Consider the following 59,917-nt stretch of genomic DNA (forward strand, 5'->3'; position numbering starts at 1 on the left):
TATATTTTTTAAATCTCGTATTAATAAAGTATATATAGAAAATAATTCTATTATGATATAGTATTAAGGATTATTTATTATTATTGTTATTACATTGATATTTTAGGTATTTTAATTTTTTTTCCTAGTGTAACTTTATCTAATTATAACCTCTTAATTAGAATATAATTTGCTTAGTACTAAGTGTATTCTTAAATTTTGAAGAGTCATTTCAATCTTTTGGGGGACTCAAAAATCTGTCAATAAATGACGAACCCCGTGATAGATAGAGGTTCTACTGTAGTTAAATTTAACTTTTTACACTAATTTTCGTAGATATTAAGCTATTAATATTATTTTTTATTGGTATATTTAAATTAATTTTTAAATAAAAAATAAAAATTTAATGACTTCACTAATTAAAGATTGTCACTTGTCAATTTACTTGATACTTACACAGTATCCACAGAATTCAAAATTATAACTTAGCTATTATTACAATGAAAAATTAAATATAAGTATTTATTTTTAAGCGAGAGTTAAACTTAGATATTTATACTGTAAATTACTTTTATTTTTTTTTACATTTTTACCATTTTGGTCTAAATTTAGAGAAAATTACCAAAATATATTTTGTTTTCTGTTTTATTAAAACCTATTTTGTTGTTTAGTGAACATGATTTCTTTGGTCTTATAATTCATGCATGTAAAATTTACTTGCCGGTATGAGGAATGTTTTTATTAGTTTTATCAAGCGGACAATTAATTCGGCGGCTCATGCATTTGTTAGACTATTTTCAATGAGAGATATAAAAGTTGAGTTTGAGTGATTGTTTATGTACTAAAATATGCTCCCTAGACTTTGATATCTACTAAATTATGCTCCTCAAACTTTGATATGTACTAAATCATCCTTTCTAAACTTTCATCCATGTTAGAATTTTTTACTAAAATTAGACAAAAGTCCTTAAATTTAACAATCTTAATAGTTCAGGAAGAATTTTTAACGCCCAAAAAATTCAGTGAGCATGATTTAGTACATGTCAAGGTTTGAGAGAAAAAAATGTTAATTAGCCTTATAAATTTATAGTTGTTAGCACATTTTTTTTCTCGATAACTATAGAAATAAGAGAGGTTGGGAACGGAAAATAAGTGAATAACAATCCATTTTACAATGGTTCAATCATTAATGAGACATACTTCATTTTAATCACCTGACATATTTCTTAATCTTTATTAAAAGTGTATAAGCTAGGAAGTGTATCGTCCTGCATTTTTGTTTAAACACATGAATAATAATAGTTATAGTAAATTTTTTATTAATTTTTATAAAATTTAAAATAATTTGTTGTCCCAATATTAGTATTCAAACAATTTGTTGTAAACACGAATTATAAATTTGTTACAATATTAAATTGTTCAAAATAAAAAACCCCCTTACTATACTATAGATTTTCCCTAAATATAAAGATAATTGGTGAATCTATAATGTCTCTTTAATGTAATTTTCCAAAAAAAAAAACTTTTTCTTTTCTATGGAGAGAAATTGAGAATCATATATTATGTGTTCACTCACAAAATAAGGCTAAATAGAGGGTCATCTCCACAAACAAAGGCTTTGAATAGTTATAAATTTATAATTATATTCTCCATATCCAATTTCAACTTCTATATTTGGTTTAGTTTCTTCAATTGCTTCCAATACATACATCATCATATTATTACTAATATATATTTTTACTTAAAATTCTCCTCATTCAAAATGGCACACACATACTCCTTCCAACTTTTGTGGATGGTGAGTTTGACATCTCTTCAACTCAACTTCGAATATGCTTTGCTTACAAAAACAACAAAAGTACAAAACACAAAGAATAAAGAGAACTATTATGCTATTACTTAAGATCTCAACCACTAACTCCTTTACTTTGTTTGTCTCCTTTTTTTCTTTTTTAATATATAATAAATGTTAGATCTAGTATGAACAATTATATAGACACAAGAAAGTTGAGAGCAAAATTATATTTATATATATTGTGTCATTAATTTCAAACATCTCATAAAGAGAATAAATTTGACAAAAGAACATCATGTGTGGAAGTGTCACAGGGAAAAGACAACATTCCAAGCACTTCCTCTTTGTCAAAAAAAAAAAAAACATAGTAAACAAACCAGAACAAAAATAAATTTGAAAAGAATATTAAAAAAATATAATAATAAGAGCAAATGAACACATTCATTGCTATGATGCAGTACTTATATATAGGAATAAGGATTGATTGGTTCTAGTAGTAGTTTTGAGTTGTTTGTAGTAGTATATAACCACCAAAGGTAAGATAGTGATTTTCTCCTTTCATGGTTTTTTAGTTACAATGAAGTAAAATGTAAAAGGACACCTTTGTTTCTCTCTTTCTGTCCCCCGATTTGTCTTGCTCCGGCTACCGCCTCAGACTCTCAACTATGTAGTCAGCATACAGATCCCTACACAAAATCATCCCACATTATAATCTAAGAAGAACAATATAATCATCATGATTGTTATCGTAATCATAATCATAGGACACTTACATTGAATGTTGGATTGCTTCATAGGCTGCTGAAGCTGGAAGAAAATCATTCACTGCAACTTCCTTGTTCTCATTTTTCTTGTCTGTTTAGTTTTGTCAAAGGTTAATATTTTGATGTCATAAACAAATCCCAAAGGAACAAAATTTTTATCACCCTTTGAACTCTAAAACAAAAATTAGTTAGCTTACAGTCTTCAAAGAATCGGCGGATCTCAGCCAAACGATGTGGGGGTAGCTCCTTGATATCATTGAAGTGTCTGTACTCAGGATCATCAGCACAAACAGCAATGATCTTATCATCTTTCTCACCCTGATTTCATACCATACAACAAAACACAAGATTAATAATTGGTTATAGACAAAAAAGCAACAAGAACAATTGATACATGTCCAAAATTCACCTGATCAATCATAGGCATCAGTCCAATAGCTTTAGCCCGAAGAAAGCATCCCGGAAGTACTGGCTCCTGTGAGTCAAAACACATCAAATTCAAACCCCAATTTCATAAGAACATGAAAATGAGAATGAAAGAGAGGTGGGGTATCTACCTGCATAATGATGAGGACATCAATGGGGTCATTGTCCTCACAAAGAGTACGAGGGATGAAGCCATAGTTATGAGGGTACACAACCGATGAGTAAAGAATCCGATCAACCTACAAACAAACACACAAACCAAAAAATGAATCCATGTTTGACATAAATGATTATCATTCAAAATTTGACTTTGACATAAAAGAAAGAAAGAAATACCTTAATCAAACCAGTCTTTTTGTCAAGTTCATATTTCACCTTACTTCCCTTTCCAATTTCAATAACCTGAAACAAAATTTTGCATTTTTTTCCTTCTTCATAAGAACAATGTTCAAAGTTCAAACAAACAAAACACAAAAACATAACTACGAAAATTGTATGCTTACACAGTTGAAGACAGTTGGAGCACCAGGTCCTGCATTTCATGAAAATAACAAAAAAAGAGGGTTAGATTATAATGAATATGAATATTGATATTGGGTAAAAAATCACAGAAGAACAAAAACCATACCAATCTCAAGATCATGCCATGGATGAGCAGCAATGGACCTCCTACTCATAGATGAAAGAATCCTCTCATTCAAAGGTGGATGTCCATTATGAGATGAAACAGCTGGCTTGTGAGGTGTTTCAATCGGAGGACTCATTCTCTCTTTTCTCTGCTCAAATCCATTCCAAATATCACAAAATCAAAATCATTATACAAATATACAGATCCATATATAACCAGATCCAATTCATTAAAAATGCACCAAAACACAAAATAAGAATCAACAAATGTAAAAAGCTAAGGACATTAGTAATTGTTTTACCTGAAACTAAAACTGAAGAAGAAGAAGAGGAAGAAGAAGAAGTAGATCTGGATTGAATGGAGCTTCAGCTAGCTCAGCCCTATTTTCTGTTGTGTTCTTAGCTCAAAAATCCAAAAGCAATGAATAAATGGCACACATTCCCGCTTTCTTTCTCCTTCGCCATTTAAAGACCTTGAATTTTCCATTTTTCATTTTTATTTATTTATTTATTTGATTTTAATTTAAGATTAATTAGAATTTTTGTTCCGAACTTTGACATGCATGAAATTATGTCTTTAAATTATTAATGTGATTAAAAATTCTCTTAATTATTGAGATTATTAAATTGAAGGATTTTTATTTAATTTTAGTAAAAAAAATCTAACATAGATAAAATTGAGAGAGGTTCATTTGGTATATGTGAAAGTTCGAGCGACATGATTTAGTAGATATCAAATTTAATACATTAGATAAAAAAATTTAAATCCAACAAGTCAATAATTTTTAAAAAAAATTAACTAATAGAAAAATTTAGAAAGTATAAATTACATCATGTCAAAATTTAAAAGAAAAAATTCTTTTGGTTAGATTTAATTGGACTCTTTCATGCGGAATTCAAATTAAAGAGGTTTTGTCTGATTCTTTGTCTCTAGTCACAGCTATAAATAAAGGAAGGGTTTTTTTCAACGAGCTGGGTGTGCTACTTGAGGATGTCATAGTTTTATTGTCTAAACTCGTAGGAGTAGTTTTGTCCCATGTGGCTCGGGATGCGAATTATGCAGCACATGGTTTGGCAAAACATACTCTTCAGTTAGACAATGAGCTATCCTGGTTTGAGGAGGTGCCGCCACCAATTGTGAATTAATGTTTTGTTAATTATGTGTAATTTGGATCACCGCGTAAAAAAAAATTCTTATTTAATAATGCTTCGTACGTTGCATCTAATACAAAAAAAAATAGAAATAAAAAAGGAAAAATAAAAACGTATATTCCGCGAAAAGAGAATTTTGAGAAGGTGATTCCAGCTGTGTAAATAGATACGTACACGTGTCGGTGACTGATTGGTTAAGCCAGAGAGATTAAGAGGCCTAACAGTCAGTCACACCATCTTAGCAGTGAGTCGTGTGGCGCAGTTTCGTTTCGTCGGTGAGTAGTCCATTTTACGTTTCGTGAACGGGTTTGTTTCAGTGCGGTGGAGTGTAGACGTCATTGGGTGAGATCGACACGTGGGCCAATCGTATTGTTGGGTTCAGATTTTGTGTTATTAAAACGTGGAGTAAGAGCGCGTGTATAGAGGAAAGGATAGAATTAGAATAGGTAAGCAAAATCCGAGTAAGTGCTGAGTGGGAAAATGGGATTACCAATAAATAATTTTAGAAAATTCACTTCTATTTATTTCGATATAGGGGAGAATAATTATTTAAAGAATATTATTATTGGACACTTGTATTTAGCATTTTTTTTTTTAATTATATAAAACTTCATACTTAATTTTAATAGTAGTGGTATGATACTGAAAAGGGTGTAAGATGGGTATTAGGCACCAGTGATGTCTTTTAACATTTATATTATTTAAGATATCTTTTAAAATTTTGAGATTATAAGGTTCAAACAGTATGTTGCACATGTAATTCTTTTATTTTATATGCATGTAAAATAAATCGTTTGAACACTATTTTCGATATTGTAAATTATTTTGAATTTTTTAGAGTTTTGCAAGTTATCTTAAATAAATATAACGTACATGATTATAAGAAAAATTAAACTAAAATATTTATGTGATAACGAAATAAATAAGGGGTGCGTCGGTCGGTGCTTACTTTTTAGGAACGTGTATTGTAGAAGCACTCATTTTTATTAATTTTAATAAATTATCTAATTTTTAATTAACTAAATCTACCAGTCTTCTTAAATTTTGGTTTTTTGTTGGATAAAAGTCCCACAAAAGAATTGTCTTCTCATTCTACATGTTTTGATTTGTTTGAGAACGCGTTCTTCATTGATTTTGGTTTGAAATTTGACCATTTAGCTTTATTAATATTATATAATAAATATATAAATATAAAGAACAAGTCACTCAATTTCTAGAAGCTAAAAAACACACAAATAGACTAATTCCTTACTTTTATCTTTAAGAGGTTAGTTAAGTAATTAATAGTAACATTATGTAATTAAAACTTTTCAATTCTTTAATCACATTCACATGTTATGTTAAGTGTACTTCCAAACATGTTAAATAATAATTTAATTTCTATTTACAATCACTAATTTGACATCCAATGCTATAGAACATACAAGTAAATGATTATTGAAAGGAGGAATGTTAAACTTTGTCAAGATTATAAGAGACATAAGCACTACAACCAATTCCAAAAGACTAACAAGATTTATTAGAGTGTTGTCCGAAGAATTTAGACAATATCAAAAATTAAGAATATTCGAATTGAATAAGAATACCCACATGCATAATTATGAGTATTCACTTAAATGGATGAATATTCAAAATAAAACAAAAATTAATATAATATAAACAACAACAAAATAAAAAGACAAAAAAAATTAGTTCAACTAGAGCTCAGTCTGTTTACTCCATTTTAGAAGAAATTGTGATTAGTCTTATTCAGATTCTATCACTCTTTTACATACAAAGTAATTGATTCTTCAATTTACATAATCAGTTAAACGATAGGACCGTTATTAATTACACTTAATTAAAATAGAAAAATGTAAATAATGAAAGAATAATTTCGACTGCTCTTATTTAATATCCGAACAGGTGCGACTATGTAAATCGTACATTGGTCGTTCACATTCTGAGTAACACATGAATTCGCAGGTTTGCTGGTGTTACTCTCATATCAAGTTTGACTCATCCAGGAGAGCATAAACCTAGGGTTTTATAGATGTGCAAAGCTATTGAGGTTTTATAAAATAAAATGCTTGCGACAATACTGATCATGTATTGGACATTCATGTACTATGTACTGACAACATAGAACTCGCGAGTTCAAGACGAGATGTCACACATATTAGTCATTCGGACCAATTATTGTAAAGATACGGTCTTTACTTAGGTTGTAGGAGAGAACTATCACATCATTGCTTATAGTCGATATATGTCGTGACTGTGCTGACTTCTCTCTACGTCCCACTTTTATTCTCTTCATTATGCATCTAGACCCTGTCTCGATCGCACCTTCTCGCATGTTTATATTATGCAAGGATAACCCAATTGGGATTGGTGGTGTAAACAAATCATCCTTTTCCAACTGGGAACTGGATCCACCTATCAATGAAATACAAGGTACTCGTTATTCTAGGTGAAAAATTCATCCTATAACAAATCATTGATATAAAGCATCAATGGTCCCTAGCAATACCTAGAGGTGTTGCCTTGTAATTGGTTAGCAATATTCTATAATAATTATTAAATTAAATTGATCCAAGACAAAAAAGTTTCCCCCCTGAACTTAACCGAAAGCACCTTTTGGAAGAAATTGTGGTCTCTCAAGGTGCCTCCCAAGGCCAAAGATTTGATGTGGAGGGCGGTCTCTAATTGTCTAGCTACAAGGGTCAATCTTTGCATCAAGAAGGTGTTGACAGATAGTGTTTGTCCCTTGTGTGGTATTTATGCTGAAACTGAAATACACCTATTTGTGACATGCCAATTCGCAAGCTCTTGTTGGGAAGAAGGTGCTGTTGCAGATGCCAGCCGAAACAATAGCACCCTTCTGCAATGGATGTCCTTCAATGCTCACAGTAAAGACAATGAAAAGCTCAGCCGAATAGTCATGCTTTGTTGGGCACTATGGTCGGCTAGAAATGATCTAATTTGGAAGGCTCGTGTTCGAAATGTAAGTGATGTAGTTGCTTTTGCTTCCTCAAGTCTTGATCAATATGTTAAAGCTCAAGGTAAAGGAAACATTCCTTCACAGTCACCCCTCAAAGATGGTGATGGTTCGGAGCTTTGGAAAAAACCGTTATCAGGCATCAAGCTTAACGTAGATGCAGCTATATTCGACCGGGATTCAAAACATGGATTTGGTTGTGTGGTGAGGGACTCTAGTGGAGAAATGCTCTCGGTTTTTGCTGGTGTGAAACTCGGCAAAGTCTCCCCGGAGTTAGCTGAAATTATTGGCATAAGAGAGGTCCTCAGCTGGCTCAAGGACCGCGGGTTCACGGACGCTGCAGTAGAGACGGACAGCTTGGTCTGCGTTGAGGCCATTCGTCATACTGCAAGCTTCAATTCTGGTTTCGGTTTGGTTGTGGAGGACTGTAAAATTTTGCTAAAAAATCTGTCACATGTTTCTTTGTTTTTCGTTAAGCGTTCTGCGAACCGTGCCGCGCACTTTGTTGCCCGCCACTCTATTACTCTCGCTGAATGCATGTTCTCAATTAATAGTGTTCCCCTAGAGTTGTTATCCATTCTCATGAGCGATAGCTCCTCTTAATAAAGTACACTTTTATTCAAAAAAAAAAAAAATTATTTGAGATTTAATACTTAATGACACCAATAATGACATGACATTTTTAGGTTGTGCTAACTAGGCACTACTGCCTTTATTATTTTCTCCACTTATTAACTTGTAGGCTATTTTGAATTTTGAATTAGTATAATTATAAAATTGTGATCTTTAAACTTTTTCACTCGTCAAAATTTTTTCTTGAAGTATTCAAAATATGTTGAAATATAGTATTTTCTTAAGCTTTATATCAATATGATAATTTAAAAATTTGAAAATTTTATTTTCTTATAAATAAATAAAAATAAATAATTTTAATTTTCTATTGTTAATTGTTGATTAAAAGATAAATTTCTTAAATTTAAAATTAATTTTTTATTTAAGTAATACATATAGTGCTTATGTGGAAATGACACAATCAACCACATCAACACTTTGTTAGATCGACAAAACTTAACAAAAATTCTACATTTCAACATTGTAAATATTTTCTCTTTCAAAAAAAAAAAAAAAAAAAACATTGTAAATATTTTGAAAGAATTTTTAACAAACAAAAAGTACAATTTGATAACAATAATAGTCCTTTCAAAAAAAAAAAAAAAGATAACAATTATAGTTCAGTAGATAAAATCACCAAATAACTTAATTTATATAATTAGAGCTTTAAATTAGTAAATTTTGTATTCTAAGGGGCTTACTATCTTTATGACGTGACGTTTTATAATTGATTAGTAGTTATTTATAATTTTTATTAAATTAAAATAAGTAAGATTTGATATTAAATTATACTAATAATAATATTACATATCTCATACGATACTAAATTATACTAATAATAATTTTTATTAAATTAAAATAAGTAAGATTTGATATTAAATTATACTAATAATAATAAGCTGTTAATGGAGTGTGTTCGGTCAGCCTCTTATCACATTGTTCATGGTGGTAAAAAGATGGGTCCTATTTTCCCTCAAAGAGGCATTCGACAAGGAGACCCTTTATCGCCATACATCTTCATCTTGTGTGCGGAAGGCTTCTCGGCTTTGATTAGGAAATATGAATTGAGGGGGTGGCTTCATGGATGCAAAGTGGCAAATGGCGCTCCTCGGGTGTCACACATGCTTTTTGCGGATGATAGCTATCTCTATTGTAAAGCCACAATGGAGGAAGCTTCCAAGGTTCGGGAATTGCTTACTATATTTGAACATGCTTCGGGACAACAAGTCAACTTTGGGAAATCCTCAATTTTTTTCAGCAACAACACCAATATGACTACTCAAAATCGAATCTGTGCTTTTCTTCGTATGGTGATGGCGGATGAAAATAGCAAGTATCTTGGGTTGCCAAGCACCATGGGAAGGAACAAAAATGCTGTGTTGGGTTATCTCAAGGAAAGAGTCCGAAAGAGAGTTCAGAACTGGGATTCCAAGTTTTTGTCTAAAGCGGGAAAAGAAGTTTTAATTAAAACGGTGGCTCAAGCTTTGCCAAGCTATGCAATGAGTGTCTTCTTGCTTCCGGTAGATATCAGTCATGATATGGAGCAACATATGGCGAAGTTTTGGTGGAAAACTTCAAATACTAAAGACAAGGGGATCCATTGGATGTCATGGGATAAGCTATGCCAACACAAAAGTGTAGGAGGAATGAGCTTTCGAAATTTAAGAGACCATAACATTGCTTTGTTGGGAAAGCAAGGTTGGAGGTTGCTTTCCAACCCGCACTCTTTGGTTTCAAGAATTTTTAAAGCTCGCTACTACCCGAATGGTAATTTTCTCACGGCAACTATTGGTAATAATCCGAGCTTTATTTGGCGTAGTATCTTTGAAGCTCAGGATGTAATTCGGATGGGGACTCGATGGAAGGTTGCGGTAGGTAGTAATGTACCTGTCAAGGGTGAGCCGTGGTTGATAGGAGAAGAGAATCCGTATGTTACTTCAACGCATCCAGCTTTGGATACAGCAGTAGTGAGTAATTTAATGGAGATTGAGGGAGGAAACTGGGATATGGAACTGCTGCATGATTTGTGTAACAGCAGAGATGTTGCAGCAATCCTTGCTGTACCAATTCTGCAAAATATTGCAGCCGACGCACTGGTGTGGCACCACGAATTGAGTGGTTCTTATTCCGTCAAAAGCGCGTACAACCTGATCCAAAAAACAAAGGGGGCCTGGAATGAAGTCGAAGCTTCAGCCTTTTGGAATGAACTTTGGCGGTTAAAAATACCTCCCAAAGTTAAAAATTTAATTTGGAGAGGGGGTACCAATTGTCTCTCAACAAAAGTCCAATTGATTACTAAAAGAGTTGATATCAATAGCCTTTGTCCAGTGTGTGGTATGCACAATGAAACAATTATGCATGCCCTTGCTTATTGTCCTATTGCGGCACAATGTTGGGAAAAGGCTAATATAGCGACACCAGTTCAGCAGGAAACCAGTTTTAGGGACTGGTGTGTGGCTGTTTTTCGCACAGCAGGGACTGAAAAAAGGCGCCTCTTTTGTGTTTTATGTTGGGCTATATGGGGTGCAAGGAATGGCAAAGTTTGGAAGACTAAAAACTCTAATGCCTCATATATTTTTGCATTCTCCACATGCTATCTTGATCAATGGAATTCGGCTCAAGCTCCTTATTTGGAGACATCACGGACAAGTTTAATGGCCGGGGATGGTTTAGACCGTTGGTGTGCACCTAATGCTAATGAAATCAAGGTTAACGTGGATGCATCGATATTTGAGAGTAATAGTGATTTTGGTTATGGAATGGTGGCTAGAGATGAACATGGTTTTTTGGTAGAAGGTGTCTCAAAGCTTTGTCATGGACATGTACGGCCGGAGTTAGCTGAGGCTATTGGAGTTCGTGAGGCTCTAAGTTGGATCAAAAATAAGCAATGGACTCAGGTGACTCTTGAGACAGACTGTTTGGTGGTGGTACAAGCAATTCGTAATCCAATTCGCATGATCTCTTTATTTGGTGATGTGATTAGAGAGTGTCAAAACTTGCTTGTAGATTTAAGGGGTGTTTCTATTTCTTTTGTGAAACGGTCAGCAAATTTAGTAGCTCATAAGATTGCTAGAGCTGCTATTTATTACCCTGATCGTGTTTTCAGTATGGGGGATGTCCCAACTGATTTGCTACCATGTTTGGTGGCTGAATTTGGAAGTTAATAAAGTTTGATTACTTTCTTCAAAAAAAAAAAAACCATGAGTATCATCCTTTAATTTTTTTTCATATTATTATGGTTGGTATCTAAATCAGATGAGCATGAGCATATTCCAACGTTGCTTCATTTAATGTGCTTTTATATATTTGCTTTGCTTATGAGTAAAGCCTCTTTTTTCTATTGGGACAAAAATCTATATATCTTCATTTATGGTTCTCTTCTTATATACGTATTCCATCCAAATTCCTTCCATATTTTCTGATCACAACAGAAAAGAAAAAAAAAAACGAATAATCCTATAGTAATATATAGATTCTGATTCTGATGCTTAGTTTTTCAAATAAATAATAATAATATAAGCATTGTTATTGAATACTAATAGCGTTTAACACTTTTTATAGGTTACATTCTATAATTAATTACCAGTAATTCTTAAAAGCCACTATAAAAAATTTAATTTTTAGTCACAACAAAACTTGTAACTAAAAGTAAAAAAAGTTGTGACTAATTATAAATTATTATTCATATGTTGTGACTAAAAGGTCTATGACAAAAGGTATTAGTCACAAAATTTACACTTTGATGTGACTAAATGTATTTTTAGTCACAATACTTGTTGTGATTAAAATTAAATTAGTGACAACTTGTATATAAAGACTATGTTTTTGTCACAAGCAGTAGCAGATCTAGGATTCAAAGTGAGGGGGGCCGCCGCGGAGGGGGGACAAAAAAATAAACTTAAAAAGAAAAAAAAATGCATTTAATGGGATTAGAACCTTGCCCTCTAACTTATATGCTAAGTAGTTTAACCATTACACCAAAATTAATATTATACTTATAAATATCATATTTTATTACAAATATATGTTGTAACTAATTAAATTGCATATATATATATTTTTCCCGATTTCTTTTTTTCAGGGGGCGACTACCCCGCCTCGGTTATATGTGGGTCCGCCCCTAGTCACAAGTAACATTTTGTTGTGACTAAAAGTCACATTTAGTCATAAAAAAATTGTATTGTGACTAAAAAGTTATTACTAAAAAGTAATAGTTTTTTGTATTGAGTTATTTTTTAAAGTTATATGAGATTTAATACTTAATTATATCAATAGTGATATGACACCAAAGAAGATTTTAGTGTTTTTTAACATGTCTCTAATAATATTATGAAAATTGCTAAAAAATACTACTAGTATTTAGTACTTTCCTCAGTATCATACTTCTATACTTCTATTAGTGTAATTAAGTATTAAATTTTATATATTATAAAAAAATAATTTTTAAAAAATATCGTAAACACCACCGTAAAAAATAATGGGCATCCAATAACAAAGCTCTTAGCAATTAGCATATATAACCATTACTGCTTCTTCTTTAGTGTTGTCATTTGTGGTGAGGTATAGTAAAAGGAAAAGGTGTTTAATATTCTTACGTACCATAGTAATACTGACATATGTGTCTATTTATGATCTAATATCTAGATCTAGCTTTTGTCACGTATATTCCAAATAAAATATATGCCAATTTAACTTTTGCTTGTAATATAATTATAATATATATACGTGGGAATTGAGATATTTTAACTATTAATTGGTGAGTGAGTGGTGCCATATCAACACCAACCATATATATATATATTTATATGATTAGATATGAATACGTTACTTCATTATATAATACATATAATCTCAAATGTATATATACATTATGTTATAGAATATGAAGCTTCCATATGGACGTTCTCCAACAGCTTTTATATATATATTGTTTTGAAATGAATGTATAGGAAAATTGGTTCACATGTAATCTAATTAATTGCCACCAACAAATATATCATATATATATAACAACATGCGTATATATCTTAATCTTACTACTACCCTACCATGTAAAAACGAATAAGTCTTGTTTATATAAAATATAATAAATTAATTAATAAATATTAATTCTTTTGTTTTTGTATTTGTGTAATTAGTGGTTACAACTCATATATACATGTATATAAAATATATATGTTGCTTCTCAATCTTATTAAAGACGATGTTCATGTAGTACCTTATAATTAGTTATCCATTCCCCATCTCTATCTCTATATAAATATATATTTGATATTTGTATATAGATGAAGAAGATCAGAAGAAGTAGGTGTATTGATCATTGTATTAATAATATTATATTATCAAAATATAAAAAGTGGCTACCACATCACATAACATAGGGATGGGGTGCTCCCTTTATAGATTACTTATATAAATTATATTATTACTTTATCTATAGGACTACACATTGATTTAACTTGTTTTGACCATAATTTTTTTTTTTTTTTTTTTCATTTTGGATGTTTTTTAACTAGTTAGAAAATAAATATATCATATATATAAATAAAATAACATGTTTTCAAAAAAAAAAAATAAAATAAAATAACAAGAATATAATATAAAAACACATAAAACAAACTGTAATTTATGTAAATAAAATTTTAAAAACTGTAAAAATATTTGAAATTCCGTATAATCGTACTTTTGTAAATTTTGTATTGTTTTTGTGTATTTTTGAAATAATCCCAAACAGATATCGTTATGTGAGAAGATTGTTGATAAAAACACGAAAAGAGAGAGGGGAACGGCCCAATGTATGGGCCTTATGAAACTGAAGCTCATTATGGGCCGGCTGGCCTGTAAGAAAATTGTTGATAAAAACACGAACCAAAAGAGAGAGGGGAACTTCCCAATGTATGGGCCTTAAGAAACTGAAGATCATTATGGGCTAAGCGGCCCCAATAGCGAGTAACCAAATACGACGTCGTTCTACAATGAGATTAGAAAAATAAAAAAACGAAAAGAGAGAGAGAGAGAGAGGGGACAGGGGAGTGATCTGCTCCGACGGTGTTGACGAGTTTAAAACGCAGATCTCAATGATCTCAAATCCAACGGTGAGGATTCGTCTTCCGAATCATCAGAGAAAATATCAAAACAAACAAATATACCTTTACTTTCTCTATTCTCTCTCTCTCTCTCTCTCTCTCTCTCTCTCTCTCTTCGTTTCTCTTCCACAGAAAATTTCAACGCCGGCCGGTGCTGGAGGTGGTGGTGGTGGCGTAGCTTGCGTCTCCTCAGATCTGAATCCTCTCTCTCCTGATCTATCTGGTAACGCCTCATACTTCCTTCATCTTCAATTTTTATGTTTTCCATTTCCTTCGAATGAATTAATTAATCAATTTGAGTGTTTTTTATATGTTAGAGCAAGTTATATATATTTGAAATCGCCATGGCTGCTCCGCCTGCAAGAGCTCGAGCTGATTACGATTATCTCATAAAACTTCTCCTGATCGGCGACAGCGGTACCATTTTTATTTTTCTTTTTAATTTCAGTTAAAATCTATTAATTTGGGGCTAAATGTTATTGTATTTATCTGATTTGATGTTGTTTTTTATGGACTGTAATGTAATTGTAAATTAGTTTCGATTGATTATAAAATGTTTCTTTAATTTGTTAAACTTTGAACTATTTATGGAAACTGTATGAATCTAGTCGTCATCATCATGCAACTACCTTAGTGACATTGTTTGTTGAAATGGTATTATTATTGGGATAATGCTGGTTTAGTTTGATTTGATGGGACTTTTTTCAGTTTTTTTATTATTATTGTTGAAATCTATTAATTTGGGGCTAAATGTAATTGTATTAGATTTCATTTGATTTGATGTTGTTTTTTAAGGACTGTAATGTAATGGTATAGTTTATTACTCATTGGATGTTACATTTAACTGTAATTGTAAATTAGTTTCGATTGATCATAAAATGCTCTTCAATTTATGAACCAAGCCTTGCTTTTGTTGAACTTTGAAACTATTTATGGAAACTGTATGTCTCTAGTCATCATCATCATCATGCAACTACCTGAGTCACATTGTTTGTTCAAATGGTATTATTTTTGGGATATGTTGGTTTAGTTTGATTTGATGGGACTTTTTTCTAAACTATTTTGATGAGATGAGACAAGAGTCACTATACATGTTTGTTGTGGGTTCTGAATCAGTTTATTTTGTTGTGTTGTGCTTTACCTGTCTTCGGGATGGGGTGGTAACATTGCAGGTGTGGGTAAGAGTTGCCTTCTTCTGCGTTTCTCTGATGGGTCCTTCACAACCAGCTTTATTACAACCATTGGGTAGGGTGTTTTAATATTTGTAATTTTGTAGTCCTTTTCCTCTCTCCTTTTCCTTATTTTTCTTTAAATTAAATTCAGTTTTCACTAATATGGACTTTATTTTATAACAGCATTGATTTCAAGATAAGGACCATTGAGCTTGATGGAAAACGTATCAAATTGCAAATCTGGGATACTGCTGGTCAGGAACGGTTTCGAACTATTACAACTGGTTAGTATCTAACTCGTTGAATATGTGAGAGCTTCATAGTTTTTCATTAGCTGTATACTCCGGTTGTTAAGTGAAATATGTGACCTACTGGTCTTAGAAATCTAAAGATAAATAGGCTTTCTCATCAATTGAATAAGAAGAACACTAATGTGAATTGGCGTTTTGTTCAAACAATATCAAAGTGAATATTTGATTATAGTGACCTACCGGTCTTAGAACTCTAGAGATTAATAGTCTTTCTCTTCAATTGAAATTGAATAAAAGGAAAACCAATGTGAGTTGATGTTTTGTTCAAACAATATCAAAATTAAGATTTGATTATAGTGTTGTAAGGAAAAGATAATAATTGGGGGATAAATCTTTTTTTATTGATCTATTTATTCATTGTGACGAATTTATCAAAATCTATCCTTCTGTCAATTTATAAGTTGGATGTTTCCTCAAGAATTTCTCGCCCTTTTTTTGCAGCTTATTACCGTGGAGCCATGGGTATTTTGCTCGTGTATGACGTCACTGATGAGTCATCTTTCAACAGTAATATACTATTTCATGCTTTTATCATTTGTCAGATCTGCTGTTTTTTTATAAAAATGTGTGACAACTGGCTATTGTTTCATGGTATTACAACTACTTGCAACAGTAAGCAGTGTGTTTTGCTGTGCCGTTGTATCTAATCCGATTTCTTCCTGTTTTTAGACATCAGGAATTGGATTCGTAATATCGAACAACATGCTTCTGACAATGTTAATAAGATTCTTGTGGGCAACAAAGCTGATATGGATGAAAGCAAAAGGGTTTGCTCTCCTCTCGCATTATCTATACATTATGTTATATGGCGGTGATTGTGAATGTTGTCTTGATTCATACCCTTTTTTCAGGCTGTCCCCACTTCTAAGGGCCAAGCCCTTGCTGATGAATATGGCATTAAATTTTTCGAGACTGTAAGTAGTTACCTTTTTTCTACAGACGGTTCCACCGTCTATCAAATTTTTACACTTCATTACAAATGCTGAAACGTACCCGTTTGTTGCAGAGTGCTAAAACAAATTTAAACGTGGAGGAGGTTTTCTTTTCAATAGCTAGGGATATCAAGCAAAGACTTGCCGATACCGACTCGAGGGCCGAGGTATGTGCAATCGGAATGCTTTTCATTTTTCAAATTAAACCATGTATTAGTTGCTAGACTTAGATACTGTTATTGAATGGTTGCAGCCACAGACAATCAAAATTAACCAACCGGATCAGGCAGGGGGTTCTGCCCAAGCCGCACAAAAATCATCTTGTTGCGGGTCTTAAGAGGCCAAGGAAATCGCGATTCGAAATGGTTAACTTTTCAAAAGCAACCATCTCCATGATCCATCCTTTGGCTGGAAAAAAGGAAAAACCTGATTTTGGTACCAACTATGTCACTGGCGATTGTATTGCTTTTCTCTATGTCATAATTCTAAAGTTAGTTTGGGTGTGAAAGGTAGACCAAGTATTTTCTTACCAAATTAATTACATATTATTAGTTCATTTTCTTTTCAACTTTTTTATTATATTATTATTGTTAATCTTTATTGAGCTTGGAAAAAGAGTATATATAAAAACCATTTCTTTTATGGTATATGATGAGTTGGGTGTGTTTAATGTATCTCAACTCTGATTTCAAAGTCTTTTTTAGTTTTTATATTTTTCTCGATCAAACCTAGAATTATCTTTTTGTTTTATAAATGAGATACTAATGTGGCAAAATTGTTTATTTGTATAAAAGCTTAAGTATAAACAATATGAAAAATAAACACATCTTGTTAAATATACAATGAAAGTTTAATGATAAATTCTGTGAAGACATCAAAGTTCAACTTTGAACTCTGAATAGCAAAAGTATTTCTAAATTATCAAAGGCATTACAAATGTGCCTTTTTTTTTATTGTCGAATTATGTTTATTTTTTGAAGTAATGAGATGTAGTCACATACCAAAATTACCAACAAAACTAACTGAAGCCTTGAGTTGAATATTCTTGTTATTGAAAAGAAAGTGATTCATGATAAGCTTGTTGTTTTGTTGAGTACATTGAAGGGTTTTATAAGGCCAATGGATTGTGTTATAGAGCTACTGATGGCTAGGTCGGTTATCGCTCGTAGGTGGGTGAAGTCTCCAATTGTGATGCTCGTTTCGATATTTCGAATGCTAGAGATGATTTTGGTGTAGTGTTGCGGGATTCTTTTGCTAGTGTTCGTTTTGGCTATGCTTATGGTAGATTCGGATTATCTCAATGTTATCAATGCTCTAAAAACTTATTTGGTTGATTGCTCATATTTAGATTGCATTATTAGAGATATTTTAGCTTATTGTTTATGTTCAAGTGATTTTTGTTTTGCTTATTGTCTTAGAATTACTAATAGTGTTGTTCACTTCTTGGCAAAACTATTTCTTTTTTTGAATGATTATTTTGTTTTGTAGTCGAGCTATGGTTATATTAGCTGTATTAATGCTTTTTTGCAGATCGATTCTTATTAATTAATGATATTGTTTTAACATTATTTTTTCTTTCACTGGGAATACTCACGAGGTTTTAATAAAATTAGTTTTCGTTTTAAAAAAATTAATTTATTAAAGTTAAATATTTAAATATTAATTTTGTGTATATTAATATATATTTTAAAAAATTATCGTTAGACAACTATATATATATATTCAACCTTAAAAAATTCTTGTTATTATTAATTTATAATTTTTTTTTTTTGAGTATTTTAAAATTTAAAGGATTAAACATAGCTCCTTAATCAAGTCCTGTGGGCTGATTGTCTCGCCAAGTTTTGTGGCACTTTAAGGAAAGTGGCTCCCTCTGTGGTTACTAGTTTAGTTTAAGTTCTTAATAAAGTCACTTAATTATCAAAAAAAAAAAAAGCATAACTCCTTAATGAATTTTTAATTATATTATTTGAGAGATTTACCATTATGTATTTTGTTTGATTTGCTTATTAATAGAAATTTTAATTTTTTCTTTTAAAAAAGAAAATCCTTTAAACCTTGTATCACCATATTGCTAAATTATTATTTGTTTATTCATTGTTAAAATTATAGATAAATAATTATTAATAGAAAAATAAGATTAACTAAACTTATGTCTATGTTGATAAGGTTATAAATGGATAACAAAATACATAATAATAATAATAAACAAAATTTGTATGTTCAAACAATAATTAAATAAATAATAATAATAAACAAAATTTGTTGTGAGAATATTGTCTTGCCATCTTATTATCCAAAGTAACCCAACAATGAGTAAGAATGTCAATATTAACAACATAACTAAATAAATAGAGTAATTTAGAGTGTAAATATTTAAATATATAGAATAATTTATATTGTAAATACTTAAATTTAATTTAATAATAATACTTCATTTATATTTTGTAACTTTTTTAGGTAAGTTATTATCCACATATTGATATATTAAAATAATTTTTAAATTAAAATTAAATTTTTTTTTAATAGTGTGAACCAATCAAAAATAATCATCAATTTAAACGACAACAATTAAACATAAATATTTATTTAACAACTACAATAAAATATGATTATTTATATAACAAATTTCTCAAATAAACATATAAGATCCAAATTGTTATTCAAGATTAAAATGAATTATTATTAGATTGCTAAATAAATAAATTAAATAATTCAGTAATGATTATGAATTAATTTATGTAATTATTATTTTCTAATAAACTCAATCATCATATTATTGATAGGGTTCAATTTCAATTCACATGCTTTTTTTTCCTCATTCTATTCCACAAACAATATTTCAACGACCGGCCGGTGGTGGTTGTCGTGGCGGTGACGGTGTCGTCTCCTTAGATCTGAATCCTCTATTTCCTCATCTATCTGGTAACGCCTCAAACTCTTTCCTCTTCAATTTACAATTTTCCATTTTTCTTTGATTTGAACGAATCAATTAATTTTCAGTGTTGTTTATGGTAGGACGACTCACCTATTTCGCATCGCCATGGCTGCTCCTCCCGCTAGAGCTAGAGCCGATTACGATTATCTCATAAAGCTTCTCCTTATCGGCGACAGCGGTACCAATTTTTTTTTTGGTTTCAGTTTATTAAATTTGGGGTTAAAATTTATTGTATTCAATTGAATTAGATTTGATGTATTTTTTTAAGGAATGTAATGTAGTGTTAGAGATTATTACTCATTGGATGATATGCTAATGCTCAATGATATGCTAATACTCATTGGATTATTACTCTTCAATTTATGAACCAATCCTTGCTTTTGTCTTGATAAAACTTTGAACTTTTTCAACTGACTGAGTCACAATGTTTGTTGAAAATGGTATTATTTGGATAATTTTGGTGTTGTTTGATGGTACTTTTCACTTTTCTTATAACCTAATGTGTATACAATCAGCCCCAGAATGAGATGAGATATGAAGTACCATACATGTTTGTTGTGGGTTCTGAATCAGCTCTGTTTTGTTTTGTTGTGTTGTGTTGTTATCTACATTGGGGATTTTGGGGGTGAATGACATTGCAGGTGTGGGTAAGAGTTGCCTTCTTTTGCGTTTCTCTGATGGGTCCTTCACAACCAGCTTTATTACAACCATTGGGTAAGGTGTTTTTAACATTTGTAGTCCCGTTTTTCCGCTCTCCTTTTCATTGTTCTTGTTTAAACTTAAGTCAGTTTTCACCAATATGGACTTTTTCTGTTTTAACAGCATTGATTTCAAGATAAGGACCATTGAGCTTGATGGAAAACGTATTAAATTGCAAATTTGGGATACTGCTGGTCAAGAGCGGTTTCGAACTATTACAACTGGTTAGTAATTTACTCATCATTGAAAATGTTAGAGCTTGATAGATTTCTGTTGGCTTTATACTCAAGAGTATTCTGTATTCTGCCCTCATTTGCAGCTTATTACCGAGGAGCTATGGGTATTTTGCTCGTGTACGACGTCACTGATGAGTCATCTTTTAACAGTAAGATACTATTTCATGCTTTTATTCATTGCAACAGTAAGCTGTGTGTTTTGCTGTGCTTCTATTTGTCGATGAATTGTAACTAATCTTATTTCTTCTTGTTTTTAGATATCAGGAATTGGATTCGTAATATTGAACAACATGCTTCAGACAATGTTAATAAGATTCTTGTGGGCAACAAAGCTGATATGGATGAAAGCAAAAGGGTTTGCTCTCCTCTCTCAATATCTATACGCTATGTGATATGGTGATTGTGAATGTTGTCTTGATTCGTACCCCTTTTTTCAGGCTGTCCCCACCTCGAAGGGTCAAGCTCTTGCTGACGAATATGGCATTAAATTTTTTGAGACAGTGAGTTGTTACTTTTTGCTACTAATGGTGGAACTGGTGATCAGATTTATTTTTTACTTTATTAAATTTGCTGAAACGTACTCATCGGTTGCAGAGTGCAAAAACAAATTTGAACGTGGAGGAGGTTTTCTTTTCAATAGCTAGGGATATCAAGCAAAGACTTGCAGATACCGATTCGAGAGTCGAGGTATGTGCCATTGGAATGCTTTTCAACTTTCAGATGAACATGTATGTATTAGTTGTTAGCATCATAGGGAGGGAGAGCCTTATTTACGTACTGTTATTGAACGGTTGCAGCCACAGACAATCAAAATTAACCAACCGGACCAGGCAGGGGGTTCTGCCCAAGCCGCGCCAAAATCATCTTGTTGTGGGTCTTAAGACCGCCAAGCAAATTGGGATTCAAAACGGGTAACTTTAGAAAGCAATCATTCATCCTTTCGGTTGGAAAAAAAACTGATTTTGGTACCAACTATGTCACTGGCGCTTGTATTGCTTTTCTCTTTGTCATAATTCTAAAGTTAGTTTGGGTGTGAAAGGTAGACCGAGTATTTTCTTATCAAATTAATTACATATTATTAGTTCATTTTCTTTTCAACTTATTATTAATGTTGTTTTTTTTTTTGTTGAGCTTGGGAAAAGAGTATATAAAAGCCTTTCCTTTTGTGGTATATGATGAGTTGGGAGAAGAGGCATTTTTGAGTGTTTCTCAACTCTGATTTCATTCAATGCATTCCTATGAAGTACTCACTTTATTTTCTTACTTTCAAACTTTTGCAATTGAAGATTAAAATTGATTAATCCTTACCCTTTTTAATAAATATATATATATATATATTTATAAATATACATATAAATGTTTAAAATGATCATGTTCAAAGCCTATGCATGTGGCAATATGGGATTGGTTGGGTTCTGCAAAGGCTTCAAATATAAAACATTTTTCTTAATATAACAATAAAAAGGAAATAAAAGTCTTAATTTATAAATTAAGATATTGTTTTGACAAATAATTTAGATAAAAGCTGAAATTGTATGCTAAAGGCAAAAATACACACCATTTTTTAATCACAACACACACCACTCATTCATTCAATGTAAAATCTTTTCAAGTCTTGTACTTTTTCCAAGTTACTTTTTGAGAAAGTTAATGATATTTTAGTATTCATATTTCATACTTGTTTGACCAAAGAGACAAGAAAAAGTTACCATTTTGTTTTTATAGTACCCAATGTGTCTCAATTTAGCATTTTAATTTAATTTAATAAAATAAAGTTAAATACTATTCATTAATTGTAATTTGAATCTTGGAGTTAAACAAGTGAATATGTATGTTAATATAAAAGTGAATTATTACATTGCTAACTAAATAAATGGAATCAGTTTGTAATCATAATTAATTTATGCTATGCTAAGTAGAGTGGATTAGATTAACAAAATAACATTATTAATGAACAAGACTCCCACCACAAATTACTCACAAATGAGCAAATAAAATCATTAATTGTATATATTGCTCGGAGCTCTTGTTCTTTTTCTAATCGTATTATTAGAAGGGATGCTCTCCCTTCTAATCTGATTTTGCTTTTGAACCAAGATTTGTTGAGTTAATAAAATTGGCTCCTTTTATTCAAAATAGAACACCCTTAGTAATATGTAATTATATAGTAATTATAGAGAGATAATCATATATGGGCACAAATTAAATTTTGTGATCAAATAGATTACGTATAGATAAACTACATTACTAGAAGAATAACCAAAATAATGGAAACATGCAAGATAAACTCCTCAACTCATCAAATAAACATGATATCAATTTAGTGGCATTGTGTGATAAATATTTATATTTAGAATAATATTTTATTATATATATTTTAAAATAAAAAAAAAAAAGAAAAGAAAGAAAGGAAGGAGAAAAGTTGTGGAGAATTGAAAAAGCAAAGCTGAAATGAAATGTATGTAATTGGTTAGAAAAAGAGGAATAGCTTTAATAATAGTATGAAAATGTGATCATTTCTTCATGGGATAGAAAGAGGCTTTAGAGATATGTTATGTTTTGTAATTATTGACTAGTAGTATTGTTTCATTCTATCTTATTATGATGTGACGTTGTATAATTGATTATTAGTTTTTATAATCTTTTATAAAGTAAAATAAATGAGATTTGATATTGAATTAGATCAGTAACGATATTATATCTCATAAGGATGCTAAACACTATAGATGCCCTTTAACATTTCTCTTCTATCTATCCAGGGCCAGCTCAAGAGTAGAACAACAAAAGTCTATACTCAGGCCCAAAAAATAATAAACAAAAATGCCCTAAATTCATATTTTTAAAATAACATATTTTGTATTTTTACTATTATTTATTAAAAAATAAAAATATTTTCTAAAAAAATACTTAATTTATCTTTTAAGAAACTAAAACAAAGATCCAATTATATTTTTAAAATACTATATTTTAAATTTTTACCACTATATATACAAAAAAACCATAAATTTTTCATATAAAAAAAGTTCAATTAGATTTTTTTAGCCCAAGATCCCCAATTGTCTTAAGACGGGTCATATCTATCTTTTTTATATATTTTTATGGTCATTACAAAATTTCATAGATTAAATTATATAAGACTCGGTACTTAAGTCTACCAACAACGATATGACATTTAAGAGGGTGCTAGACACTAGTAGTACCTTTTAGTATTGGATTCAATATTAAATTACACTAATAATAATATTACACTTGATAAAAATACTATATACCATAAGTACCCTTTAACATTTCTCTTCTATCTATTTATATATTTTTATGCTCATTTCAATATCTTGTAGAAAGCATTTTGTGCATTTGAATATCTTATATAATAAATAAAAATAAAAAGTATATCAAACAAACAAACATAAAGATCATTTTTTCTTTCTTTTTGAAAAAAAAGTTTGAGTCAAAGCTTAAAAGGTAAAATAATGTCCTTAAAGTGCCTTCTTATATATCCAATCTATGGTATGCCATAACTTAGGTCCCCATGCATAAAACCAAAAGGATATGAATAAAACAAATAAAATAAAATAAAATAAATAATTCAAAAGAGAAAGTAACCAAATAATGAAAAGTATAGTACACTAACAATATGTTATTTATAACCAATCACAAATAATAGAAGTTCATATATATATATATTTTAATATAAATTGAGTCCACAAAAAATCATAATCATAATCATATATATCATTCATACCTAAGTTTCAGAGATTGATCTGCATGAATTTACACATATATTTAAATATATAGTTTGTTGATTAATAATGATAAGGTATTTATGCGCACAAAATCAAATTGTTCATTAAAACATTTCACATGATCACATAACATATAATAATGCATGATTTTGGTCCATAAATAAATGAAGATGACATATAATAGACAAAAATAAAATAAAATACACCTCCTTGTATTTAGTAACATTTTCACTATATTATTATTGTTCACTATAAAAAAACTGTTACTTTAGTGATAACTTTTTAGTCACAACATAATTTTTTTGTGACTAAATGTGACTTTTAGTCACAACAAAATATTACTTGTGACTAAAACATAGTATTTTGGTACAAGTTGTCACTAATTTAGTTTTAGTCACAACAAGTATTATAACTAAAAATACATTTAGTCACAACAAATTGTAATTTTTGTAACTAATACTTTTATTCAAGGACCTCTTAGTCACAACATAGAAATCACAATTTATAATTAGTCACAAATTTTTCACTTTTAGTCACAAGTTTTGTTGTGACTAAAAGTAAGATTTTTTGTAGTGGTTATTACTATTATTATAAAGGACAAATACTTTTATTTTCTCCTAAATTATTGTTTTCATAGAAATAATTTTCCTTTCTCCTGAATTATTGATTTTATAAAATTTTTGCCCCTTTTTTAATTATTTATATTTAGCAAAAATCACAAATAAAAATTATTGAAAATCAAAGAAAATACAAATATACTAAAATTCTAATAAAATAGATAAATAATTAATAATAAATATAGAATGTATCACCTCATCACATCACATTATACTTTTCTTTATATAAATATATAAATCTTACTGAAAAACCTACTTTTGTAATCAAGGATTTACTAATATGGTTATAAAACCACATGCATAAAGGCAATTTGAGAAATAGTTTATTTATTTGTTTATTTTTTTTTAATTTTTGACACTGAGAAATAGTTTATTTAAATAACTAAATCTAACCAAAATTAACTTTATTGTTGCTAAACATACAAATATATATTTTTTGTTTGGAAGTTTTGATGCATTAACATGGCGTTAGTGCTATATCAATATAGTACTTTAAAATGAATAATATATTGCAGAAGGGACTCATTTTTAATAGTTGATATAGTTTGGAGAAATTTTTGTGGCACAATATATTTAAACTCAACAATGACAATACTTTAGGATTTTTTTTTTCTTTTTTATATTAATAATCAATGAACATAACAAAAACTAAAAGAAGAAGAAGAAGAAAGAAAGAGAAGAAGAATGATAACAATGGTTCTTCTTTTTCAATTTAATGCAAACCAATAGATTGATGAGTGAGAAAGATGATTGGTGTGGTTATCAAAATCCAAAAGGCCATTTTCATAACTTTTCAATTCTTTTGCTTTTTCTTTCTATCTTTCTTTCCGAGTTGCGTGTGGTTCGATCGCCACCAGCTCCTAAATAATAGAGAATTGTTAAAAGATATTATTAGTTCTTAATATTATTTTTGGTCTAATATTGCTATTTAGTATAATCAAGTATTATGTCCCATATAACTTAAAAAAATAGTTGTTAGAGAATATTGCTAACCAACCGTAGAACGTCACACCTATAAAAATTATTGGGCACCACTAATGCCTAATAACAATGTTCTAAATAGCTGTTAGAGAATATTGCTAACAAATTCTACAGATATATTATATGGGGTACCAGTGATTTCTAGTAATGATTGATTAGTGATAATCTTTAAAAATTATTATATTAAATTATATAAAATTTAATACTTAATTGTACCAATAATAATATGACACTAAAAAAAGTATTATACACGACTGTCCCTTTTAGCATTTTTCATATTTTATAATGTTAATGTTGCTTCTTTTACTAATTATGTCATTAATGCTATAATTAGTACTCCATCCACACGTATATCTTTCTTTATTTCTTCTTTTTCTTTCTTTATTTATTTTTTTTGTTGAAAATTATAGTTTCCTTTTGGTTTGAAAATAACATTTTAAAGGAAGAGGTCTTTGTTGTTTTTCTCTAACTAGAAAATATCACTTTAAAATATCATGGTAAATGGTTATTATGTAGTAGTGACACATGATTTAATTCATATGTATTATAAGAAAATATATAGTATAGATATATATATTTATAGAAAATAAGCATTAATTAATATTTTATACAAATCAGCTAACATACAAACTGTACTGGCCATTTCATTAAAGCCTCACCAACTAGCTTCTTCAACTTGTCAAAATAATAATAATAATATGTATAATTAATGATACATATTGCAATCATGCATAAAAATATTTTATGTATATATATGTACACCTTGGAGCATTGCTATTGGCACCAGTGGTGCCTAGCACCTTCTAAATATGTCGACTTGTAATTGGCTAACGATACTCTATAAAAATTATTATATTAAACTATATGGGACCCGATACTTAATTGCACCAATAGCGATATTGACACGTAGGAGGGTGCTAGGCACCAGTGGTGCCCTTTAGCATTTCTCGTATACCTTGTGATAAAACAAGTACTAATTAATTAGTAAATAATAATGAGTGCTGCCTAATACTATATTGCAATTTATGATGATTAAGTGTAATTAAATTAATAATGAGTTTCTTAATTAATAATAATGAATTAAGTGATTTAATTTTATAAATATATGTAAGTTGAGAGTGGTCTCACTTATTTTGATCGATTTCAGAGTATTAAATTGACATTAGGATTCCACACTTGTATTAATATGTGGTCAAAGAATGTATAGAAATTAAAAGAAAATAAAAATCAATAACAATAAGTGATGAAGTATAATTAATTCAAAACATTAATAATTAAAACATAGAAAATTACTAATTAGTTATGTTGTCCAAATTTCAAAGTTCACATTTATGCTAGCCTAAACCTCAACTCAATCTTGTTTATTATTCAACCAGATGACCAAGTCACGCTCTAGATCTAAATTCGCACGTGAGTCCAACCCTCCAACCTGATAAATCCGGATCCTCCCAACCCGAAAGAAGTTGTTCAACGCAAAAGCAAAGAGTACCCAAACCAATTCAGACATCTTCATGAGAGGATACCTAGAAATGGGTAGTTGAGGAGTTGCTTATAAATCTCCTGGACACCATCCAATGTGGAATCATCCAGATTCCAGACATTGGGCTCCATAATGTCAAAGTTTGTCCCTTACTTCAGACGAGCAGAGTGTACGCGCTACTAAAATGAGATCACATTTTGTTCGACGCCATATTCTCTGATATTCTCGGTACATACTCAGTTGCACATAGCCTGACATCTTCAAACGTACCTTTGCTTGTACAGACCACCATTTTCTCGTGAATTGACTCTCACTCAAGTGGCGGAAAGTCAATAACTATTGTATTTATCCTATCAGAGGAGTTGATCTCTAAAAACCCTACCGGATTTGAATATTTTCATACCCGATTCTTTCCTATAAATAGAACATTATACCTTCATGTGAAGGGTTCGGAATTGATTTCTTGGAGAAGAATTGAGAATTAGGATTCTTTTGTAAAAAATATTTTAAAACTTTTCTAACTTAATATAACATCAACCCATGAATTAGAATTCATTAACACTCGAATCACATGTTCTTATAAATATCATTTGTGATTATGTTTGGTTAATTTGATCATAGCTAGCTCATTGGCTATTATTATTATTATTATGTCCCACAAGATTACCCATTGTGATGAGAATATATAATATTTTGTAAATGTTTGATGCGTCACCAATCACTTATATATACAAATACACAAATATCACTAATTTCCAAACCATAACCTCTTTTGTTGCCACCACCTCCTTTATACTATATATTTACTATTATTAATTAATTTATTATTATTTTAATTTGTCTCACCTTTATTAACACACAAACACATATTACTTTGCTTATATTTTATATTCTTTCTCTTAATTCCTTCCCATCAATTGGCCTCTAAAATGCTTTATAAGCTTAAAGTTTAGTTAAGATATATAATAACTATATGATTCCTATTTATATTTCAAAAACAAAATATATCATGTATCGGTACTATCTAACACTATATAATAACACATTTTACTAGTGATTGTTAATTAATTTTATGTTAAATTATACTAATAGTGATAATATCAAAAAACGAAACATCAAAAATGACATGTCGTACTTGATAAATACATGTGATGACTTTAGAGACTTTCAGGAACGACTATTGTAGTCGATCCTGATGGTCTTTTCTCTTGTAGTGAATTTAGGTGATGTTGGACATTTTTTTTAAAAAAAGACAAATATATGGGTTCCACTTCGAATACGGGTCACCCATATATCCTACATCTCAATAAAGTTGCCCTATCTTATGTATTTAATGAATAAATGTATGCCCTACTATATATATATTCTATAAATTCAAGTGAATTAATGGACCTACCAAGCTCCTAAACCTAGCTACTAGCTAGCTACAATCACACAAACAAAAATGGGTTCCAGATCATATTTGGATACCACCACCATTCCAAATTATGTCTACATTATACTATATACTCTTCCTTTTTTTGTTCAAGCAAAAAGAACATCACTTTGATTCTATTCTCATTCTTTCCGATTTTTCTTGAGTAGTAATTTTTGAGTATCGCCAACTAGTTAGCTAGTCTGAAATCTCCTCAAATGTTTGAATCGTTAATTCTTATCTTTACATCTTTCGATTTCTTAAACAATCAAATATATCATTATTTAATTTATTCCTTAATACTATTTCTAGACGTGGAAGCTCAAAAATTTGCCTGCGATACTTTTGCAGGTGTCAAATTGCACTAATAAAGGTGTTAATCCTTTTAGTGACTTTGAATAATATTAAATTGATCATAATTTATGTATCCATAAAGTAAATCAAGGGACAAATTAAATCCACATAGTGTACACTAGATGAACATAGTATTAAGATTAGTGGAGTAATTTGACCTTAATTTAATTTTTAATACCTTTTGTTAATGCAATCTTATATAATGTCACTTCCATCAACATTATCAAATTATTTAAATCATATTTTTACTTTCTCTTATCCAAGGTATGATATGATTCTAAGCTAGTTATTCAAGAATCTCTTGATGATCAATATTATTAATTGATTGATAAGTGGAATATTATTAATTAATAATGAAACGAGGTACATATAATAATAATAATAATAACACTATATTTAACTTAATAATATGACATGATTAAAATGAGAGCACCTATTTTAAGATTTTCTAATAATTAGATACTAATTTGTAGAATAAAAATTAATGATGAATCATATATCAAATCCAAATTAGAACATTTACACATATATATTTTTATATATATAAAAAGAGTATAAGAATATATGAAATATAATATTACTATTTATGAAAAGAAATAACAAATCTTCCAACAAAAAATTTTGGTGCACTTGCTTTTAGCTCTCATTCTCCTATTAAAAAAGTTATGAAGTTAATATTTTAATATGAAATAATAATAAATATGAATAAAATAAATTATGGCTGGCAAAGGAATCCTTTATCTGAGAATCTATTTATTAGTAAATAAATAAAGGGTTTATTCCACTAAGAACCATGCAAAGCTACTCATGAATTAATATTACAAAATATATACATAAATATTTTATTTAATGGAGGCACTATCATCTAACACTTTGTTTATCTTTCTTTGTTTTAAATATAAAAAAGAAAGAAATACCAATAATGGAGGCTTTATTAAATTTTGTCCATATGATATGACGACATAATTGAATGAATTATGCTCAAAAATCCCATGCATTTCATATACATCATCAATCAATTATTGACACATAACATGTCAGGATACTCGAACTGATACTATTGTATAATGTGACATACACTCTAATTAATTTAACTGTAAATATTTGTTACTAAAATAAAAGTCTAACAATATTTTATTTTTTATTTTAGGTTCCTGAAAAATGTGAGTCCTAAACACGAGCTTAAACGGCCTATATTTAGGACCAACCCTTATTATAAGTGAAGTTGAGGTGCCCACCATATAATAAGGGCATTTGTTAAGTGCTCTAAACAAATTAATTAAGTTGAAGAACTACTCATACATCAACTAATTAAATAACAATCATAATTAATACTTGATTAATTAATTATGCATATCTCTCATTAAATCCCAAAGTGTATAAATACCACACGTAATGTATTTTTCTTTTGTCTATATAAACACAAGGACACACACAAGTTCATTCTATAAGCTAAGCTCATCAAGTACTACTAGATTTTTTATAGGGAGGAAATTAAATCACAATTAAGATATATCATTTGAGTATTATTAGTGAACATGATGATGAGTAGTAGTGATGGCAAAACTTTGTTTGAAAAAGCAAAGCCATTTCTTGGTGTTGTGTTCTTGCAATTCGGTTTTGCAGGAATGGATGTTCTCTCTAAGGCCGCGTTAAATCAAGGAATGAGCAACTATGTCCTCGTTGTCTATCGCCATGCCGTCGCCACCATCATCATTGCTCCTTTCGCAATTTTTCTAGACAAGTATGTCGCATTTTTTTCCCCTTTCATTTTCGAAGAAATGTTACTAATAAAAGGTTACTAAAATGGGGTTTGGTTTTTTTTTTTTCTTAAACAGAAAAGTAAGGCCAAAGATGACACTTCCTATCTTCATCAAATTAGTTGCTTTGAGTTTACTTGAGTAATAATCTTCATCTCTTCTCATTTTCTCTATACTTAATTATTTTCTATGTAATATGTTTGAGTTTATTCTCACCTTCTAATAATGTATTTAATTTGACTTTTTCAGACCAGTTATTGACCAAAACTTGTATTTCATGGGAATGAAATACACAACAGCAACATTTGCAGCAGCTATGACTAATATTCTTCCAGCCATAACTTTTGTTTTGGCTTGCATACTTGGGTATCTTTCAGATTTAATTAAAAAATTATTACAAAATAGGGACGAAATTATATACATATTTTTGTATTTTTTCCTCATTTTCTCTAAAATTTATAATTTGGCCCTTTTAATTTTAATTTATCCTTTTAGGCCCCTAAATTTCAAGTCTAGCTCTGTCCCGAGTTGTAATATGTTATTATTATTATTTTGTTTCGAGGGTAGGCTAGAAAAGCTCAACATTAAGTCAATTCGAACACAAGCAAAGGTGGTGGGAACCGTAGCAACGGTTGCAGGGGCTATGGTGATGACTTTGATGAAAGGTCCCATCTTACATCTCTTTTGGACTAAAGCAACAACAAGTGGCGGGCATCACGGGCAAGGCGGCGGCGGGATTAGCCTTGCTAATTCTATCAAGGGCTCACTCATGATCACAATTGGGTGCTTTAGTTGGGCTTGTTTCATGGTTTTGCAGGTACAAAAAGAAAAAAATGTGATCAACAAATCTCCTAATAATTAAATTAAAGATACATAGAGAAATGAAATTGGTTTTTTTGTTTGTTTGTTTACTTGTTCCACAAGGCAATCACTCTGAAGACATACCCTGCTGAGTTGTCCCTCACAGCATGGATTTGCTTATTAGGCACATTGGAAGGAACTGCTGTGGCTTTGGTTATGGAAAGAGGAAATTCTTCTGTTTGGGCTATTCAATGGGACACAAAATTAATGGCAGCTGTTTACAGTGTAAGAACATAACTTCAGCGAAATTCTCTTATGTTTTAATTTTCATACATCTCTGATCTTTTTATTTTTTAGTGGTAAAACCCTTTTATATTTATTTTTTTTTATATAAATTTGAGACGTCAGTAAAATATTACTGTTAAATATCAACTGAATGATCATTGTATATATCATGTCCGGCCCTGGGCACAGGCGGGCTAGGCCTGTGCCTAGGGCCCACCCAGCCCAGGGGCCCAAATTTTTTTTTTCCTCTTTTAAAATTATACATTTTTTTTTACCAATTTTGAAAAATACCATATTTTTTCTAACATAAGGGCCCAAAAGTTTTTTTTCCCCTATAGCCCACTTTGTTTCAGGGCCGGCCCTGGTATATACCTATCTAACGGTGATATCTAGTTGACACCTTAAATTTACAAAGAAGAATAAATATAAGAGGGTTAAGTGTAAAAAATTAAAATATAAGAAGGTTTCACCACAAATAACTTAATTTAATATAATTGAACATGTCCATATGAAAACAAATTAGATCAAATCATTTTTATTTTTTTTAAATGTTATTATGTATATGCAGGGTGTGGTGTGTTCTGGATTAGCTTACTATATTCAAGGAATTATAATGAAAGACAGAGGCCCTGTTTTTGTGACAGCTTTTAGTCCCCTTTGCATGGTTATTGTTGCTATCTTGGGGGCTTTCATATTGGCTGAGCAAATGTTTCTCGGAAGGTAAAATTCAGAGATACCCAAAAAGAATTTTTTACATTTTTTATTTTTTTACGGTTGTTTTTAAAAAAAACATTATTTACACATTCTCACATAGAAGAAACATAGTATAATATTGTCAGGGTCGGCCCTAAGTATAGGCGGGCTAGGTCCGCGCTTAGGGCCCACTCATTTTAGGGGCCCAAATAAAAAAATACGTTTTAAAAAATATACATATTTTTAATAATTTTTAAAAATACCATTTATCCTTATAGTAAGGGTCCAATTTTTTTTTCTATGGCCCATTTTAACTTAGGGCCGGTCCTGAATATTGTAGAGGCATGAAAACAATGTTATTTTTCTTATAAATTGGTAAAAATATATAAAAAAAAATTGCTATTGTAGATACTTTTTGTAAATTTTTCTAAAATTTGAGTATAGGGCCCATCTGAAATTATTTGGGCCTTAGATAAAAAAAAGTTAATTATTGGGCCCTTATTTTAAGAATATATGACATTTTAGAAAATTATCAAAACTTTTTGTATTACTAGTTTTAACTTAGAATACATAATTTTAGCTCCTTTAACAAAACTTTATTTGAATATAATTTTTTATATTGTATATGTTGTTACAGGGTAATTGGAGCTGCTATCATAATTATTGGATTGTACCTTGTTGTGTGGGGCAAGAGCAAAGATTACAAGTCTACAACAAAAGAAACTCTTATTGATGACCAAAAACAAATATCATCAGAAATAATTTGTAGTGGAAAAGACAACTCTCACAACCTTCAAATCATTACTGTTAGTAAATCTGAGGAAGGAACAGAACAGACTATTACGACCAAATAATTAATGTTTTAAGACATTTTTAATATCCAAACTAATTAATTAAGTAGTTTTGATGTATTATATTTATTATAATTAATCTAAACCGAATGAGAGATTGAGTAACTCCATTTGGATATTGGGTTTGTTTATTTAGTACTATATGACAAATGAATTTTCCAACTACTATTTTCATTGTACCATCTTTTGGTTTTTTCTTGTACTTCGATTGACTTTTTTTTTTTTTTTTTCTTTTTTGATTTAAGCGTTTATTTATTACACAATATATAATTTAGGACTCAAACTCAAGACCTCCAACATACACGCACCCTCTTATGACTATTTCAGCTAACCTCAAGTGGTTACTTGGATTAGCTTTAGTTAAACTAGTTTTTCCTTTAAGTGGCGTTTGGTTGGAGGTAATGAAATAAAATGGAAAGGAAAGGAAACAATCTTCATTCTATTTTTTTGTTTGGTTGCATATTAAAGTGTTGAAATGATATTCCAATGGAGTGACCTTTCCACCATTTTGGTGGATGACTATTCTATTTTAAAATGAAAGGAAAGACCATTCCAATGCATGATGAGAAAAAGTTTAATAATTTTTTATCAATTTTTTTTACGCATTTTAAACTTTATTACATTTCATTTCTATTCCTATTCCTATTCTCATTCTCATTCCTATGTTTTCATTACTTCCAACCAAATGCTACCTTATATCTTAATATAATAAAAGGGGTAGTAATTATATATAATATAATTTTTTTTTTTATATTTTACGATATTTTATAAAAACACAAAAAATAACAGAAAACCACATGAAAGTAACAAGAAAACAACAACAAAATAACATCAATACAACATAAAAAAATTAATATACAAATAACGAAAAATCAACAACAAAATAACAATGATACAATATAAAAATACATAAAAGACTGTATTTTATACAAATAAAATTTAAAAATCAGTAAAAATGTTAAAAATTTCGTACAGACTGTATATTTGTAATTTTTTTTTTGCTATTTTGTATTTTTTTTTTTTTTTGAAATTATCCTTATAATAAATCCAAGCAATCTCGATCTTAGCATTATTAAGGTAGGCACTGAGTTGAAATGGTTTTAAGGAAATCTAATTTTTTTTGGACCCTTATAATAAAAATAAATAGTAATTTTAAAAATATTAAAAGAATATATGTATATTTTTTATTTAAGCCCTTAAAATAAGTAAATTCTAAGCGCGGGCGTAACCTGTCTTAGTCTAGGGTCGATACTAACCATTATATGTTATAAATTCATAAAAGAAGAGAATGAATGCATTAGTTGAGAACCGTTAAAAAAACACATTCAAACACTTGTATTATTATTAGTGTAGATAAAAATTAGGTACATTAATTATTTTCTTATGTATATAATTTTTAAGTAACTAGTTACTCATATTAAAAGAAGATAACAAATTATCCCATAATCATAATTAGCTTTACTAGTCAAGGTAGAGTAATCCAAACATTATTTTAGGGGCCCGAATAAAAAAATATTTTTTAAAAAATATACATATTTTTTTTAGTAATTTTTAAAAATACCATTTATCTTTATAGTAAGGGCCCAATTTTTTTTTCCTTATGGTCCATTTCAATTCAGGGCCGGTTCTGAATATTGTAGATGCATGAAAACAATTTTTTTTTTTATAAATCCGTAAAAATATAAAAAAAAAAATTGCTATTGTAGGTACTTTTTGTAAATTTCTCAAAAATTTGAGTATAGGGCCAATCTGAAATTATTTGGGCCTTACATAAAGAAAGTTAATTATTGGACCCTTATTTTAAGAATTTATGACATTTTTGAAAATTATCAAAAATTTTTGTATATTTTTAAAAGGAAATTATTTTTTTGTTGGGCCGTCAAGTTAGGTGATGTAACGCCCCGATTTCCCAAGACGTCACACTCGCTAGTCCGTTTAAAATTATTTATAATAAAGACAATAAACTAATTAATTATTTATAATAAAGACAATAAACTAATTTATTGAAAATAAACAAAGTATGAGATCTCATTATTTTAAAACAGACACTTGATTCATTTATAAATTTTTAAACATTAATTTTTACAAAAGTAACCGAGTCATAATCTTTAAAGAAATATTTTTGAACCAAAACATCGTGACAATCCCCTAACATGTAATCCATGCCTCGAGCTCGCCACCCTCACTTTGCATTTACCTGCACACAGAGTACCCGTGAGCTAACGCCCAGTAAGAAGAGTTAGGTAGGACATAAGCCCCCAACTAGATAACATAGTCATAAACATAATAATATCACAATATCAAATCAACTCATACCATGTTTGTATTCCTATATCACATATAACGTTACACATTATTCCCACATACGACATAACAATATTATATCACATTATAAAATGAATGTATGCTATACTCACACACATAACACACAGTATCCTATCCCACATTGTCCTCACATACGATAATCTACTCCCACTCATGTTGATCAGACATGAAGTGTAACTTGTCCTCCCTTGTGCTATTCTCACACTCGGCATCCAATAGGGCAATCCCTTATCACAAATTGTACTCACCCATGATAGGATAATCTGTAATTAAACCCATACAAACAGCTAAAAATATATCCTGCAGTGCTATGCTCACACCAGCAGCATAAAACCTATCCTATAAGTACTATTCTCACACAAACAGTCAAAAACCTTATTACTATCACACACTTTTAAACACTTTTAACATTAGCATAAAACAACAATCCACCATAAAATAAAAACATATATGTAAATATTAACATTTCATGATGCCTTTGTTTTTGTTTTTACCATTTGAAATTTAATTAAGATTATATTCATGAAATGTCGTGTTCAACTATAACAGCAAAAATAATGAATAATATTTATGATGATCGTTATTATTAATTTGATGTTTACCTACACTTTTAAGATATTATTAATTAGCTTTGGATGGTTTTATGAATTTGGAGTAAGAGATAGAGAAACAAGCAACATCTAATGCTCCCTATTTGTGGTAACCTATCCATATTATTTTATTAAAGAGTTTTTTTATTTTTATATTTTAAAATAATTTTTTTTTACAGAAATTTATAAAAAAATTCACGTAACAACTAACGGAGTAATATTAATCGCAACTAAAATTCACACACTACAAAAAAATCTTACTTTTAATCACAATAAAATTTGTGACTAAAAATAAAAAAGTCGTGACTAATTATAAATTGCCATTCCTACGTTGTGACTAATAAGTCCGTAGCTAAAAGTATTAGTCACAAAAATCACAATTTGTTGTGACTAAATATGTATTTAGTCACAATACTTATTGTGACTAAAACTAATTAAATTAGTGACAATTTGTATCTAAATATATGTTTAGTCACAAGTAATTTTTTTGTTGTGACTAAAATTCACATTTAGTCACACAAAAAGTTTTGTTGTGACTAAAAAATTGTCACTAAAAGTGATATTTTTTTTGTAGTGATAATAACTCACATAGAAACTATCTAAGCAACCGCCAAAGCAACTCAAACGATAATTTTGAAAAAAAAATTAAAAATAGTATATGGAGTAATTCTCCTTTTATTAATGTGTATGGATGAGATTTACATTTATATATATGAGCATTGCTATTGAACAGCACTGGTGCCCAACACCTTCTATAGGTGATGTCTTACGATTAGTTAGCGATATTCCCTAAAATTACTTTCTTAAGTTATATATTAAGGGTGACAATATGTGTCATCGTGTCGTAATCGTGTTATATTTTATGTGGTCTGCTTTTATATTTCGTGTCAGGCGTGTTGATCTATTTTTTGACTCGTGTATAATTTTCTCAACCGTAATCCAACCTGTAAAAAATTATGTCGTGTTTGTGTTAACCCACTTTAACTTGTTTTGCTATTATTAAAGCTGGAGTTGTAGAGAAAAAAATAATAAATTTAAGTTCTATTACAAAACTTGTATAGTATATGTAGTTTGTTATGTATATAATAAAAATTAAAACTTTTAAAATATCTTTTGAAAATTAAATTAATGTTTTTAACTTAATATTAGGTCATTAAATATAAATATTTTTTATATAATTATATTATTATTAACAATTTATTATTTTATTTAATTTAAAAAACCATGTCAAGCGCATTAAATTTGTGTTAAGTGGGTCGTGTCAACTTATTTTTGACCCTCGTCTAATTTTCTCAATCCTAACCCATAAAATTCGTGTCGTGTACGGGTACTGTGTCGAAACTTGTTTTACTACCCTTAAGTAATTATATGAGACCTAATACTTAATTATATGATATTAACACTTTTCTTAGTATTTTGGTGTAATATACTACCCTTAAGTAATTATAACATTTTCATTATCAATTAATATGGTTACATGTCACGTCAAAGATACTATACATATAATATTATAAATGGATATATATATATAGCTTCTTCTTTCTCTTCGTACGTTTTCAACTTGCATCGATTTCTTCAGTTCTGGCTTAACATACATATTTTAATATATAGTACTCTGTTTCTTAATTCTTTCTCTCATAAAAACTAAACCCAAAATAAACATATGGGAAAATTAGCCGATGAAACATCTGGTGGTGGTGCCATATATATATATTAATTGTAAGTGTATATATATATATAGACTCACAACTGATCATTGGCTCCAGCACAGTGTTTCTTCCGCTAGTTTTCTCCAACACCATAGCATAGCATAGGAGCCGGAGGTGGATATTATATATATATAAGCCATTTATTTTATGGAGATATATCCAGGTACGTACTGGTGTTTGGAAGTTCAAACAACTTTATTATGATTATTTTATTTTATTTTACTTATTCATTTTTGAGTTTGGTAAAATTATTATTTTGTATATTTTAAATCATGAAAATAAAAATATAATTATTGATATTTTTTATTTTCTTTTTAGAGATTTTATATATCAATAGAAGATAAATTAAAATATATCATAATTTAATTGTAAAATTAAGACAATGACTAAAATAAAAATTTGATTACATAAATGTTACAATATATATATACACTATATATATATTATGTCTCAAGGGTCACAATTTTTGTCTTTGTGGAGAGTGACTCAAAAATAGTTATCAAAGCGCTGAATGGTCTACATTCTATATGGAATATTGATAATTGTGTCTTTTTCTGTAATCAACTCTCTAAAAATTTTTTATCTTGTAATTATTCGTTTGTTTCGCGTTGTTGTAATTTTACTGCTCATAATGTGGCTAGATGGGCGTTCGCTCGGAACATTATAGGTTTTATGGAACCTTCCTCGACACATGTTTCTATCCTTTGTAATGACCGAAAAATCTAATTTTCCCTATCTATATAACGCTTTATTTTCAAAAAAAATATATATTATATATAAAAATATAGAAGAAATGAATTACATCACATGTAATATACAATATATGTATAATATAATGTGAAAAATTTAAGATATATATATACATTCACTCACAATTTTGAGTGTAAAATAGTGGGGATCACCATGACTTGAACAAGGTACTACACCTTTGTTCAAAAGCCTATTTTCCCTATCTCTAAGCACTAAGGGAACTCTCATGAAAATAGTTTTGAAAATTACTAAGGGAACTCTCATAAAAATAATTTTGGGAATTATCAAACCTTTTAGGATTTCTAACAAAGTACTTTGTTGATAGAAAACTTGGTTATCACAACATGAGCACTTTAGACCTCTTTATATTGTGTAGGATATTATCATTTAAAATTCTAACTCATATCCTCCCACAATAAATGAGTATAAATTCATTCTCCAACAACTATAACTCCTATAGCTTTTAAGAATTTCAAATTAAGATGTATAACACTATTTACACACTTAATATTGGTGATAATTTTAAATTAAGAATTTTTATTCTTGAATTATGACCTATATATTATTGTACTCTTTGAACTTTTGAGCCTGTTAAAAATAGTCCATGATGAGTGATTCACATTGTTATAAACTGATCATTCTATTAAGTTTTTTTACGTAGTAAATAAAATAATGACATTTAATTTGAATTTTTTTTTTATAATAAGTAAATTTTTATTGTGACTAAAAATTTATTACTAAAAATAAATTTTTTTCCATATTGTTTATTATTATTATAATTTTACATATATATGTTCATTGTTTTGTTTTGTATAGATGCATGCATGTGTAGGGGTGTTCATCCGATCCAATCCGCACTTTTTTGGTCAAACAACATCCAATCCGCACTAAGTGCGGATTTCATATTTTGGATCCAATCCGATCCGCATAAGAGTTTAAATCCAATCCAATCCAATCCGCAATAGTGCGGATTGGATCGGTTATTTTGGATCGGTTATTTTTTTAATAATAAATTATTTAATATTTCATAGAAAAAAATTAAAAAAATACTATTGTTTCTTAATCTCCAATAATAATTTATTTTCATCTCTATTTATATACAAATCAAACCAATATACATATATATATATCAATATATATGTACTTATTTTTAGATTTACACTAAAATATATATGTATCTCTTACTAAAATAACTAATAAGCTAGTATACATATATTTAAATTTATGTGTATGTGTTTATGTGAATAAGAATTATTTTTCTTGTGTTTTTTATTATAAATAAATAAAATGCACCAAAATATGTTACTAAAAGAAGTTTGTGTTTTTTTTTTTGATTAATATATATTATATATTATAATTTTTTAAAAATATGTATAATTAAGTGCGGATTGGATTGGATCGGTTACTTTTTGAGGTCAAACAACATCCAATCCGCACAAGTGCGGATTTTGGATTTTTCAATCTATGCCATCTATGCCAGAATTAGACTTTCTTCCGTACTATCAAAGATTACATTTATTAAGGTGACGTTTGGTAACACTTTTTTAATCAGTTTTCTGTTTTTAAAAGTAAAAAAATAAAAATATTTTTCAAAAACATGTTCTATAAAACTGTTTTTATTTTTCAATTTTATAATTAGAAATCAAAATTTTAAAAACAAAAAAAAAATCACTTTCATTATTTTTTTAAACAGTTTTTTTTTTCGTAATTAATTTTTCTTTTACAAATTGTTTCTCTCACTTGAGAATTCTTCTCTCTTGAATTTCTTAGAGCTTAATTTTGCTCAATCTCCGATCATTATAAAAGACATTAATTCATTGTTAAACTAAAATGGACATATAGGACTCCCACAAGGAAACACAGGACAAAAATATAAAACGAAAAACCTCTCCAGCAAGTAAGATTCCTCCCAATAATATTCATGTGATTAATTATTATTATTAGAGTTGAGCATGTAGACCATTCAATATTTATCCATATATATGGGAATGGGATTATTTAATTGCATGTGAATACAAAAATATTTAATATACATAATACATGTACGTATAAAAACATATATTTAACTATTTGTTACCAACTCCATCAACAAGAAAAATCATAATAATTTATTAGTTATTGGATTTTATAATATTATATATTCACACATCACACACATTTTCTCTACCTTTTACCTACACATGATCACACACTTTCTCTATTTTTTACCTACACATGATCACACATTTTCTCTTTAATTAACCTACTCTCTCTCTCTCTCTTAACAGCCAAATATTCACATACTCTGATCTACCTCTACTCACCACCTATATATATATATTCATCTATATATATGTATAAATTATCTCCATATATAGATATACCATCGTGGTCTTGATTATTCAAATATACTCTCCTTTTTCCAACCTCGATCCCTACACTACTTTTTTCTCTTCTCTTCTGTTTCCAAATTTGTTGCATGATAGGATATATAGGATCACACTTCTTATTGATCATGCACATCAAAAAATGCTCGCACCGCCTCGGCTTGTAAAAATTTACTCTATTTATTTACAGGCCAAACTGAGGTGCGAGATTTTTTGATGGGTACGATGAAGGCGTGTCGACCTCTAAGACAAATCACATATTCTTTAAGAATTGGACTGTATATTCAAAAGATTAATGTAAAAGGTACCAACATCTACCTTTATATATATAGTAGTATAGCCCTAAATTGAACAATTATATATAGAAATATATAACTCAAATAATATATATAGCCCTAAATTGCATTTTTTTTCTTCTTTAGGCTTAGCACATATATATCTCTAATTAAACATTCAAACAATATTTAAAATTTCTTGTCTTTTATGTTAATTTAAAGTGAAAAAAAAAATATTATTAGAAATAATTTGGGGAATATATTAATTTTGTTAATTTTTAGAACTAGTGAAAATTTTTATATATGCCAAATGAATAGACCACATACAAAATTTTGTTAAGTTAGTTTCCTTTATATAACTTAAGTATGAGACTATTATTCATTGGGTTCAAAATAGAGTTTTCTGAAGAGAGCCATTGTAAAAAAAAAGAGAGAACTCTCTTGAGAGTCATTCCTTAGTGTGTATTTACAAAAGAAAGAAAAAGAAAGATTACTATCTTTATAAAGGAAAAAAAAAATAGTGAGAACAAAAAGAGAGACAAAGTTGTACTAAGACGTGAATATGAAGATTAATTTTCCATTAAATTTTGTTAAAATGATCCTCTAATTCAAAAATTGAAAATATTCTTTTCAGGGTAAATGTTAACAAGTTTTTTCTTTACTTTTACATTCGTTAGTGTTCTGTTAAAATCTCACCCTACATACACATCTCTAAAAATCATGAAATTTTACGGGGACGAAGCCAAGACCGTTGTGCATCACTTTTCGATTGGACACGTTGAGAGAAAAAGTAGTTTTCATGCACTAACAATCATTTTAATCAAAATAGTAAAAATCTCATATTTTTTATAGTGGTACTCCTATGTGAAATGTGGCCCGAACCCATCTTGAAATATTTTTACAACTAGTCACAATAAATTCGTACTACTAAGATGTGACTATGAAGATTGGTTTCGCGTTAAATTTGGTTAAAATGACCCCCTAATTCAAAAATTTAAAATATTCTTCTTCTTCAGGGTAAATTTTATTAAGTTTTTTCCTTACTCTTACACTGGTTAGTGTTCTCTTAAAATCTCACCCTACACACCTCAAAAAATCGTGAAATTTCACAGGGACGAAGCCAAGACCGTTGTGCATCACTTTTCTATTGAACACGTTGAGAGAAACAATAGTTTTTAAGCACTAACAATCATTTTAATCGAAATAGTAAAAATCTCACAATTTGATGGTTGTACCCCTTTGTGAAATGTGTCTCGGACACATCTCAGAATATTTTTCCCTACCAGTCACATTGAATTCGTACTACTAAGACGTGAATATAAAAATTAGGTTCGCTTTAAATTTGGTTAAAATGACCCCCTAATTCAGAAATTGAAAATGTTCATCTGTTCAGGGTAAATTTTAACAACTTTTTTCCTTACTCTTGCACTCATTAGTGTTCTTCCAAAATCTCACCCTACACATCTTGAAAAATTGTGAAATTTTACAAGGACGAAGCCAAGACCATTGTGCATCAATTTTCTATTAGACATATTAAGAGAAAAAGTTATTTTTAAACACTAACCATCATTTTTATCAAAATAGTTATAATATCACATTTCTAATAGGGGTACCTCTTTGTGAAATGTGGTCCAAAATTTATTATGACTAGTGCCGAAAAATATTTCGATGTGGGTCTAGACCACATTTCACAAAGGGGTACAACTATTAGAAAATTAAAATTTTTACTATTTCGATTAAAATGATTGTTAGTGCTTGAAAAGTACATTTTCTCTCAACATGACCAATAGAAAACTGATGGATAACAGTCTTGGCTTCCTCCGTGTGAAATTTCATGATTTTTTGAGATTTGTCGGGTGAGATTTTAGCAGAACACTAACGAGTGTAAGAGTAAGAAAAAAACTTATTGAAGTTTACTCTAAAAAGAAAAATATTTTTAATATTTGAATTAGGGGTCCATTTAAACAAAATTTAATGTGAAACCAATCTTCATATTCATGGCTTAGTAGTGTGAATTCATTGTGACTAATGCAAAAATATATTCCGAGATGGGTCCGGACCACATTTCACAAATGGTTACCAATATAATAAAAGTGATATTCTTACTATTTCAATTAAAATTATTGTTAGTGCTTGAAAATTATCTTTTCTCTCAACATAACCAATTGAAAAGTGATGGATAATGGTATTGGCTTCCTCCCTATGAAATTTCATAATTTTTTGAGATGTGTAGGGTGAGCTTTTAAGAGAACACTAACGAGTGTAAGAGTAAGGGAAAAACTTGTTGAAATTTACAGTGAAAAGAATAACATTTTTAATATTTGAATTAAATGGCCATTTTAACAAATTTAACGCAGAACCAATCTTCATTTGCACGTCTTAATAGTACAAATTTATTGTGACTAATGCAAAAAAATATTCCGTGATGGGTTAGGGCCACATTTAACAAAGGGTTACCACTATCAGAAATGTGAAATTTTTACTATTTCTATCAAAATGATTATTAGTACTTGAAAACTATAATTTCTCTCAACGTGACCAATAGAAAAGTAATGGACAATGGTGTTGGCTTCCTCCTTGTGAAATTTCTCGATTTTTGAGATGTGTAGAGTGAGATTTTAAGAGATCACTAACGAGTGCAAGAGGAAGGAAAAAACTTGTTGAAATATACCCTGAAAAGAAGAACATTTTCAATATTTGAATTAGGGGGCCATTTTAACCAAATTGAACGCGAAATCAATCTTCATATTCATGTCTTAGTATTACGAATTCACTATGATTAATGCGAAAAAATATTTCGGGATGAGTCCGGGCTAAATTCCACAAATGAGTACCACTATCAAAAATAAGAGATTTTTACTATTTCAATTAAAATAATTGTTAGTTCTTTAAAATAATATTTTCTCTCAATATAACTAATAGAAAAGTGTTGGAAAACGATCTTGGCTTGAAATTTCATAATTTTTTTAGATGTGTAGGGTGAGATTTCAAGAGAATACTAACGAGTGTAAGAGTACGGAAAAAACTTATTGAAATTTATCCTAAAGATAAAAACATTTTCAATATTTGAATTAGGGGGAAATTTTAACTAAATTTAACGTGAAACTAATCTTCATATTCACGTCTTAGTATTACAAATTTATTGTCACCAATGTGGAAAAATATTTTGAGATGGGTCCATGCCACATTTCACAAAGGGGTACTGTTATCAGAAATGTGAGATTTTCACTGTTTCGATTAAAATAATTGCTAGTGCTTGTAAAATACATTTCTATTCTACTTCACCAATAGAAAAGTAATGGACAATGGTCTTGACTTTTTCTTTGTGAAATTTTACAATTTTTCGAGATATGTAGAGTAAGATTTTAAGAGAACACTAACGAGTATAAGAGTAAGGAAAAAACTATTTGAAATTTACCTTATAAAGAAGAACATTTTCAATATTTGAACTAGGGGTCATTTTAACCAAATTTAACACGAAACAAATCTTCATATTCATGCCTTAGTAGTACAAATTCATTGTGTCTAATGCGAAAAAATATTTAAAGATGGGTCCGGACCATATTTCACAATGGGGTACCACTATGAGAAATGTGAAGTTTTCACTATTTCGATTAAAATAATTGTTAGTGCGTGAAAATTACATTTCATCTCCACATGACTGGTAGAGAAGTAATGCATAACAGTATTGGCTTCCAATATGTGAAATTTCACGATTTTTTGAGATGAGTAGGGTGAGATTTTAAGAGAACACTAATGAGTGTAAGAATAAGGAAAAAACTTGTTGAAATTTATCCTGAAAAGAAAAATATTTTTAATATTTGAATTAGGGGGTCGTTTTCACAAAATTTAATGCGAAATCAATCTTCATATTTACTTCTTAGTAGTACAAATTCATTATGACTATTGCAAAAAATTATTTCGAGATGAGTTTGGCACATTTCACAAAGGAACTATCAGAAATGTGAGATTTTCACTACTTCGATTAAAATGATTGTTAGTGCTTGAAAACTATATTTTCTCTAAATGTGACTAATAGAAAAGTGATGGACAGCAGTCTTGACTTCGTCCGTATGAAATTTCACAATTTTTTAAGATGTGCAGGGTGAGATTTTAAGAAAAAATTAATGAGTGTAAGAAAATAATCAGAATATAAATAAATAGATTTAAGAAAGAAATAAATAAAAAGAAGTGTCCAAATCCAATACAAAATGAAAAAAGCAAAACATCTCAAATGTTGAAGCCTTTTGTGACTCATGGTGTTGGATATGTTGTCTAGACATATTGGTGACAATTTGATTTCATGGAGTTCAAAGAAGTAGAAAGTGATATATATCTTGCTTGAGTATCGAATGTGAATATAGGGCTCTCGCTTTCATGCTAGAATAAAGCATATAGAATTAATTAGATGTGCACTTTACATGAGAGAAAATTGAAAATGTCGCTCTGAATGTTTCTTGGACTGATGACTGGTCCTGCAGAATAACTGAGTGTTTCCAGTGTGCTTTGTCTTCACTCGCACGCTTCTTGGAAAAACTTCCCAAGAGCTTACCCTGTGGAGTTCTTTTGTGATAGACTACCAGAAAATAAGATGCACTTTGTTGATATAGGTAGTACTAATCATTTTATTTAAGTCATCTTCAACTGTATAATCTCATACATACACAGTCTTAGAATTATTACACTTGACATTCCTCAGGTGATGTAAGATTATCACACTTGACATTCCCCAGGTGATGTAAAATTATGCAGCTTACCGGATATTTCTTATAATCACGCAACTACTAACTGTAAGTGATGACAAGGATTAATGACTTAGCTTGTATTCACACCTCACCAAGTATAACTCAATGCTTGAATATTTTTTCCTTGTACAAATTTTGTTGGAATTTTACACCAGAATTTAATTTGGTATTTGCAAATCAAACATCATAATTGTATAAACTTTACAGCTCATCCTTTTTAGAACATATTCTGAATGCGTATAAATTGTAACCCAAAGTGTCGAAAAATTAATACAATATATACAGAGGTGTTTCAGATCAGAGTTTTATTTCTCTTTATTTTCTTACCTTTTTTAGCTTAATATTATTTAAAAATAAATAAATAAAATCTCATCGTGATAATAAAGCACCCCTCAAAATCAAATAACTCTACTTATCTATCTCAAATAAGAAAAAAAAAATTAGTGGAGCTATGAAACTTTACAAAGAGAAAGTTGGTATCGGAAAAAAGTCCCGAAAACAAAATTCGGACAATTTCATACAAATGAAATTTTCAATCAAAAGTTTGCATTCTAAACTGTGGCCGAAAGGTAGGTCTCATGGCCGGCAAATAGTCTGAATCTCGATCCTCAGTCTAATTTTTCGGTGGTGTCGCAAGCATTCCAAGTTTAGAAGAGAAGTTTATATAGTTGGTAGTTAATGCATGTGTATATCAAATGAATGTACACATCATTAGAAGAGTTGCATTTCATCAATGAATTTTCTTAATCTGAAATTATACAACAAATTTGAACACTTAAAATGAAATAATGATAATAATAATAATAAATAATCTTATACTGATTTGGAAAGGACCCCAGCTCCGAATAAAAGATTTCTCCGAGAAAACTGCACGAATTAGAATTAATTATTAGACTAAGAAAATGTTAGATATGTGTTAGAAAGAATTCTTTGATTGAAAATTTGTAACAAACTTTACCTGCAAACTGTAGACCGGGGTCGATTTCGTAGGTAGAGTTTTCAGCAATCGAAGTCTTGTATTCCCGCTTTTGCTAATTCAATCAACAAGGAAAATTTACACAAAATACCTAAAATTGCACTTTTTTTTTATATATATATATTGTTGTATGTTGTTTTCACGTAAACATTTTTTTTTTTTCACAAATGTCTGTAAAATTGTTAACTACATCTATAAACACACACAAAAGAAATACTTTTCTACTTACATTTCCTCAGTCTTTGAAACTTTTGTGCTTGTTGTTACATCCCATAGTTTCACTGTGCAATCAGCCGACCCAGATGCAAGAATTGAACCTTCACCGCTGTAAAAAGATGATCAAATCACATTCTTTATTTGTTTTTCAATTATGTTTGGAGAGGCATTTTAAAAAGATCAGTAGATCACGCTCACCTAAAAGCAAGACTCCACACACAAGAAGTGTGACCCAACAAAGGAGCAACACATCGGCCGCTGGAAAGATCCCACATCATGATCGCACCATCTTCATCACCAGAAGCCATATAGCGACCATCGGATGACATTGCCAAAGACAACACCATGCTCCTGTGACCAATGAATATTCTGACACAATCACCAGTCTGGACATCCCATAGTCGAACTGTTTTGTCGCTTGAACCGGTGGCAATGTAGTTGCAGTTGGCATGCCATTGCACACACTAAAAATCATAACTGAACTTCGATCAGAATTAAGAAGTAGACAAGGTCTCGTTTGGCTAAAATTTCTACTTTTGCTTATAGCTAAACTATAACTATTACAAATGCTTAAAGAGTGTACCCATGTTGCAAAAATATACTAAGTTAATGCAAATCTGTTTTGGACCAATCTGATTATGCATTTAACACATATTTAGAGAGAAAGAGATAGACTGACATCAACATCGGATAAATGCCCCGCCATTATTCGCAAAGGTTGTATTCTTTCCATAGACCATATCCTTGCTGTCCGGTCGTGTGATGCGCTAGCGAAATAGTGTCCTACAGGACTATACTGCTCCGAGAATTCATAACCAAAGAAGTTATCAGATTAAAATTGCTACTAAGGAAAGATGACCATTACTTAATGCAGGTAAAGGGAAGAGACAGTGAAGAATCAAAACAATTGTATAGCAGGAAATATTAATAACAGAAGTAAAACCCATACCCCTAATAATAATTTCATTGGAACTTGAATTTTAAGAAGCAAGATCTTCTTGAGAGAGAAGTAAAGCAGATAAAAATCTGAATCCTACAATACTTCTTTTAATAAATTATATAAAACAACACACACACACACATCATTGCATGTCAAATCAACACTAATAATAACCCTCTCATGCAAGAGAAACTGCTCGTATGAAAAATATAAAAATGGCAAGATATACCTGTACATCCCATACAGGGTAATTATGACCCTTGTAGCAAACAAGATTTGCATTTAGCGTAGTGCTCCATAACCGAACTGCACAAAAACAGTATAATCCCTTAATAAGAGAGAGAGAGAGAGAGAGAGAGAGAGAGAGAGAGAGAGAGAGAGAGAGAGAGAGAGAGAGAGAGAGTAGATGACTGTACTTGTTGAATCAGCTGAAGAGGAAAGTATAAAATCTCCCATAGGACTAAAAGAAGCTGAATAAACTGGTCCTGAATGCCCCTGAAATAAGGTATATGGTCTTTTTACTCCATTTGAACCAAACTCAACTGGAGTTGCATTATCATCACCCTGCAAAACAGCTGATAGCGGAGCAGTATTTGAAATTATGCTTTGACCAAAACACAGAAACAGTGCAAATCAGTAATAAACCTAAAGAGATACTACCATACTATACACCGCTGCCAGAAATTTTTTAACGAAATGTAGCACTTAAACTGTGAGCATTCATAACGTAAACTAAAATAATAATAATAACACAAGCACGTGTCTTTTTTTTTAACTTTAATTTATGAAACAGGAATATTCAACGCATTAGAAACAGAGGATTGACGTACAACCAACAGACTGTTGCCCAAGCTTTTCCATATCCCAAATCTGCATAATACGTACCAAATTTAGTAGAAAGGAAAGAAACAATTGACACGCCACGTGCCCGCATAATAAAGAACAACCTTTAGCTTTTCATTAAAAAGAACAAAAATAAGAAGAAAAATAAACCTTTAGCGAAGAATCTGAAAATCCAGCAGCAACCAATGACCCATCATGGGATATAGTTGAACAGTTTAAACTAGAAAAAGAAAGACATGAAGATAAGAAATTGAGGGGTAAAGAAAAAGACAATGTTGAACTGAAAAGACAACAAAAATTGAAGACAATACCCGTTATGTGCATTGATGAATGTATAGAAACTAACAGATGGAAGAGCAACACCACTCAGCTGTACACGATTTCTTAAGTCATCAAGTATAGACTGCTCAACCTCAACTGGACTGAAGCAACAAAATAAAAGATTACGGAAACAGTGGTAGCTTCTCCATACATTAACTCATCAAATTAAAAAATTGAAGTCCCACATGGATTCAATGTCACTTTACCCCATTAAATATGCAGAATTTCTAATAATAAGCACATCCTAGGTCATAGATAAATAGATAGAAAGATGTATATATTACATAAGAGAAAGAAGGAAAAGATGAGAGAATACATTGTAGGCAAAGGAAGCTCTGGTTTGACTCTTGGTGCCATAGTTACAATGTTTGTCTCAGGGCGAGTGGCTTTCCCTGTTGCTCCCGTTGCCTTATCTTTTTTCACCTTTTTAACTATTGAACCCTGCTTTCCGCCATCTGCTGATCTTTTCTGAACACATGAGTTAATTTTAAGCATCACAAGAGTGGATTGCCAAATTAATATCCTACAACTAAACTGAGGTTACATAGATATGGATAGTAAAAGAAAAAAAGAGCATTTCTAGCACCTTATTTTCCTCCCACTCGGACTCTTTAGTTTCTCCTTCTGGCTTTTCAGAATCAGAAAGCAAACCCCCAGTCTTTTCCAAACGTTCTTCCAAAGAATCTTCCAGCAACTATAAAAAATACGGCAACTACTTAAATTTCCTATTACTTACTTTATTCATTGGAGTTAATAGGAATTCCTAATTCCTTTATTCACTCAATTCAATCAAAAAAGAACGTAATTAGAAATATTATCAAAATTGTTAACTCCATATATAAACAGTTTACATCAAAAGAAAGAAAATTTGATGGATTGGAATTGATATGCATTTCTAAAAAATGCTACACTTTCAGTTAGTATAGCTTTGTTGGGAATTCTTATAGCACCCTTTTTATATAAACATGCTTATTCATCTTTACACATTTTAAATTATTTGAATTCATTTGATCAAAGTATTGCAAACATATAGGGAAAACATATAAAAGGCATTCAGATTCCATTTTAAATTCAACATACCAACATGCCTCTATGAATCACAAGTGCAATACTCAGCACACAAAGCAACGAAACAAAAAAAGCAAAAACAAACCCGATTGAAAGAGATAACTTTGTTGACTCACCCCCCAATGTATTTCCTTCTGATTAATCTGACTGACAGCATCTTGGCCGTTTCCAGTCAGTGTAACAGCATCCGCATCATCAGAGATTGAGCTGGGCTGTCCAGGAGAAACTGCAAACCATACACATTCATACATAAAACATTGCATACAAGTAAAACAAGCACTGTTACATAAGAAGCAAAAGAAGAGAAGTATACCTTGAAAGTTGATGTGTTCATTGATAATGCCAAGTACAGTGGTAGATTGAGACTTGTGCAGAAATTGCAGAAGAAGCTCATAGGAATACTGAGAAGACAACAAATCATGAGTTTTTTTTGTTCGATTACGTTTGTTACAAGCAATCATAAGCAACAGTTTTGACATCCTTCCAGAAGATTGTGAATAGTTTGGGCTTAGTGTAACGATTTAATAATTTACCCTTCACACAAACATAATTTATTAAAATGTGATAATTTCACTCTTTTATTTCATTTATATTTTGTTGACTTCGCATGTTACTTTATTTCTTTGTTTTGATTACTAAATTGTGTTTTTACTAAATGTTGATGAGTGATACTACTTTATATTTTCACGTTTACTTCAACTTATAATTAACACAAACATATATTCACACTATAACTTAAAAGCTTGAGTTAGTAGGCTTGTAGCAAAAGATACAATCACATGTATAAATTTAGTATAGTATGTTGTTTGTCCTAAAAAGATAATATAGTACATAAAAACATTTTACGATTATTGCAAAGAATATCATTTAATTTAATTTATTTTTCAAGATCTAATTAATCTTCACTAGTCAGCACAAAAAAACTAATAAATTTCACAGGTTGTTCATAACTTGGTCATAATTAAATTACAAAGCAGCCCTCCAACTCTACCCGCACAGCAGATCCGTAAATCATTACAGTATGACACGACAAGATAAGAAGATTAAAGGAAAAGTATGCCATTAACAAGAACCAAGATTGTACCTGACAAATCTTTATATTGACTTTGCTTTGTCTAAGAGAGTGAGCAAACTCCATCTCCTGAGGAAGAAAAGGACAAACAAAACATAAAAAAGTTCAAGAAACTCCATTTAAGATTTGAGTAGGAATGCAAGAGCAAAGGTATTTGACTATTGACCTCTAAATGAGATGGAGAGAGAACTCCCTCCAATTTCTGAAGGTCTCGTAAGTGCATCATTTCATGGTCTTCACGAAAGCTATTGAAAAATGACCGAGCTTGAAATGCAAAACATAATTACATAAATTTGAAATCCATCATCAGACTAGTTGTGCAATGATGTAACAGTTTTTAAAATACAAGAAAAGAGTAAAAAACATTAATTTTGTAAAATGTGACTGTTGAGGATAACCAACTAAATCTGTACTTCAACAGGAAAAAAATAAAGAAGAGATCAAAGCATACCTTCTTGAATATGACCCTTTGCGACTAGATCCATATAGCAATGGATAAACACCGGATATAGAACACGAAGCAATTCATGCTGTCAACATTAATGAGGCTACTTAAAAACAGTTTAACCAAAAATATTAAGATATTGAATAAATAAACAAACATATAACTCAGAGAATTATCTACCCTGTACAAATCTAGGGAGCTATAAGTCCATGACCTCAATTTGCTGTAGCCATCCTGATATCGTACTGGACCAATCTCCGATCTGAAAAAAAAATGCACATGAAAGAAAGAAAGAAACTCTACAATATGTACAGAACCTAAAAACAGATGAATTAATCTAGAAAGATAGATAGTAACAACCTGTTTCAAAGTAAACAGACATTTTATAAAGCAACCCTTGGAAATTCGAGGTTTAAACTAACTTTTTCTTCATTCTACTTATCATAATCACCCCCAACTTATTCACAACCCCATAATTTTACAATCAGCAACCTCTCAAGCCAGATACCCAACAATACACTCAAGCACAACTAGGCCAGCTTAATTGGAGAATTATATAGTGTGACCAACAATCTATACCAATTAATACCCTTGCTCATTCATGTCCTTATCAAAAGGCTTACACTCATTTATACTATCCAACCTAGCAAGAATAACAAGGATATTAATTGGTATAGTCTATAGACTATTGGATCACACTATATAGTTCTTCAAATTAAGCTGGCCTAGTTGTACCCAAGTGTTTTCAGTTAAGTTAGCTACCTAGTCATAATGTCGAACCCAAATTCAAAAAAGTCACAAACTTTCAACTAAAAACAATAACAAAACAGTGTTCCTCTTCGAGTAGTGTAAACAAAACCCTACTTTTTTTTTTTTGCTAATGCTCTTAACTTTCCCAAAAAAAGCAGTAATTCCATCTCACATTTAAGTACAGAGCTCGAATTCCACGGAAGTTTCCAAAACCCTTACAAAAAAGGTCAAATAAAACAAACGAGTATATAATCACACCACCATTGTAGCAAATTCAAGGAACCAGTTTCAGCAAAAGAAATCTACTGTATGTCCTTTGAAACACCTAACACATATACAAAAATATAAAAATAGATGAAATGAAAATGAGAGAAAGTGTACTCGGAAAAGGAGAGAAGCTGCTTGGCGATATCGGCATCAAATAGTGAAGTAGATGATGATGAGGAATTGGGAAGTAGAGGCAATTGTTGGTGAAGTTCTTCTTGGAAAGCGTGCTCGGTTTGCTTGAACCCTTTCTTCTTCAGATATTCCGTCACGAATTTCAGTATGTTCTCTTCATCCATTGCTAAACCTCTCTCTCTCTCTCTCTCTCTCTCTCTGTAAATTCTGAATGGTGTAGAGAGAGAAACAAATGGAAAGACTGGAAGAGGGAGAAGAGAGTTCGAAATTGGGCTTGGGCTTTGGGCCTTTTAATCTAACCGTAAGCCCATTTAAATGGAATTTCGAAAAATACTCAATTAATAATGGGTATGTTGAAAAATGCCTCTTTTATTAATCAATTAATCAAATTTACCTATAATTTTATATTTATTTGAAACATACCTCTTTTTATATATATTGTACCCAAAATACCCTGACATAAGAGAGTCACATGGAGAGTATCTTGAAGTGACAGGGGCAAAATTGGTACAATGTTTAAAAAAAGAAGTAAAAATAATAAACTTTAAAAAAGAGGATAAAAATATAAAAGGACAATATAAAAAAGGTATAAAGTGTAATTTCCTCATTAATAATTGAATTGAGGAAATTACATTATACCCACTTAACTTTACTTGTTTTTATTTTTACCTTCATTTTTATATTCTTTAAGATATACCCATATAAATTATGTCCCTATTAGACTCCTTAAGTTAATGTAAATTATATGTTAGACTTAAGTAAAGAGTGAAAGTATATTAGGGCAACTCACTCATAAAAGTGGGTATATTTAATAAAATATAATATGAGGATATTTCTAATTAATGGATACAAAAAAGATATATTCCTCAACTTATCTCCAAATAATTTAGAATTAATTAGATGTGTCATCGTATTTCTCAAAAGAATTTAAAATGTGTCATTTCTTTCTTTTTTTAACCAAAGTAAAATATCAATAATTCTTGTCAAAAATAAAAATATATAATCGTTTTATGATCGCACAGTAAATTTTGATTGTTTGTGCAACTATTCATAGTTATTTTATTAACAAAATTTTTTATAAAGTTATTTTGCTAATAAAATTTTCTGACGAGCCTAAAAAGTTCGCATATGAGCAATGACGAAGTGAGAATACATATTATGAATTGTGAGGAAAAATAAATAGAAGGGACAAATTAGTAATAATCATATATAATTTTTTTTCGTTAGTACATACTGGAGATAAGGGTGTATATTGGTCGGTTTGGTCAAATTATATCATATTTCCACCGAATGTATACATTGAGTTAAAAATATTTAAACATGACCCGTCTAATTAAGAAAATAATAAAAAAAAAAATAACTCGCCCAATAATTTTAATTGGTTTGGTTGGATTAAGACCTAACGCTATCCATTAAACAATCTTAACCTCTCTTATTGGAATAAATTTTCCCTCCCCCGCCAGAAAGACTTTATTATAGAGAATTTACAGTATCTAAAGTGACTCACAATATTACAGGACTCGCGATATTAAAGGTACCTCGCAATATTAACTGAAAGTAATCTTGCTGTATCAAAGAAAGCACACCTCACATATTTATTGAAATTGCAGAAATTGCAGTATCAATAAGAAAAAGTGTGAATTACAAGTTAAGCATTCAAAGTACAACTAAGACAAACGTTACATACTATCTATAAGTAGGGACTTCTCCCTCCATTCAAAAGGTACTAGGCTAATCTGAATAATAAAAATGCAAAGCAAGAGATCTCTTTTCAAGAGTGGATTGGGCAGGCCGAACTCGAAACTTCTACTGAACTACTATATATTTTGTGTTTATTCTATAATATTTTCATACTTGTATATAATTATATATTATATTTTTTAAGTACTCGCATATTTGGTGTTGTCTAAATTTCTCCGATAACAAACTCGAAATTATATGTTATAAAACGTTCAGTTCTAATGAAATATAGCAATGGAATAATATGAAACAAGAGAAAGCTTTAAATTTCATTCCCTCAATATTAGCTAAGAACTATACCATTTCATTATACAAATGTTATAACAAATTATAGCCAAAAAAAACTTCTATACACAAAAGAAGAAAAAGGAAAGAAGACATCATCATGCCCTTGTCTTACAATTTAAGCAAAACTTGCTCAAGAAAATTGCTTCTTCCCCTCATCGGTGCCATAAATTCGTTGAAGTTCCCGAGTTGCAGCCAAAAAGGATTCTGTAAAACAAGGAAATCAAATGACCTCATTAACTTATCATGTTTAGAACGATTTTCAATTCGAATGACATGTAGTTTTTCTTACCTTTCCAAAGACGAAATGACTTCTGATTGATAGGCGAACCGGTAATGGTTTGAATGGCATCAAATAACATGTTCTGAGGTGTACTTCTGAGTTCTTGAACAATCCCATAGACAGTTTTACCATTCTCGAAATAAATATGGTTATTCGGGTGTTTTGTTTTGCAATCAGCATGACGTTCGAATTCATATGCATTGATCACCTACAATGAAATCAGCAGTCATCTAAAAACTCATAGCTCGATCGGTCTCAAAACTTCCCTCAAGAAACAAATTTAAATCAAAGCATACCTTAGTGAAATTACATGACTGACAGCCACATAGATATCCAGCGCCTTTTATAACGCCACGAAGCTCCTTCTAATATGCATAGGAAGAGCCAATACATGTCACTAAACATAAGCTAATTTTAAAGTACCAAATGTTATATAGGTACCCAAGAGTGACTCGAGTTTTAGCCCCTACCAATTCTGTTACCCCTCTTAGTTCTAAACATAAGCTAATTTTAAAGTACCGAATGTTATGTAGGTACTCAGGAGTTACTCGAGTTTTAGCCCCGACCATTTGAGTTACCCCTCTTAATAAGCTAATTCGAAAGAAAGGCATTATAACAAAGTAATGTTTTTTACCTCCTTTGACCAGGCAACATACTTCACAGGCACTCCATCCAGCATACCAGTCGATAGCAAACTTCGAACATTTGAAGGGAAATTGTTCGGTTGAGTCTTCTTAAGGAATTTGTTATCATCTTTCTTTTTCGATACACTTTCTGCAACAGAATTAGTTAAATGGGAAGTAGTGAGTACTTCAGCATTTGAGTTAGCAATCTTTTTCTCATTCATTTCTTCCATCTTTTGAGCCATCAGCAATTCATAACTCGAAACCAGTCTATCATCATCATACCCTCCAAATGATATGATAGTACTCTCTCCATTGTTAAAGGAATGTCCCGAGTTGAAAGCATGACTCGTCGATATACTACTCTCTTCCTCAACCTTGTTGAATGTTTGATCAGCTGACATAAAACGATTATCTGATAAGATATCATTATCAGTGTCCCTACTATAAGCTTGTCCTATCGATACAAACATAGGATTCTCAGAATCCTTAACCTCACTCACTTTAACTTTCCTTAACCCTCCATAAGTAACACTCGATCTAGGATCATCAAGGGCATGAGGCATTGACAAACCGAACGAGGAATCATTATTACCAAATGAATCCTCCTCAACTTTTCTCTCCAAATTCATTTTCCCCAAGCCATCAAACCCCACAGTCTTAGCTGTCTCGGGTTCATATAACCACGAATGAAAACCCGGAGGAGTACTACTCCAAGGAGAAACACAAGCACTTGTGTTTAACATCCCCGAAAAGGGATGATGAACACCATTGGGAACTTCTATAGCTTGTTTCTTATTGGGAACAAGCTCTACCTCGGGATGGCCTTCCACGAACCATTGTTGTTGAGATCTCTTCAACTCGATTCTCGAAGAATCATCATATGCCATCTCTCCATCATTACCCTTTGCCACCCAAAACCCTTGATTCTAAACAAAACAACCGAGGGGGTTCCAAATCAACAAAATTTAGAAACACATTCTATGTGTCCTCACCAATCATTAGTTACATAATAAGCTTACAATATGAAACCAAAAATGATACCTTTTTCATGTTACAAATTTTAGTAACTACAAAAGCTTACAACTTTATGTTTGTTTTTGTTTTAAACTAGGGTCCCTCATTAATCTTAGATACAACATTTGGGGACAAACATAAAGCTACATAACAAATACTATGTAGGACCACACATTAGTATTTGGGGACCATTTGAACTATACTATATACTCTAACTGAGACTGCAATAATAACACAACAGAGAAAAAAAAAAACTTCATTAATTAAAAAAAAAAACTCACCATATTTTGGTGGTATCACTTCAAATCTTCAAACAAAAACATAGAACAAGAACAACAAGAGTAGTCAAGCTAAACTTCCCTGAAAACAAATGTACCCAATTAGAAACATAAATCTTTACAATTTCAAACTCATTCATTTCAGCTGAAAAACATAAAAAGACTGAATCTTTTCGTATAGAGCTAAACAAGATTTGATTTTTATTAGTTAAATGGATAATAGGTTGATTTCCCAATTGTACAGAGGAGAAGAAAAGTAAAGAATCGAACCTTAAAAGGAAAAGGGTATGAAGATCCATTGATGGGAGATTAATTGTACGGAAAAGGGTGTTGTTGTTGAGATCTATGAAAAATGGTAATGTTATGGAGATTCCGAGTTGAGTTGAGTTTGTCTGATATAAGAGTAAGAGAGAGAGAGTGGGTTGCACGATCATATTCATAGAGAGAGAAAGGAAGAAGATGATGTAATTGCATCACAAGCGTACACGTGTACATGTTATTATAATATGATGTGGATTATGTAACATAAGACATAAGTACTCAAATCTCAATTCAAATGTATATGAATGTTTATGTAATTGTGGGTCTCCACTAATCACATTATTTTATAAATTGTTTTTTATATTTTCAATTTAACTCTTTTTATTAATTTTTGAGGTTTTTCTCAATAAAATCTTTTAAATTATTAAATTGTATCATTTATTTTTCACAGTTAACTGTTATTATGAATTACATACTTATGTATATATTTTTGTACACGTGACACATTTATATTAATATATTTAATATTATTATTAGATGACACCTTAATTTACTAACATTCAGTAGTTTTGAAGGTTTTACCACTAAAATTTAAGTTTGAAGGGTTAAATGCAAGTAAAATAATAGTTGAAAGGATTTAACCTCCAAAAAAACTCTTAATTTATTTTGATTGGGAAATTTCATTTTTTGCCCTTAATAAAACCCCCAATATCAAAATTTAGACCCTCCACTAATTTGTACAAATTAATTCCATTGATTACATGAACTTCCTATTTCACCCTTTTATTAAAAAAAATAAAAAAAAAATTGTTAAAAACTAAAAAAAACTTCCCCCTCTCTCTTCCCTCTCTCTTCCTTTCTCTCTTCTCTCTCGTGCACCCCTCTCTCTCTCTAAAAAAAATTGAAAAAACTTCCCTCTCTCTTCCCTGTTGAATGTTTATTTCTCTGTGGGCGGTGGTAGAAAACCGGAGCACACCCCAATCACTCAAGAATCTTACACCATTATAATGGATAAATTGTGTTTTAAGCATTTTGTTAGATTTTATGTAGTTTGCTTTCGTTATATGTGTCGTATTTATTGAAACTGGTATTTTTTGGTTTGAAATGGTAGAGATCTTGCAGATCTAGTTTTCTGTCGAAATCTGGGTTTTCCAGATATTATCGACAGTTTATCGATAGAATATCGATGCTATGTCGATATCCTGCTAAGAAAGGTCAGGGATGACCATTATCGACATGTTGTCGACAGTTTGTCGATATCATATCGATTAAAAAGCAAATTAACCCTAAAATTGAAAGTAGTTTGACCAATAAAATTGTCTGTGTTGTTAATGTATATCGATGGGATGTCGTAGGTGTATCGATAGGATGTCGACACAATGAGAATAAAAAAAATTTGACCTAAAATGTCGATAATTTGTCGACGGTATATCGATAATTTATCGACAATGTGATTTAATTGCTAATTCTGTGTGATAATATCGACCTCATGTCGACATGATGTCGACATTGTGTCGACAATTTTGTTTGCTAAATAGGCGTGATCATACTTGGAATATCGATAGCATGTCGACAGTATGTCGATATGTTGGCGACAATGTGATGTAATTGCTTTCTGTGATTGCTAAGTGTGATATCGATTGATTGTCGACATCATGTCGATAGTGTGTCAACAATTTTGTGTCGACAAATTCTCAAATAAATTATGTATGTTAATTTGCTTTTTAATCGACATGATATCGACAAACTGTCGACAACATGTCGATAATGGTCATCCCTGACCTTTCTTAGCATGATATCGACATAGCATCGATATTCTATCGATAAACTGTCGATAACTTCTGGAAAACCCAGATTTCGAAAGAAAACTAGATCTGCCAGATATCTACCATTTCAAACCAAAAAATACTAGTTTCAACAAATACGACACATATAACGAACACAAACTACATAAA

At 30.3% G+C, this 59,917-nt stretch overlaps 7 protein-coding genes and 1 long non-coding RNA gene across 10 annotated transcripts; 4 read left to right on the plus strand and 4 right to left on the minus strand.

Annotated features, from left to right (window-relative positions):
• Positions 1 to 1,986: 1,986 nt before the first annotated feature.
• Positions 1,987 to 4,121, minus strand: LOC133036321 (soluble inorganic pyrophosphatase 4). Its single transcript, XM_061112920.1, has 9 exons — positions 3,894 to 4,121; positions 3,593 to 3,740; positions 3,468 to 3,496; positions 3,301 to 3,366; positions 3,096 to 3,203; positions 2,948 to 3,013; positions 2,736 to 2,856; positions 2,548 to 2,629; positions 1,987 to 2,460 (listed from the first exon to the last, which is right to left on the minus strand). Exons 2-9 carry the CDS (start codon positions 3,726 to 3,728, stop codon positions 2,418 to 2,420), a joined length of 651 nt encoding a protein of 216 aa, XP_060968903.1. The 5' UTR covers positions 3,729 to 3,740; positions 3,894 to 4,121; the 3' UTR covers positions 1,987 to 2,417.
• Positions 4,122 to 7,408: 3,287 nt separating this feature from the next.
• LOC133035537 (uncharacterized) lies at positions 7,409 to 8,323 on the plus strand. Its single transcript, XM_061111381.1, has one exon. The coding sequence runs from the start codon at positions 7,409 to 7,411 to the stop codon at positions 8,321 to 8,323; it is 915 nt and encodes a 304-aa protein (XP_060967364.1).
• A 6,017-nt stretch (positions 8,324 to 14,340) lies between these two features.
• LOC133036322 (ras-related protein RABE1c) lies at positions 14,341 to 17,480 on the plus strand. Its single transcript, XM_061112921.1, has 9 exons — positions 14,341 to 14,641; positions 14,736 to 14,835; positions 15,591 to 15,663; positions 15,774 to 15,874; positions 16,343 to 16,408; positions 16,571 to 16,668; positions 16,753 to 16,815; positions 16,908 to 17,000; positions 17,087 to 17,480. Exons 2-9 carry the CDS (start codon positions 14,763 to 14,765, stop codon positions 17,168 to 17,170), a joined length of 651 nt encoding a protein of 216 aa, XP_060968904.1. The 5' UTR covers positions 14,341 to 14,641; positions 14,736 to 14,762; the 3' UTR covers positions 17,171 to 17,480.
• On the minus strand, positions 16,910 to 21,951 carry LOC133036324 (uncharacterized). Its single transcript, XR_009686988.1, has 2 exons — positions 21,664 to 21,951; positions 16,910 to 17,259 (listed from the first exon to the last, which is right to left on the minus strand). It is a non-coding gene; the product is annotated as an uncharacterized LOC133036324 (long non-coding RNA).
• On the plus strand, positions 19,434 to 21,877 carry LOC133036323 (ras-related protein RABE1c-like). 2 transcript variants are annotated; one of them, XM_061112923.1, is made up of 9 exons: positions 19,434 to 19,758; positions 19,852 to 19,949; positions 20,413 to 20,485; positions 20,594 to 20,694; positions 20,790 to 20,855; positions 20,964 to 21,061; positions 21,144 to 21,206; positions 21,301 to 21,393; positions 21,504 to 21,877. In XM_061112923.1, exons 2-9 carry the CDS (start codon positions 19,877 to 19,879, stop codon positions 21,585 to 21,587), a joined length of 651 nt encoding a protein of 216 aa, XP_060968906.1. In that variant the 5' UTR covers positions 19,434 to 19,758; positions 19,852 to 19,876; the 3' UTR covers positions 21,588 to 21,877. The 2 variants fall into 2 exon arrangements, with proteins under 2 accessions (XP_060968906.1, XP_060968905.1); XM_061112922.1 differs by having other exon boundaries at positions 19,606 to 19,758; positions 19,837 to 19,949.
• Positions 21,952 to 30,392: 8,441 nt separating the features above from the next.
• Positions 30,393 to 33,867, plus strand: LOC133036325 (WAT1-related protein At2g37460-like). The gene is made up of 7 exons (XM_061112924.1): positions 30,393 to 31,039; positions 31,134 to 31,196; positions 31,305 to 31,421; positions 31,623 to 31,872; positions 31,980 to 32,141; positions 32,710 to 32,861; positions 33,472 to 33,867. Exons 1-7 carry the CDS (start codon positions 30,834 to 30,836, stop codon positions 33,686 to 33,688), a joined length of 1,167 nt encoding a protein of 388 aa, XP_060968907.1. The 5' UTR covers positions 30,393 to 30,833; the 3' UTR covers positions 33,689 to 33,867.
• Positions 33,868 to 46,832: 12,965 nt separating this feature from the next.
• LOC115711498 (transcription initiation factor TFIID subunit 5) lies at positions 46,833 to 53,705 on the minus strand. The gene is made up of 19 exons (XM_061112925.1): positions 53,458 to 53,705; positions 52,507 to 52,588; positions 52,333 to 52,411; positions 52,048 to 52,145; positions 51,894 to 51,950; positions 51,123 to 51,210; positions 50,926 to 51,035; positions 50,328 to 50,435; positions 50,058 to 50,209; positions 49,732 to 49,842; positions 49,571 to 49,640; positions 49,408 to 49,447; positions 48,994 to 49,152; positions 48,807 to 48,883; positions 48,317 to 48,433; positions 47,836 to 48,101; positions 47,651 to 47,746; positions 47,404 to 47,476; positions 46,833 to 47,312 (listed from the first exon to the last, which is right to left on the minus strand). The coding sequence occupies exons 1-19, from the start codon at positions 53,637 to 53,639 to the stop codon at positions 47,259 to 47,261; spliced, it is 2,019 nt and encodes a 672-aa protein (XP_060968908.1). The 5' UTR covers positions 53,640 to 53,705; the 3' UTR covers positions 46,833 to 47,258.
• A 1,757-nt stretch (positions 53,706 to 55,462) lies between these two features.
• LOC115708679 (uncharacterized) lies at positions 55,463 to 58,157 on the minus strand. 2 transcript variants are annotated; one of them, XM_030636662.2, is made up of 6 exons: positions 57,972 to 58,157; positions 57,705 to 57,783; positions 56,418 to 57,335; positions 56,080 to 56,145; positions 55,793 to 55,991; positions 55,463 to 55,707 (listed from the first exon to the last, which is right to left on the minus strand). In XM_030636662.2, exons 2-6 carry the CDS (start codon positions 57,705 to 57,707, stop codon positions 55,634 to 55,636), a joined length of 1,260 nt encoding a protein of 419 aa, XP_030492522.2. In that variant the 5' UTR covers positions 57,708 to 57,783; positions 57,972 to 58,157; the 3' UTR covers positions 55,463 to 55,633. The 2 variants fall into 2 exon arrangements, with proteins under 2 accessions (XP_030492522.2, XP_030492521.2); XM_030636661.2 differs by having other exon boundaries at positions 56,080 to 56,148; positions 57,972 to 58,147.
• Between the last annotated feature and the right edge of the window lie 1,760 nt (positions 58,158 to 59,917).

Source organism: Cannabis sativa, chromosome 3 (assembly GCF_029168945.1).
Source record: "Cannabis sativa cultivar Pink pepper isolate KNU-18-1 chromosome 3, ASM2916894v1, whole genome shotgun sequence".
Classification (NCBI taxonomy): Eukaryota; Viridiplantae; Streptophyta; class Magnoliopsida; order Rosales; family Cannabaceae; genus Cannabis; species Cannabis sativa.

What these genes read in the sequence shown, in the direction of transcription:
- LOC133036321 (XM_061112920.1), bottom strand. Translation starts at nt 3,728, where the DNA reads ATGAGTCCTCCGATTGAAACACCTCACAAGCCAGCTGTTTCATCTCAT. An exon ending in TGATGCCTATGATTGATCAG is followed by an intron (nt 2,857 to 2,947) that starts GTGAATTTTGGA and finishes GTATGAAATCAG; the next exon opens with GGTGAGAAAGATGATAAGAT. An exon ending in GAAGCAATCCAACATTCAAT is followed by an intron (nt 2,461 to 2,547) that starts GTAAGTGTCCTA and finishes GATTTTGTGTAG; the next exon opens with GGATCTGTATGCTGACTACA.
- LOC133035537 (XM_061111381.1), top strand. Translation starts at nt 7,409, where the DNA reads ATGTGGAGGGCGGTCTCTAATTGTCTAGCTACAAGGGTCAATCTTTGC.
- LOC133036322 (XM_061112921.1), top strand. Translation starts at nt 14,763, where the DNA reads ATGGCTGCTCCGCCTGCAAGAGCTCGAGCTGATTACGATTATCTCATA. An exon ending in TGATGAGTCATCTTTCAACA is followed by an intron (nt 16,409 to 16,570) that starts GTAATATACTAT and finishes TCCTGTTTTTAG; the next exon opens with ACATCAGGAATTGGATTCGT. An exon ending in GCATTAAATTTTTCGAGACT is followed by an intron (nt 16,816 to 16,907) that starts GTAAGTAGTTAC and finishes CGTTTGTTGCAG; the next exon opens with AGTGCTAAAACAAATTTAAA.
- LOC133036323 (XM_061112923.1), top strand. Translation starts at nt 19,877, where the DNA reads ATGGCTGCTCCTCCCGCTAGAGCTAGAGCCGATTACGATTATCTCATA. An exon ending in TGATGAGTCATCTTTTAACA is followed by an intron (nt 20,856 to 20,963) that starts GTAAGATACTAT and finishes TCTTGTTTTTAG; the next exon opens with ATATCAGGAATTGGATTCGT. An exon ending in ATACCGATTCGAGAGTCGAG is followed by an intron (nt 21,394 to 21,503) that starts GTATGTGCCATT and finishes GAACGGTTGCAG; the next exon opens with CCACAGACAATCAAAATTAA.
- LOC133036325 (XM_061112924.1), top strand. Translation starts at nt 30,834, where the DNA reads ATGATGATGAGTAGTAGTGATGGCAAAACTTTGTTTGAAAAAGCAAAG. An exon ending in TTCGCAATTTTTCTAGACAA is followed by an intron (nt 31,040 to 31,133) that starts GTATGTCGCATT and finishes TTTCTTAAACAG; the next exon opens with AAAAGTAAGGCCAAAGATGA. An exon ending in GAGCAAATGTTTCTCGGAAG is followed by an intron (nt 32,862 to 33,471) that starts GTAAAATTCAGA and finishes ATGTTGTTACAG; the next exon opens with GGTAATTGGAGCTGCTATCA.
- LOC115711498 (XM_061112925.1), bottom strand. Translation starts at nt 53,639, where the DNA reads ATGGATGAAGAGAACATACTGAAATTCGTGACGGAATATCTGAAGAAG. An exon ending in GAGCTTCCTTTGCCTACAAT is followed by an intron (nt 49,843 to 50,057) that starts GTATTCTCTCAT and finishes TTGTTGCTTCAG; the next exon opens with TCCAGTTGAGGTTGAGCAGT. An exon ending in TGGGCAACAGTCTGTTGGTT is followed by an intron (nt 49,153 to 49,407) that starts GTACGTCAATCC and finishes CTCCGCTATCAG; the next exon opens with CTGTTTTGCAGGGTGATGAT.
- LOC115708679 (XM_030636661.2), bottom strand. An exon ending in AGTCATGTAATTTCACTAAG is followed by an intron (nt 55,992 to 56,079) that starts GTATGCTTTGAT and finishes ATTTCATTGTAG; the next exon opens with GTGATCAATGCATATGAATT. An exon ending in GTCATTTCGTCTTTGGAAAG is followed by an intron (nt 55,708 to 55,792) that starts GTAAGAAAAACT and finishes CTTGTTTTACAG; the next exon opens with AATCCTTTTTGGCTGCAACT.